This window comes from Rutidosis leptorrhynchoides, chromosome 2 (assembly GCF_046630445.1).
Source record: "Rutidosis leptorrhynchoides isolate AG116_Rl617_1_P2 chromosome 2, CSIRO_AGI_Rlap_v1, whole genome shotgun sequence".
In the NCBI taxonomy this organism is placed as follows: Eukaryota; Viridiplantae; Streptophyta; class Magnoliopsida; order Asterales; family Asteraceae; genus Rutidosis; species Rutidosis leptorrhynchoides.
The window spans coordinates 661,576,503-661,648,591 of record NC_092334.1 but is presented as its reverse complement, the minus strand read 5'-3'; the positions used below and the strand labels follow the sequence as shown (position 1 = coordinate 661,648,591).

General features: G+C 34.0%; 3 protein-coding genes across 3 annotated transcripts; 1 reads left to right on the top strand and 2 right to left on the bottom strand.

The window, feature by feature from the left end:
• Window positions 1–36,776: 36,776 nt before the first annotated feature.
• On the top strand, window positions 36,777–39,138 carry LOC139890210 (cytochrome P450 86B1-like). Its single transcript, XM_071873106.1, has 2 exons — window positions 36,777–38,024; window positions 38,599–39,138. Exons 1-2 carry the CDS (start codon window positions 36,777–36,779, stop codon window positions 39,001–39,003), a joined length of 1,653 nt encoding a protein of 550 aa, XP_071729207.1. The 3' UTR covers window positions 39,004–39,138.
• Window positions 39,139–39,149: 11 nt separating this feature from the next.
• Window positions 39,150–41,551, bottom strand: LOC139893861 (uncharacterized). Its single transcript, XM_071877048.1, has 7 exons — window positions 41,356–41,551; window positions 40,790–40,820; window positions 40,680–40,698; window positions 40,246–40,346; window positions 40,070–40,168; window positions 39,508–39,680; window positions 39,150–39,393 (listed from the first exon to the last, which is right to left on the bottom strand). Exons 1-7 carry the CDS (start codon window positions 41,524–41,526, stop codon window positions 39,307–39,309), a joined length of 681 nt encoding a protein of 226 aa, XP_071733149.1. The 5' UTR covers window positions 41,527–41,551; the 3' UTR covers window positions 39,150–39,306.
• Window positions 41,552–54,883: 13,332 nt separating this feature from the next.
• On the bottom strand, window positions 54,884–56,056 carry LOC139890209 (uncharacterized mitochondrial protein AtMg00810-like). The gene has a single exon (XM_071873105.1). It carries the CDS (start codon window positions 56,054–56,056, stop codon window positions 54,884–54,886), a length of 1,173 nt encoding a protein of 390 aa, XP_071729206.1.
• Window positions 56,057–72,089: the final 16,033 nt, after the last annotated feature.

Here is a 72,089-nt window from a genome sequence, read left to right as displayed (position 1 = left end):
ATTATATCCACTATCCAACTATAAATTGATTTAATAATAATTTTTGATGAACTCAATGACTCGAATGCAACGTTCTTCGAAATATGCTATGAAAGACTCCAAGTAATATCTTTAAAATGAGCAAATGCACAGCGGAATATTTCTTTAACACCTGAGAATAAACATGCTTTAAAGTGTCAACCAAAAGGTTGGTGAGTTCATTAGTTTATCATAATCATTTATTTCCATCATTTTAATAGACCACAAGAATTTCATTTTCAGTTCTCATAAATACACGTCCCATGCATAGAGACAAAAATAATCATTCAAATTGTGAACACCTGGTAACCGACATTAACTAGATACATATAAGAATATCCCCTATCATTCCGGGATCCTCCTTCGGACATGATATAAATTTCGAAGTACTAAAGCATCCGGTACTTTGGATGGGGTTTGTTAGGCCCAATAGATCTATCTTTAGGATTCGCGTCAATTAGGGTGTCTGTTCCCTAATTCTTAGATTACCAGACTTTAATAAAAAGGGGCATATTCGATTTCGATAATTCAACCATAGAATGTAGTTTCAATTACTTGTGTCTATTTCGTCAAACATTTATAAAAGCGCATGTATTCTCAGTCCCAAAAATATAAAGGGTAAAAAGGAAAATGAAACTCACCATACTGTATTTCGTAGTAAAAATACATATAACGTCATTGAACAAGTGCAAGGTTGGCCTCGGATTCACGAACCTAAATTAATTATATATAATTATGTGTTGGTCAATATTTGTCTAACAAATTAGGTCAAGTCATAGTGTACCACAATCCTAATGCTCGAGACTAATATGCAAAAGTCAACAAAAGTAAATTTGACTCAAAATAATTTCCAAAAATCTATACATGATTAATATATAGTTTAAATATCGTCGTTTTATATTTTTAAATATTTTTAAAAGATTTATTAGAGTAAATAATATAATTTATTTATTAATAAATAAAATTTTATATTAAATTTATATAATATAATATACTTTTATATATATTAAGTAATAAAATTTATAGGGTTCATTTAATATCATAAAGATAATATGATAGGTATTATTAAAGTAAGTTATTACGCGTAGTAAAATATGTTTGTATCACATATTTATTTGATAAAATAATATCTATAATGATAGTAAGTAAAAGTTGTATTATTTTGTAATAATAATTATTATTATAAAAATATCAATATTTATAATTACTAAGATGACATTATGATAAAACGATAATTCTAATTATGATAACTTTAATATTTACGATAATTTTTAATATTATCTTTAAAATAATAATTCTATTTAAAATAATAATAATAATGATATTTTATAGTAACAATGACATTTCTATTAAAATGATAATTTTTGTTAAAATGATAGTTTTAATACTAACGATACTTTTAATAATAATAGTAATGATAAAAATAATAAGAACGATAATTTTATCTAAATCAATATCTTATAATATTTTAATTTCATCATGATACTCTTACTCATTATTTCCTAATCGTTTCGTTTAATAGCTTTTTAATCATCTTTTATATCGTGTTCATAATAATGATAATAATAGTAATCAATATAATTAGGTGTTACAAATATTTGTTTTAATTACACTAATATTAATAATGATAGTTACTATAACATTAGTAACGATAATACTAATAATTATCTTAATGATTATATAGTAATAATAATAATAATAACAATAACAATAACCATTTTTAAATAATGATATATATATATATATATATATATATATATATATATATATATATATATATTAATAATATATATATATATATATATATATATATATATATATTAATAATATATATATATATATATATATATTAATAATGATAATAATAATAATAATAATACTAATAATAATAATAATAATAATAATAATAATAATAATAATAATAATAATTGGATAATAATAATACTAATTATAACTTTAACGATAATAACGATAGTAATAATAAAAAAAATAACAATTTTTAATGATAAATCCCTTTTATTGATAAAGATAATAATAATGATAATAATAAGATAAAACTAGAACGACGATAAAAACGACGATAATAATAATCATTTTTAATAAAAATATCGAAAATTCAATTGATTATAACTTCTAATCCGTTCATCGAAACCATTCGATATCTAAAGGAAAAGTCCTTAATTTTTTTGCTAGCTTTCCAAGGACATGCATATCTTATACCTTATCTCAACTGCAAGTGTAACTAATTCAATATTCAACCTAACCTGTCTAAGGGCAATATCAAGAGTACAAGCATGCATAATCCTAAATACTCGAGCACTAGTCAGGGATACACTATTAGTATGTAAAAGTTAAATTATGAGTACTCACATATCAATATTGAGATTCAATATTGCAGGAAAGGTACGTAGACGCAACGGAAATAATAAACACTATATTGACCTCACGAGCATACCCATGAACCATACGCAATCACTTCCATAGCTATAACCCATAATTTCCTTAATCCTATCCTACTCGAAAAACAATTTCGAAATCATTCGGACAGCACTCCGTCGTAATATTTTATGTATACTAATAATATCTTGAAATAATACGGAATAAATATATATATATGTAAATCGATTGAGAGAGTTTAGAGAAAAATATTTTCAAGTTTCTATGAAATAATGAAACCTATTGAATTCTATTTATATTAGATTTTTGAATTATTAAAGTGAATTATTAAAGTATGAATTATTAAAGTGAATTATTAAAGTATGAATTATTAAAGTGAATTATTAAAGTATGAATTATTAAAGTGAATTATTAAAGTATGAATTATTAAAGTGAATTATTAAAGTATGAATTATTAAAGTGAATTATTAAAGTTAAAGTAAAGTAAAAATAAAGTAAAGGTAAAGTTTAAGTATAGTAAAAGTATAAAACTATGTACGTATAATACGCGTATAAATATATATAATATTAATTTAAATCGTAATATATATTTAATAAAATAAAATATAAATATCATTATCTTTATCATACTAGTTAAGTAATGAGTTGTCAAAAGTGTTTCTAGATATTTATAAAAGTTATATACGTTTTAATAATAAAGTTCTTTTTAAACTGAAAACGTTTTTGTACGTTTGAAACTAAATAGATCAATCGAGTCTTTATGAGATTCAATCTTCCACTATTCTTTGTCTAGTTCTCAATGATTGACAATTTGTTCTTATTTATAAATCACTTTACCATTTTCCGAATATTGTTAAAATGGAAAGATTTCTCAAATCAACGTGGCCTTTCAACAGAGACTTGTATTCATAATTCAATATATCTGATAATTCAATCATTTGATCTTATCTTCTAATTCCATTGATAAACATTTTGAAACAGATACAATCATATAAAGTATTTAATCTAATATTTTGTTTACATTTCAAGTTATAATATATATATACACATATACATATATAATCATATTCGTTTAATGGTTCTTGAATCGTTGGAACTTGGTCGAGGTTGAATGAATGTATGAACATAGTTTAAAATTCTTACAATTTAACTTAACAAATATTGCTTATCGTGTCGGAAACATATAAAGATTAAAGTTTAAATTTGGTTGGAAATTTTCGGGTTGTCACAGTACCTACCCGTTAAAGAAATTTCGTCTCGAAATTTGAGTGGAAAGGTCGTGAATGATAATAAGTATGTTTTCATGATGCATACGGGCTGAAAATTAGAGTTTTATCATCAGCGAATAATTTGGATAAACAATCCATTTATATGAAGAGTACGAATGAAGCTAACATAGAAGAGTGAAATGAGTAAGTGTAGATTCATCTTATCATTTGACGTAGATATGATTGATTCCCAGATTTCAAGGGATTTGAAGAAAATCTTCTTAATAAGATTTGACTCTCCGGTAATCAAGGGAATTAGGATCCGCTTTAAATGCGATCGTCCATTTTAATTGTTCTGTCGAAGATTTTCTTATAAATTCACCTCCTTCGTTTCCTTACAACTCACACCTTCTGTTGATGCATTTTATGCAAGTCCCTAGACATCTACCCACGTCCATTGCAGGTACAACAGTTTACAGGCCACCATGATTGCTCGTTATTATCCTATCCGTGTTCGTATGTGGTTACAGGAACTGCAGGAACGAGATTTAGATGTTTGACTATGTTACACTTAGTCAGACGTACGAGTGAAGCCTCACTAGTACAGCTGACAGGCTCATACGCACGGTTGATGCTGAGCTAAGTCACAATTACAACCTAAATGAGAAGACACGAGTGAGTGATCACCCGTACGGCTGATGAAGCCAACTCGTACGTGTGATGAATGAATCGTATAGGTGAGTCAACAGCAGGGGTATATAAAGTCTTATGTTCTTCATTTTAGGTTAAGCCGCTCATTTGTTACACACACTCAGATCTAGTGAGCTCCTCCGATTCTCTCTCAGTCCAAATCACTCAGGTGGTGAATAATAGCTCTAGATGTTGATCTAATCACACTTGATTTAGTTGTGGTTTGACTAAATTAATCAAAAAAAACTTAACCTATTCACTAGAGGGTTTGATTCACTTATTCCGCCATTGTGTGAGTTAAATCTGTTGATTTCTAAGTTCCTAGTCATGTTTCATCACCTTCTATTCTTTCCCCCTCAACTCATATTTTAAAGTATTCATCAATATGCTCCATCCAGTTCTGATTCTCGATATACTTCTAACTTTCATATCGGTCATTCTTCTTTTTCATCTACTAGCCGGAAGAATCTATTTACTTCTACTATACTCTTGGGTTTATAGTGTTTCTAGTTCTCCCGTGTCTTTATATTGCTATATGCATCGATATATATGGTTTATAATTTCTAGTTTGTCGTTGGGATTTATATGTTCCCTTATATTTCAAAGTCTCTGCTTCTGTCTTCTATAATCATTATCATTCACAGTTAATGCTCTCTTTTATTTGCTGCAATTTATACCCCAATTTCTATTTCGGAGTTTTGTCCTTTCGTTTCTTCTTCTTGCGATTAAGCACCGCTTGTAATGGTCCAGAATTCACAGATATGAATTTCGGAATGAACATTGTTAATGTTCTAGGAAGGAAATTGTGATGGCACGATCTTGACTTGTCAAATTACTAGAATACCTTGGAAAAGGCCGAATCATCAAGAAATATTTTCTTGATATTTTAGAGGTTAAATAGAATACAAGAGTCGTATAACATGGCACATGATGATGTTATGATCTGTGAATCTTCACGTTCCATTTAGAAACTCAGCATGACTTACTGTAATATAATCATATTGATCAAGTGTCATTATATTATACTAATTCATGCTTCAGTTCCCAACATTACTTCAAAATATTCCTATTTTAAACTTGAATGTTTCAGAATTTAGAAACTAAAATAGTTTCTTTTATGATGTAATACAGATAGTGCGAAGAGGTAAATGATTTCAAATAAGAAAAATTAAGAAAATATCTTCAGAAATATGGAGGATAATTATAATGAAAGATATGATGATATTTTAGAATTTCTAATATCAGAGGATGATGAAGAATATTGTCCGCAGGGGTTTAGAGTCAGGAGCAAGGTATTCGTTAATGACTTCAGCAAGTACTGAATCATTTAGATCCTTTGAAGTCAGGTTCAGTCTTTGTAATTTGTTCACAGCCTCCTTCCTACTTTGCTCAATCCATTTTCTAGTTCCAAAACTTCTCTTTTTCTGCGCTTTGCCAGCACACTTCATCATTATCATCCAGCTTTTACTGTTTAAAGTCGTTTATAGTTTTTGCTGCTTCATCAGCATTTTTTTTTCCATTTTCGGAGAACCAATTCGTAGTTCGGAGTGTTTTTCAGAAACTTCACATTCAAATTAAGTCCAGAAGATAGACGTTATATATACACATATAACTGTTGGCGTAGACATCCTGCGAGATTTCAAAATACTGATTGCTAATTCCCAATGATTTGTATGGCAATTCTCATTACAAGATGTGAATGAGTAAATGATGGGGTTTCAATGAATAATTATAATGACTTTTTGGAGAGGCTAAAGTCAAAGGGTAATGAAGTTGTTGGTACATCTGCTAATAATGTGGTGGAATGTAAAAGGTTCCCTGGTAACGATGGTATATATCTCAAGGTTATAATAAGGTTAGTCTGACTGAAAAGTTGAAGTTGACTTGCTGGAGCTGTGACAAAACTGGCTACTTTGAATAGGACTCGCAAAGTTATTTTTGCTAATAAATGCTAAAGAATCTGACGCGGATACATTGTTTAAACTTTTACTTTGGTTTCAAGAGTTTTTCGGGTACATAACTGTGGGTAACATGTGGTTGGATCATCATCTCGATTGCTCATCATTCGAAGTGTCTTCAGAAATTTTCGAAGGGTTTGAACACAGATTGTAATCGTTAACATACATTTGATGTTCTAACACAGTTTTGAAGTCAAAATATAGCTTGTGAAAGATGTAAGGATCTAAGAGTGATGATTTTGGTCATATCTCAAGTTGAATTTTGAGATTTCAAAATTAGAATATGTAATTAAATTTTGAATGAGTATGGTTGTTTTGATTTCTATAAAAGAATGTATATTGTTGTGAAAGTAGGGAGTATAATAGATGATTTGCTGAATCAGATTCGAAGAATGTAACATATTAATTGTGAATTTATATATCTCTCGGGTATTACCTACCCGTTAAAAAAAATTTCACAATTAATATTTTGTACAAAAGAATTTTATTACAGTCTTTATGAAAATATATATATGTATATTTTCTTCAGATGTAACATAGATTTAATGAGTTAATGTTAAATTAAACTCATTTGATTTACGGTTGAAACTAGAATTGAATAATCCCTAAAGGCTTTAAAAAGTACATAACTTTTACGCAGTATTTCTTTAATGACATTGAAATTATGAATCAATACTTCGTTATTTGTTGATGTATGATGTTCGGTTCGTGGAATTCTTGTGAATTTCGCAAAGTACGAATGATGTTATCTGAAAAGTTTCGGGTACATCGATGATGAAGTGTAAAATCAAATATATACTTGATTTATTATGAATTGGAATTTGTTGAATTGCGACAAAGATTGTAGTTAACGCTGGTTAAGTTGCGGCCGAAGGACGTACATTATTGCATATTTGTAATATGAATTAACCGAGTAGTTAAGATTCACACACAATAGCTTAGCACGGAAAGATTTATTTCAATATATATATATATATATATATATATATATATATATATATATATATATATATATATATATATATATATATATATATATATATATAATATACATATAATTTCTTCAGAGGGAATGAGTTAATTCTTCATAACTCGTTGATACAATATACACGTTATTGATTCGTAATGATGTCCACAGTGATTCTTGAACTGACGGAGTTTGTGATGTTATCGGTGTTGTTGATTCGGATGTTGACTGTACTGACGATGCTGGTAACGCTGATGGTACTGTTGATGCTGTTGGTAAAGCAAGTTTAGCTTGTCAATCACACACCATTTTTGTCAGGGTTTCTACTCTTCCTTCTATCATTTTGGTTCGCTTAACTGATTTATGGTTAGGGCTAGATTAGATAATCTGTAAGACTTTAGAGATTACATAATCGCCACGGAATGTTTCTCCAATGAAGTTATGAATTAATACTTCGTCAGTTATTGTTGTTGGTACTCCTTGGTATCTATGGTGCGTATGACGTTGATGCTCATGGGACAGATTGTGAAGTTGAGGTTTACGACGCGGTTGTGGTTGGAGGTGGTAATGGTACTGTTGGCGTTGATGATGGTGGTACTGGTTATGCTGCTGATGCTGCTGCTGGTGTTTGTAATCTCTGCACCATATTCTCCGAAGCCACTACCCGAGCGCGAAGCCCGTTGACTTCTTCTATTACACCGGGGTGATTGTCGGTTCGGACGAGCGGATAAATAAAATCTAAAATTTGATGTAATATATAATCGTGACGAGATACTCTGGAAATGAGCGAGAAAATGGTGTTTCGGACAGGTTCGCCAGTAAGTGCTTCAGGTTCTTCGTCAAGAGGGCAATGTGGTGGATGGAAGGAATCACCTTCTTCTTGTCTCCAATGATTGAGGAGGCTACGAACCCATTCCCAATTCATCCAGAATAGGTGATGACTGATTGGTTGATCTATTCCGGTCACACTGCTTTCGGAGCTTGAATGGGATTCCATTTCGGAATCTGAGTGACTTGAACTGATGACGAATTCCATTTCGTACGATTGGATAAAGGATTTTTTTTTTTCCGATATGAAATGATTTTGGCTAACGGATGGTATTCTAATTACATAGAATATATATATATATATATATATATATATATATATATATATATATATATATATATATATATATATATATATATATATATATATATATATAGATCAAAAGATTTCGTAGATTACGGAGGACTTTGCGGGATATGTCAGGCAAAGTTTAAAGTAACAGATACGATAAGATATGATTTAGCAGATATGCTAAGGTATGAATTTTTGTCTATACACTATTCATGCAATCAATGCAGCAAGACGTGTCTTAGACTAATAATGATAAGCAGGTAATTTCCTGAGGATGATAAGTAGTTAATTTTTGACACAAAATGATAAGCAAAACTTTTGACATGCAGACACGGTCGAAGTCCAGACACACTAATGCATCCTATCGACTTATCAGTTAGACACACTAATGCAGACCTGGTTCGCTAAGACCACCGCTCTGATACCAACTGAAAGGACCCGTTCATATACATTATAAACGATTCACAATAGTTGATTACATTGTGAGGTATTTGACCTCTATATGATACATTTTACAAACATTGCATTCGTTTTTAAAAGACAAACTTTCTTTACATCGAAAATTGACAGGCATGCATACGATTTCATTATATCCACTATCCAACTATAAATTGATTTAATAATAATTTTTGATGAACTCAATGACTCGAATGCAACGTTCTTCGAAATATGCTATGAAAGACTCCAAGTAATATCTTTAAAATGAGCAAATGCACAGCGGAATATTTCTTTAACACCTGAGAATAAACATGCTTTAAAGTGTCAACCAAAAGGTTGGTGAGTTCATTAGTTTATCATAATCATTTATTTCCATCATTTTAATAGACCACAAGAATTTCATTTTCAGTTCTCATAAATACACGTCCCATGCATAGAGACAAAAATAATCATTCAAATGGTGAACACCTGGTAACCGACATTAACTAGATACATATAAGAATATCCCCTATCATTCCGGGATCCTCCTTCGGACATGATATAAATTTCGAAGTACTAAAGCATCCGGTACTTTGGATGGGGTTTGTTAGGCCCAATAGATCTATCTTTAGGATTCGCGTCAATTAGGGTGTCTGTTCCCTAATTCTTAGATTACCAGACTTTAATAAAAAGGGGCATATTCGATTTCGATAATTCAACCATAGAATGTAGTTTCAATTACTTGTGTCTATTTCGTCAAACATTTATAAAAGCGCATGTATTCTCAGTCCCAAAAATATAAAGGGTAAAAAGGAAAATGAAACTCACCATACTGTATTTCGTAGTAAAAATACATATAACGTCATTGAACAAGTGCAAGGTTGGCCTCGGATTCACGAACCTAAATTAATTATATATAATTATGTGTTGGTCAATATTTGTCTAACAAATTAGGTCAAGTCATAGTGTACCACAATCCTAATGCTCGAGACTAATATGCAAAAGTCAACAAAAGTAAATTTGACTCAAAATAATTTCCAAAAATCTATACATGATTAATATATAGTTTAAATATCGTCGTTTTATATTTTTAAATATTTTTAAAAGATTTATTAGAGTAAATAATATAATTTATTTATTAATAAATAAAATTTTATATTAAATTTATATAATATAATATACTTTTATATATATTAAGTAATAAAATTTATAGGGTTCATTTAATATCATAAAGATAATATGATAGGTATTATTAAAGTAAGTTATTACGCGTAGTAAAATATGTTTGTATCACATATTTATTTGATAAAATAATATCTATAATGATAGTAAGTAAAAGTTGTATTATTTTGTAATAATAATTATTATTATAAAAATATCAATATTTATAATTACTAAGATGACATTATGATAAAACGATAATTCTAATTATGATAACTTTAATATTTACGATAATTTTTAATATTATCTTTAAAATAATAATTCTATTTAAAATAATAATAATAATGATATTTTATAGTAACAATGACATTTCTATTAAAATGATAATTTTTGTTAAAATGATAGTTTTAATACTAACGATACTTTTAATAATAATAGTAATGATAAAAATAATAAGAACGATAATTTTATCTAAATCAATATCTTATAATATTTTAATTTCATCATGATACTCTTACTCATTATTTCCTAATCGTTTCGTTTAATAGCTTTTTAATCATCTTTTATATCGTGTTCATAATAATGATAATAATAGTAATCAATATAATTAGGTGTTACAAATATTTGTTTTAATTACACTAATATTAATAATGATAGTTACTATAACATTAGTAACGATAATACTAATAATTATCTTAATGATTATATAGTAATAATAATAATAATAACAATAACAATAACCATTTTTAAATAATGATATATATATATATATATATATATATATATATATATATATATATATATATTAATAATATATATATATATATATATATATATATTAATAATGATAATAATAATAATAATAATAATACTAATAATAATAATAATAATAATAATAATAATAATAATAATAATAATTGGATAATAATAATACTAATTATAACTTTAACGATAATAACGATAGTAATAATAAAAAAAATAACAATTTTTAATGATAAATCCCTTTTATTGATAAAGATAATAATAATGATAATAATAAGATAAAACTAGAACGACGATAAAAACGACGATAATAATAATCATTTTTAATAAAAATATCGAAAATTCAATTGATTATAACTTCTAATCCGTTCATCGAAACCATTCGATATCTAAAGGAAAAGTCCTTAATTTTTTTGCTAGCTTTCCAAGGACATGCATATCTTATACCTTATCTCAACTGCAAGTGTAACTAATTCAATATTCAACCTAACCTGTCTAAGGGCAATATCAAGAGTACAAGCATGCATAATCCTAAATACTCGAGCACTAGTCAGGGATACACTATTAGTATGTAAAAGTTAAATTATGAGTACTCACATATCAATATTGAGATTCAATATTGCAGGAAAGGTACGTAGACGCAACGGAAATGATAAACACTATATTGACCTCACGAGCATACCCATGAACCATACTCAATCACTTCCATAGCTATAACCCATAATTTCCTTAATCCTATCCTACTCGAAAAACAATTTCGAAATCATTCGGACAGCACTCCGTCGTAATATTTTATGTATACTAATAATATCTTGAAATAATACGGAATAAATATATATATATGTAAATCGATTGAGAGAGTTTAAAGAAAAATATTTTCAAGTTTCTATGAAATAATGAAACCTATTGAATTCTATTTATAATAGATTTTTGAATTATTAAAGTGAATTATTAAAGTATGAATTATTAAAGTGAATTATTAAAGTATGAATTATTAAAGTGAATTATTAAAGTATGAATTATTAAAGTGAATTATTAAAGTATGAATTATTAAAGTGAATTATTAAAGTATGAATTATTAAAGTGAATTATTAAAGTTAAAGTAAAGTAAAAATAAAGTAAAGGTAAAGTTTAAGTATAGTAAAAGTATAAAACTATGTACGTATAATACGCGTATAAATATATATAATATTAATTTAAATCGTAATATATATTTAATAAAATAAAATATAAATATCATTATCTTTATTATACTAGTTAAGTAATGAGTTGTCAAAAGTGTTTCTAGATATTTATAAAAGTTATATACGTTTTAATAATAAAGTTCTTTTTAAACTGAAAACGTTTGTGTACGTTTGAAACTAAATAGATCAATCGAGTCTTTATGAGATTCAATCTTCCACTATCCTTTGTCTAGTTCTCAATGATTGACAATTTGTTCTTATTTATAAATCACTTTAACATTTTCCGAATATTGTTAAAATGGAAAGATTTCTCAAATCAACGTGGCCTTTCAACAGAGACTTGTATTCATAATTCAATATATCTGATAATTCAATCATTTGATCTTATCTTCTAATTCCATTGATAAACATTTTGAAACAGATACAATCATATAAAGTATTTAATCTAATATTTTGTTTACATTTCAAGTTATAATATATATATACACATATACATATATAATCATATTCGTTTAATGGTTCTTGAATCGTTGGAACTTGGTCGAGGTTGAATGAATGTATGAACATAGTTTAAAATTCTTACAATTTAACTTAACAAATATTGCTTATCGTGTCGGAAACATATAAAGATTAAAGTTTAAATTTGGTTGGAAATTTCCGGGTTGTCACAACGGTGGTGGAGGAACTTCTGGTAAGCCCCAGTCCGATCAGCTGGTGGTTAATGGTTTGGCCAAGCCGTCAGAGTCTCTTTAGACGGCACTTGGGTGATGTTTGTGTGTTAGATTTTGTGACATGATTAGTATGACAGTTCCTGTATACTATTGTCTGTAGTTAGTTGTACTCACTTAGCTTCGTGCTAATTCCCCTCCATCTCCTCCCTGTAGGTTGTAGCTTTGTAGATATTGCTTTTGGGAGAAGACGGGCATGTCAATGTTATGTTTGGCAGTGTTTAACTCTGATGAAGTCTTTTATCATATGAATAGTGTTCTTTTGTAAACCGAATGTAATTACGTCTTTTCCGTTTAAAACATGTATTTTGTTATGTGATCACGTGACACTGTTAAGGTGTATTTGGTAATTAATAAATAAATGCTTCCGCCACGTATAAAAAAAAAATATATAGCGGTGTCACAAGTTAGTATCAGAGCTTAGTTTGGCAGCATGCGCATTGTGATATAAATGTCATGTTCCCAAACTTAGAAGAGTCATGTCAAACATAACATGCTGGGGATGGGTTAAGTGAGTATTAGGACAGGATATGTGTTAGTTGTTAGTACTAACAGAATTTATACTAAGCTTTGGTGTGAGTGTTGTGGTAGTGCAGCAATGGCAGATAATCAAGCAACCGCTACTGGCCCTACTGTCCCTGAAACTGGTACTTTTAGAGCCCCTGACGAAGTTGGACATGTGTCTTCAGAAGAAGAAACCTCTCAAGAAGTAATAGAACTTCAAAGTCGGTTATTAGAAGCTCAAGAGAAAATCAAAGAATTAGAACAAGAACGGGCGCAATGGAACCCTAATACCACTGCGTTGAACACAACCTTTCCTCCTAACTTTTATATGCAAGCTGGTGGCAGTTCTCAGTCACAGTTTCCTCAAACCACCTATCAAAACCTCGCAACGCCATTTCCGTTTAATCAGACTTTTTCTAATCAAATGATGTACCCATTTCAAGTCCCTGAGACAAGAAGGAAGTGTACCTACAAACAGTTTATGGACTGTAAACCTCTTGAGTACAGTGGTCACACAAACCCTACGATGACCCTCAATTGGCTAAGAGAAGTGGAGAGGGCGTTAGAAGCATGTTTTTGTGAGCCAGAATCCATGGTGTTATTTGCTAGTAGGCTTCTCAAAGGTGAAGCAATGGAATGGTGGGACTCTATCACTGCATATTTACCTAAAGAACAGATCAGTCAAATTATCTGGGAACAATTTGCTGCTAAAGTTCATGAGCAGTATTGTTCTGAGTATGAGATGGAAAGATTGAAAACTGAGTTTCTGAGTATGAAGATGACAGAAAGTATGACGATTGATGAGGTTTTCAGAGATTTCACATCTAAGCTAAGGTTCGTTCAACAGTGGGTACCAACTGAGAAAGATAAGATTCAACATTTTATGCGGGTGATTAAGCCAGAATATAGAACCGTTGCGAGATTTGCAACAACCTTGGCGCAGGCTCATGAGATGGCTAAAGTTACAGAAGGTGATATAATGGCAGCAAAAAGAGAAAGTTCGAGAAGTGGATCTTTTGGAGGAAAATCAGAAAGTCAATCGGGTGGTCAGTCTGTTCAGCAATCAAGTAAGCAATCAGGATTCCGTGGTAAGAAGTCAGGCGGGTTTAAACAGAAAAGTAAGTCTGGTATAAGTGGATCGGGTTCAAGTCAGTCCGGATGGTGTAATGTTTGTAAGTCAACCCATACCGTCCCGTGTTCTCCAATGACCAGAAGGTGTTTGAAATGTGGAGTGTTAGGTCATGAATCAACAGCGTGTTCTTTTAAGTCTAATGTTTGTTGGAGTTGCCATCAAGAGGGGCATAGATCAGCGAATTGTCCATCTGCGTCGAGAGCCGGTTCTGGGGCAGGGTCAGGGGCGAGGTCGGTTACTTCTGGGGGATCTTCTGCTTCTACTGCCAGACAGAAGAGAAAGAATCCTCCAACAGCAGAGGCAAGGGCATTTCAGATGATGGTAGATGCTGCAACCGCTACCGATGACGTCATTACCGGTATGTTCTTGGTTAATTCCTTGCCAGCTCGTGTGTTATTTGATTCTGGAGCGAATCGATCTTTTATGTCCTTAGACTTCTGTGATAAGTTGAAGTTGCCTGTTAGGATGTTAGATGAGCCTTTGGGAATAGAAGTAGCTGATGGTAAAATGGTTCCATGCACATCATATGTGTCTAGAATTGCCATCGAAATTGACGGTCATTCCTTCCCTTTAACCTGTTTGTTGATGCCTATACCTAGCTTTGATGTAGTCTTAGGCATGAATTAGTTAAGAGCTAATAGGGCTAATATTAAGTGTGATAAGAAGATGATTTCTTTCCGTTTGGCCGACGGATCCCGAGTGATAGCTAGGGGAGAGCGTAGTGGATTTAACTTCCCTATGGTTTCCCTAATGAAAGCTCAGAAGGTAATAACGAAAGGGTGTGATTCATTCTTAGCCTACGTGATTGATGTTAAGAAAGAGAAGAAGCAGGTGACCGATATTCCCGTTGTGTCAGAATTTCCAGAAGTATTTCCAGATGATTTACCAGGGTTACCTCCAGTACGTGAAGTAGAGTATAAAATTGATTTGGTTCCAGGTGCTACGCCAGTTGCAAAAGCTCCTTACAGATTAGCTCCGTCAGAAATCTGAGAAATGATGTCTCAGATTCAGGAACTGTTAGAAAAGGGGTTTATCCGACCAAGTTCTTCACCGTGGGGTGCTCCTGTTTTGTTTGTGAAAAAGAAAGATGGGTCGCTTCGTATGTGTATAGATTACCGCGACTTAAATAAGAGAGCAATCAAGAATAAGTATCCGTTACCAAGAATAGATGACTTATTTGATCAGTTACAGGGTGCTTCCTACTTTTCAAAGATTGATTTACGTTCAGGGTATTATCAGGTACGTGTTGCAGAGAATGATATACCGAAAACAGCGTTCAGAACTAGATATGGTCATTATGAATTTTTAGTTATGCCATTTGGGTTAACAAACGCGCCAGCAGTGTTTATGGATCTCATGAATAGGGTGTGTCATCAGTATCTTGACAAGTTTGTGATTGTCTTCATAGATGATATCCTGATATATTCGAAAACCGAGAAAGATCATGCTACACATTTGAGATTGGTATTAGAACTTCTGAAACAGGAACAGTTGTACGCTAAGTTTTCTAAGTGTGAATTTTGGTTGCGGGAGGTACAGTTTCTGGGTCATGTGATTTGTGAACAGGGTATTAAAGTAGATCAGTCTAAGATAGAGGCCGTAATGAATTGGAACTCACCTAAAACGCCGACAGAAATTAAGAGTTTTCTGGGTTTAGCAGGTTATTACCACCGATTTATCAAAGACTTCCCTAAAATAGCAGGTCCGTTGAATAAGTTAACTAGAAAAGATGTAGCCTTTCGATGTACTGATGAACAAGAAAAAGCTTTCCAGACTCTCAAACAGTTGTTATGTCAAGCGCCGGTTTTAGCTTTACCAGAGGGAACAGAAGATTTTGTGGTCTACTGCGATGCGTCACATGCAGGTCTGGGTTGTGTTTTGATGCAGAGAAATAAAGTTATAGCGTATGCTTCACGACAGTTGAAAAATCATGAACGAAACTACCCTACTCATGATTTAGAGTTAACTGCAGTTGTGTTTGCTTTGAAGCTTTAGAGACATTATTTGTTTGGTACTCATTGTGAAATCTATACAGATCATAAGAGTCTTCAATATATCTTTTCGCAGAAAGAATTAAATATGCGTCAACGTCGATGTTTAGAATTGATTAAAGACTACGATTGTGAGATTAAGTACCATCCGGGTAAAGCAAATGTGGTCGCAGATGCTCTGAGTCGTAAGAAAACAGTTGAAAATGCCAAATTTATGAGAATTGAGATAGTTTCAGACTTGATTGATCGATTGAAAACCGTTCAGTTAGTAGCTTTGAATGACGAAAACCTAAAGACTGAACAAATGACTAAAAGAAAATTTAACCTATGCAATGATTCTAGAGGATTAAAGACCTATAAAGATCGAATTTGGGTGCATATGCTTAAAATTTGAGGGATTTAATCCTTACTGAAGTGCATAAATCGAGATTATCAGTGCATCCAGGTAGTACAAAGATGTAAAGAGACTTGAAAACATTGTATTGGTGGCCGACAATGAAGACAGATGTTACAAATTTTGTCGAAAAATGTCATATTTGTGCGCAAGTTAAGGCAGAACATCAGAAACCATATGGATCTCTACGACAGTTAGAAATTCCTCAGTGGAAATAGGATCATATAACGATGGATTTTGTAACCAAGTTACCCCGAACCCAGAAAGGTCACAACATGATCTGGGTAATAGTGGATCGTCTGACAAAGAGTGCTCACTTTTTAGCTACTCGTGAAACAGCTTCGTTGAGTGATTTGGCAGAGTTGTACTTGAAAGAAATCGTTAGTCAACATGGTGTACCGTCGTCTATAGTTTCCGACAGAGATACTAGGTTTGTATCGAACTTCTGGAATAGTTTACAACAGAATCTGGGTACACGTGTGAATCTAAGTACAGCATATCATCCACAGACAGACGGTCAGAGTGAACGAATGATTCAGACGTTAGAAGATATGTTGAGAGCGTGTGTCTTAGAATATGGTGGTTCTTGGGATTCGCATCTTCCACTGATAGAGTTTGCTTACAATAATTCGTATCATTCGAGTATTGGAATGCCTCCATATGAAATGTTGTATGGTCGTAAGTGTAGAACTCCGACATGTTGGTTAGAAGTAGGTGAGAAACAATTTGCAGGTGCTGAAATTGTTCAGATAACTGCAGAAAAGGTTGAAATTGCAAATTGCACGTGAGAAGTTAAAAGCAGCTAGAGATCGACAAAAGATTTTTGCTGATCTGCGCAGACGTCCGGTAACATTTAATGTAGGTGATTGTGTATATCTGAAAGTTTCGCCATGGAAGGGAGTGATCAGATTTTGTAAACGTGGTAAACTAGCTCCGAGGTTTATTGGGCCATTTCCGATCATAGAAATTTTAAACGATCAGACTGTTGTTTTAGATCTTCCATCAGAGTTAGCAGGAATTCACAACACGTACAACATGTGCTATCTGAGAAAGTGCAAAGTAGATGATGAAAGTCAGATTCTTCCATTGAAAGATTTGAAAGTCGACTTGACTAAGAAACTAGTAGAAGAGCCGGTAAGAATAATGGACAAGAAAGTCACAAAGTTAAGAAAGAAACAGATTCCAATGGTGTTAGTGGAATGGCGGCACAGTTTAGGTTCTAACTTGACGTGGGAAACCGAGGAGTTAATGAGGGCGCGCTATCCCCATTTGTTTGACCTTGACCAGATTCCGAGGACGGAATCTTCTTAAGGGGGTAGATTTGTAACATCCTCAATCGGGCCTAGTTGTAAGATTACCATTTTGCCCTTAAGTTAGTTTTGTGTTATTATATGCTTTTATTTTTATTCAATATTTATTATTATTTGATGATGTGGTTAGGACCAGTTTGTGACAAGGGTCACAGAACAGGTTTGTTTATTTAATTTGAACTCTGTTTGGGTTGCCAAATGATGTACGAAAGATATCAGATAACTGATAAATACCCGTGTGTCACACAGTGTGGGAATTATCCACAATTAAGTGACTAGTGTTGTCCACTTTCTTGCATTTTCCAGACTCTTCCCAAACCACACCCGTTCTTCATCTTCCTCACCTACAATCAAACCCTAATCCTTAATCTTTAGCTAGAGCTCAAATTGTTCATATCTTTGTGTTCCTTGTGATTCACTGATTCGTTTAAGGTAAGGATCACAAGCTTCCATGCTCTAATCTTTGAGAAATTTAAGGTTTTGTGTTAGTTTTCATAAAAGTGTAAATTTGTGTCAAAACAAGTGATTTAAGTATTGTTATGGTCAAATTGTTGTGGGTTTTGAGTCTATAACAAGTAGTGAATAAGTTGTGGTCGATTTTGGTGTTTAAAATGAGCTCTAGATCGAGATTTGAGGATTTCATAGTGAATTCCGTAGCCTTTGTTCAGTTTCTGATGAAGATGAACATAGTCGGCCGACAGTCAGTCGACAGTCGACCGACTGAGGGTTGAACCGGCCGATTGACGAAGACAACCGACCGACTGTTGAGTGAACCGACCGACTGAAATTTACCTTCGGCCGATTGATGTAATACCAAATGAATCGACCAATTGGGAAGGTCAGTCGACCGGTTGTGTCGACAGTCGACCGACTGTAAGAGTCAGGCAAAAAAATTTAGCGGACAGTTTTTGATACAAAAATTTATATATTGTGTTATTTGATGTTAACGAACAGAAACTAACTTGTGTATATGTTTTCTCAGGAGAAAAGGAGAAAAAGAAGGTTCAGTGATTAGTTAGCTGAATACCTTCTCATTTGCTGGTAATTGGTGAGTGGGACTAACTGGAGAACATAGTATAGAGTAGCATGTTATATTATGATTGCCATGCTTGTTAGCTATACTTAATGATACAGTTAGTTAGTACATTGTGATGACTGCATGTTGGATTGATGCTTGTCTGCTGAAGCCCAGTGCGTCCCTATTGTGTGATGGCCTCGGTAGGAGAGATCAACCTGCGGGTTGGGTTCCTCATGTGGTGGCCTAGACAATCGTGGTGTATATATATGTGAATGACGCGTCCGTCGCGTGTGAATTATATATATACAACACGGTGGTGGAGGAACTTCTGGTAAACCCCAGTCCGATCAGCTGGTGGTTAATGGTTTGGCCAAGCCTCCAGAGTCTCTTTAGACGGCACTTGGGTGATGTTTGTGTGTTAGATTTTGTGACATGATTAGTATGACAGTTCCTGTATACTATTGCCTGTAGTTAGTTGTACTCACTTAGCTTCGTGCTAATTCCCCTCCATCTCCTCCCTGCAGGTTGTAGCTTTGTAGATATTGCTTTTGGGAGAAGACGGGCATGTCAATGTTATGTTTGACAGTGTTTAACTCTGATGAAGTCTTTTATCATATGAATAGTGTTCTTTTGTAAACCGAATGTAATTACGTCTTTTCCGTTTAAAACATGTATTTTGTTATGTGATCACGTGACACTGTTAAGGTGTATTTGGTAATTAATAAATAAATGCTTCCGCCACGTATAAAAAAATATATATATATATAGCGGTGTCACAACTGATTACCGACTAGACAACATAGCCGATAATACCCAAGTACACATAATCATCACATAAGCATAAACAACATATGCTAACTCATCAGGTATAACATGGCAGGAAAACAGTAGCGTAACCTGCTATTACATAAATACAATAGTTAAGGTAGTCCCACTCACCTGATAAAAAGCAAGAACTCAGAAGTCTTATATTACTGAGCCTTCTTCGTTCCCTTATTACCTGAGAATACCATATCTTAAGTTAGTACATATCTAACTAATAATATCATCAATTCATACTCTAAACAACATCATATAGCCTAATATATCCATATATGACAAGTTTACATGGTTTTCCATCCAATTGCAACTATCCCACGCATGTAGAACGAGGCATACGCGATATCCCATCATTTTGACCCAAATTGAAGTTTGATTCAGTATTTCAAAACTTCACCATTAGAAAGTAAATCTCATTACATTTTCAACAGTAGTTTATTCATCAAAAACGGAGTTACGATTTGAAAATTACGGCTAAAACAGGTTTTCTAAAAAGCTGTCAGACTGCAACCGCGCGGGAGCACCTGCAACCGCCCGGTTGAACCTGCAACCGCCCGTTTGCACCTGCAACCGCCTGGTTGCATCAGAAATGGTCCAGATACACCCCGTAACCGTACGGATGCATCCTGCAACCGTACGGGAGCTGTTCATCAGCATCAGGTCGTTGTTTTCGTGATTTTGAGCCCCAAATCTCGTTTTGCACTATTTTTACACTACAAATCACTTAGGAAACATATATAACTCATATACAAACGTTCTCTAACATCAAATTGACATAAATAACACATTCAAATCACTTTTTGATTCGAAACCCACTTTGACATAAAAACTAAGAAAATCACTGATTTTAATTCGAATTAGAACATGAAATCACTTGTTGAATACCTTATGATGTTACTGAAATCACAAGGAATGATTTCTAGTTTAAAAACGAGATCAAGAACAAGATTAGGGATTAGAGTTTGTGAGATTTGGGAGCGTTTGTGTATGTATGTGTTATTATTTCCAGAAATGGAAATAAAAGGAGAAGCAGAGGTTTTAACTAAAAGGGGCTTCCTTCATTGGAAGGAAATCTCTTCCGTGATACATACGGGTATTTACCAGTTATCTGAAATACGAAATACCACATTAAGTGGTCCAAATGAGGTCCAAATTAAATAAACAAACTTGTTTTGTGACCCTTGTCACAAACTGGTCTCAATTATATAATTAAATAATTATAAACATATAATTATTAAAATAACATATAATAACACCCAAGGGCATTTAGGACAATTATCACTAGGTCCAATGTGATATTGTTACACATCAGCAGGGCGTGTACAAGTGCCTGTAACAAAGCCCAGTTTATTCTTTGCACTAAAGAAAATCTCAGCAGATCGTTTCCATTCATTGTAGTTATCACCATTTAACTTTTGCGTTGCCAAAGTGATATTGTTTGAAGTGTCGTTTTGATGAAGATAAAGTTCATCATTGACAGAAACACCATTTTCACCATCGTTAGAAGAAGATTGTGGCATGTTTAAAAAAGAAACTGGAATTGAAGAAGCAGTTATGAACGTTAACTGTTAAAAATAACTGGTTATGAAGAATAGGAATAGAAAATTATAGAACGTGTGAAGAATAGATTGTTGAATGGAAAGAAATTTATAAGAAATTGTAGAACGATGAATCAGAAACGAAATCAGAAGATGATCAATTGAAGATTGGATCGAAATAATGCATCTGATACCATAATAAATCAGAGAGAATATAGAAAGAGATAATTTTTTCATTAATTAAAACTAAATCCAATCTTCGGTTATAAATACATCAGGTAAAATAAACTAATTACAATAAGACCCTCTAACAAATGACTTTTACAGAACGAAAGAACAAAGAACTTACAGTCGGGATATAATTCTTTCTTTGCATCTTTCAATACTTTATAAAACTTTTCAGCATTTAAGTTTGGTACAGTCTGATTTTTAGTTTGTCCGATATCATCATCTTCATCTACATCTTCAAACATATGGAAGACGGATTGGGCCAATCCTTGCATATCATCTTCAGCATCCGACATTGGTGTATCATCTGGTTCGAAAAACACAGTTGGAATTTTATAACCTTCGAAAAACCTGTCACATAGCAAATGTGTTTTAGCCTGGGCCCGATTAACCTGTTTGTGATTACCGCAATGTATGCACGGACAATATATATGACCATCTTTTCCCTTTTTAGAAAAAATACGTTCTATAAATTTGTCAAGTCCTTTTTCGTATACAGAGGAAGATCTACATAAGGACATCTAAGTCGAGTCCATCATAGACCTGTATTCTACAAACACATTTAATTGGACATAAATTAACGTGGTTCAAAATCAAAGATTGTAAGAATTAAGGGGTATGGAAAAAGCGTATGAAACAAAAGAAATTAACCTGGTTCAAAATCAAAGATTCAGAATTAAGGGGTATGGACAAAGCATATGAAACAAGCAGACCCAATTTTTCGATGATTGCAACTTATATCTTCAATTACGTATTAACTGATTAATAATCAATGATTGCAATTAACTTATATCTGCAAACATATCTTCAATAACTGATGATGATTGCAATTAGATACGTACGATGTTATTATAAATTGTTAATAGTAATAATAATAATAATAATAATAATAATAATAATAATAATAATAATAATAATAATAATAATAATAATAATAATAATAATAATAATAATAATAATAATAATAATGAAATATGATGATTTTGATACATCTAATAAGATCTAATACGAGTATAAGTTTAAGATAAGAATTCAAATAATTAATAAAATATAAAATATAAAATAATATACGATCGAGCGACTTGGACAAGCTTTCATTTAAGTTAAGGTTGTCCAAATAGATCGATATTATGAATTAAAAGTGTAATACTATACGATCGAGCGACTTGGACAAGCTTTCATTGACCACCCTAAATATATAATGGAGGATCTTAAGAGTGTCGTCGTATAATCGATCATCATAAGATCGAATTGGCCGGACAAGCTTAAGCTAGACGACTAATGATTCAGGGTTTAGGGTAATTATATATGGTTTATGCGTGGTTAGGATTTAAGGTACAGGGTTTATGCATGTATGGTTTAGGCTTTAGGATTTAGGGTTTAGGGTTTAATGTTTAGGGTTCATGCATATGGTATAATGTTCAAGGTATATGGTTTATGGTTTAGGGTTTTGGGTATAGGAGAGGGTTACGTTTATGGTATAGGGTAGGGTTTAAGATTGGTATATGGTTTATGGTTTAATGTGTAGGGTTTGGTTTTGGTGGTGTGCCTATAAGTTGGTGGTGTACGGATCATCACCCTTATGGTTGCGTATCGGGTAAGGTTATAGGGTTTAGGGTACATGGTTTAGTGTTTATGGTATAGGATATAGGGTATAGGGTTTAGAGTTTTTGGTTTAGGGTTAGGGTTTAGGGTTTATGATTTAATGTTTGGGGTTCAGGGTTCAGAGTTTAGGGTTTTGGGTTTAGGGTTTAGGGTTTAGGGTTTACCGTTTAAGGTTTAGGGTTCAGGGTTAAGTGTTTATGATTTAATGTTTATGGTTAAGGGTGTAGGGTTTAGGGTTTAGGGTATAGGGTTTAGTGTTTAGGGTATAGGGTTTAGTGTTTAAGGTATAGGGTTTAGTGTTAAGGGTTTAGGGTTTATCGTTTAGGGTTTAGGGTTTAGTATTAAGTGTTTATGAATTAATGTTTAGGTTAGGGTTTAGGGTTTATGGCTTAGGGTTAAGTGTTTATGATTTAGTGTTTAGGGTTTAAGGTTTATCGTTTAGGGTTTAGGGTTGCAAATGAGGCTTTCTCAATCTGTCTTTGCTTTAGCCTCATTCGTAGCTCTTATAGGCATCGCTCGCTCCACCGAAGGAAGATCAATGAGATAAGGGTTGACCTTTCCATTCCTTCCTAACAAGTCTCATAAACAACCCCTCATTGATGACCGAAGGGGTTTAGGGTTTAGGGTTTATCGTTTAGGGTTTAGGGTCAAGTGTTTAGGGTTTAGGGTTTAATGTTTATGGTATAATGTTCAGGGTATATGGTTATGGTTTAGGGTTTTGAGTATAGGAGAGGGTTACGTTTATGGTATAGGGTAGGGTATAGGGTTTAAGGTTAGAGTTTAGGGTACATGGTTTAGTGTTTATGGTATAGGATTTAGGGCATAGGGTTTAGAGTTTTTGGTTTAGGGTTAGAGTTTAGGGTTTATGATTTAATGTTTGGGGTTCAGGGTTTAGGGTTTAGGGCTTAGGGTTTTAGGGTATAGGGTTTAGGGTTTACCGTTTAGGGTTTAGGGTTCGGGGTTAAGTGTTTATGATTTAATGTTTAGGGTTTAGGGTGTAGGGTTTAGGGTTTAGGGTATCGGGTTTAGTGTTTAGGGTTTAGGGTTTATCGTTTAGGGTTTATCGTTTAGGGTTTAGGGTTTAGGATTATGTGTTTATGATTTAATGTTTAGGGTTTAGGGTTTGAGGTTTAGGGTTAAGTGTTTATAATTTAATGTTTAAAGTTTATCGTTTAGGGTTTAAAGTTTATCGTTTAGGGTTTAGGGTCAAGTGTTTAGGGTTTAGGGTTTAATGCACAGTACGTACGTTAAATAGATTAACACATATGATAAACGATGTTAAATTACGTTCAATTATGATATTTTTTAAAAAAAAAATACATTTTATGACTAATTAAATTAATTTCGTGCACATTTTTTCTATAAAGTTTATAAATTAATTACCAGTAATAGCTAGATAGAGAAGTTATCCTCAATTAATTTTCACCAAAACTTATCCTCTCAAAATATACCGCCAAATATCACGGATTTCGGACCCAAATGTTGAACCCGATCCAATTTTTTTCATTCAAAAAATTTGGGTAAATTCAAATATCACCTCCCAAATTTTGAGTAAATTTGGGTGATCTTTCCACACTAGCATTTGATCCATCCACTCTAAGATAATACAAACTTTCTATTTTACCCTTAAACTACTGTGAAGTCAATATACTATTTACCAGGGTAAAATAGGTAATTTAGATTGTTTTGGTGTGGATAGATCAAAACTAGTGTGTGCGCTAAATTATATTGGGGTTAGTTAAAAGGTTTTTGAACAACTCACGTATCTCCTTTTTCACCAATTCAAAGAACTCCGCTGGTATATCTTTTTTCACAAGAACACAGATATCTCTCTTTTTCACGAAAATGGATTATTCGTATTTGATTTTCTTGTATGTTATTAATGATTCTGTAATTTTAATTGTTCCTAACTACTCCGTATATAAAATTGTTTATAACTCTGTTGCGTTAATTGATATTGCTCATTATTGTTCTTTACATTCTTGTAGATTATGGCAATTGAAGAAATCAAAAAGACTTCCCTTAGATCCTCTCAACAGGTTGAGGCTACTGCTACGAGTCAAACAACCAATAATAAAAGTAATAACAAACGACGGTTCGTTGCACCCAATACCATGAGAAAACGAGTTAGTGTTAATTCTCATGTCTCCAAAGAATTATCCTCAAAATCCAAGCTGCAAAAGGGCCATGTAAGTGATACGAGGCCAAGGGTAAATAAAAGTAAAGTTCAACGAGTTAGTGTCAGCCATGAAGAAGGTATAGGTGCGGGTCTTAGAGATGAAGATACGGAGCCGGAGGATGAAGCACAACGACCAACTGAAGAACACGATGATTACACAAGCTATCTTGAAGATCTTGAAGAGCATCATCAACAAACTAAACTACAACAAACTGAAGAAGGTTTATGTGTGAATGATACAACGACTTTGAGAGATGAATCAGGTTATTTTTTCTTTTTCTAATTTGGTTTGTTTATTTGATTTATATTGTTTCTTGTTTAGTATATCAGTTGTAAATCAAGTGCACATATTTTGTAGATAATCAAGTTGATAGACCGAGAGGACCGACTCTTATGCGGCAAATTTGGAAACAAAAGTCATCTATTCAAATTCCTATTGTTGTTAATGAACATGGACAGCCAATTGGTGCAAACAGTAGTAAATTTACCCATTTTCTTGGTCACTTATCGCGGAGTTACCAGTATTGTCCAATTTATAGACCGTGGAACAAAGTTAAACCTGAAAAAAAGAATAAGTTGTTGAAGTTCTTAAGGGTACATATTTTAAAATCTGTGTGATAATAAGTTTTTTTTACTCTCATGTGATATATATGTTTTTTCTTTTTATAATTTGTAGACAAAGTTTGATATTCCACCAACTGCTGATTCTTTGATACTCCAATCATATGAGCGCAAGATGAAAAATTGGAGGGCGAGAGTTAAGGACTGTTTCTTTGACCCGTCTAAACCAATGGAGGCTCAATTAAAGTCACCACCTCTAGAACTAACCAAAAGACACTGGAGAAGACTTCTTGAATATTGGACCAGAGATAATGTGATGGTATGATATATTCTTACACTTTCATGTAGATAGACTAACGATCGTGGCTAAACAATAAGAATAAGATAGATGTTCAATGGTTAGTTGACGTATACCAAATCTTTGACTTTTCTTAGCTATATTTTACACGTTTGCCTCTTGTAACTAGTAGCCATTGTACTTGGGCCTGGACCACCAAACGTAACATAGCATATGTAGCATTCAATGGGAGATCCTTGATGAAGAAAGAATAAAGCCAATAGGGCTAACATCAGTTACTTCATCATGATTTGATCTCCTGGAATACTGACCACTCTTTTCTTGTTCAGGAGATGACCGAAAGAAACAAAGCCAATAGGGCTAAAAAGAAGTTGTCACAATTGACGGAAAAAAAAGTTTTGCAAGAATTCGTGAAGAACTGAAGATAATATATCATGGGGTAATTATTTATATAGTATAGCTTTTGAATATACATCGTTAATAGTTACCTCGGTTTTACTCATTGTAGGTGAGTTTGGGAAGAGAACCAACTAGCGTGGATATGTTTAAGGAATGTTATTCAAATGAGAGTGGTGAAGGTGAAGCTGCTCGTGCCTTTATAAGTAATTTTACAAAAGTAGATCAAATATATCATACACATGATATCAGTAGATGTATATTTATATGTTAATCACCATAAACCACTTGTGAGGTTTTTATTTCATTTGGAGTATACTTTTAGGTCGGAGATAAAAGAAAATATCTATTAACCATATCTTTAATTTAATTAGTTGTAGTTGACACTTATGGTAAGCATTGCATATACTGTGATTGGGCTATAGTATTTCATATATCGAATATCAGAGTAGAATTATAACCAAATCATCTATTTATAGGATATATTTGATTGTATAGCTGTGTATTATTATGTGATAGTTATCCTTTGTATAGCTCACAAATTAGTTGGCAATTTTCCATGTATATCGATGCCATCTCCTGTATATATACTGGTCATATTATTGAATAAAATATCAACGATTTACAATCTCTTTTATGCAGGAAAAAAATGAAAAAACTTACTGAGAAACTCGGTGATGGTGCAACTGATGCACCTGGACCAGATGATGTTTTTGCCACGATAATGGGTACAGCTAAAAATGGTACTGCAGAAATGTATGAATTTGGTGTTCGCGCCAATCATTTGTGGGGTGCAGGACCTAGTCGATTAGCTGTTAACAAAGAAAATGCTCAGCTGATGTCTAAAAATGCAAAACTTGAAGATGAAAATGCAAGGTTAAAAGCCCTAGTGGAGAAGAATAATGGTCTGGGTGTTCAGAATGATGGTTCGTGTGTTCATGATAATGGTTCGGGTGTTCAACGTTTAAGGGTATGTTTCAATTTAATAGCTTAGTGTTTTTTCTACCCTTTTAGCGTTCATAAATGTTTTTTTGACAACTTAATTTTAGCTCGGAAAGGAAGTTTATATAAAAAGCATTAACTTCGAGAACGTAGCAAGAGGATGGTTGAAGAGCATGGATCCAAGTACGGTTGTTTTGGGGACAGAAATTGGATATGATTGGTGTGAGGTCGAGGTTCAAGCGGCCATAAAAAAAGATGAAGCTTTGTTTAGGCCATTTAATCATTTTATATGCATTCGGGACGTCACTGGTACGTCTATTGCTTGGCCTGTTAAGTTAATCGAGGTATGTTCTTGTTATAATTGTAATAATTAAGATTAATTTTTATAATGTGCACCTTTATGCTTATACATGGATGGTTTAATTTGTAGTTGGTACGTGGTGATTGATCAAGATGGATGGTGGCGGCTTGAAGACTTTTTGTGTTTGAGACAATTTGTTAATGTATGTGTTGGTGTGTTTGAGACAATGATCCGTTGATGTTAAACATTTTCCTATGGTGATTATATTTTGATTGAAACAATATAATTGTAACTTTAATGTGATGATCAAAATTATATTTTATATTTAATATTTGTTTTGTAATTTAAAAAATTTTAAATTATTGTAATTGTAATGAATAATAAATTGATGAATCAAAAGAAAACTGGATCCGAACAGGCCCAAATAGGGATGACGCCCGCGGGTAATGGGTGCGGATCTTATATACCCGCGACCCGCCCATCGGGTTGTTTTTTTCTCGTAGAGACCCGTTACCCGCCCGCGGGTAAAAATATTTCGCCCATACCCGTGACCCGCGGATACCCATGACCCGCGGGTAATAAAAATATACAACTTGGTAAAATAATTAAAAAGCTATAGATTTAATTATAAACCATATATGTACAAGCTACATGTAAAATGACTTAAAAATTATTTTTTTTACTTATATGTAATATTATATATGTAATAATTATTATATTACCAATATAACTAATAGACAAAATTTGTCTTATTTATTATGAATAGTACTATTCAATTTTTTACTTTTTACAAATCTAACCCCCTAACTTCTATTAAAATACAAATCGAACCCCGCTTATTTATTATGAATAGTACTATTTAATTTTTTACTTTTTACAAATCTAACCCCCTAACTTCTATTAAAATACAAATCGAACCCCGGGGGTTCGATTTGTATTTTAATGGAAGTACTTTTTACAAATCTAACCCCCTAATATATCTAATAGACAAAATTTGTCATATTTGTTATGAATAGTACTATTCAATCTTTTACTTTTTACAAATCTAACCCCCTAATTTCCATTAAAATACAAATCGAACCCCCTGATTCCCAATTATTTTTGGGTACTTACATAATTTATAATTATTTTAGGACGCTTTTATTGGTACTAACATAGTTTCTCAGTATATTAGTACAATTTTTTGGGTCCTAATATGATCTAACATACAAATTTAGGCGTCATATGACCCTTTTGTGCGTCTCAAAGTATTATAAAGTGTCCTAATATGTTACATGATATGACCCTTTCGATGTTATTTATAGGACTCAAACAAAGGTCCTATAAGCGTTAGGACCCTTTTCGGTTAATAGGACGGCCGTTGATAGGTCGTGCGATTTGGGTGTCCTATCAGGCAAAGGGTCCTAATAATGGGCCTTTTAGGACACTTATGGGTGTGCTAAAGTCAGTTTTCTTCTAGTGTTAGCAGTTAGGTCTTAAAACATATCACTTTGAAATTACCAAATACAAATAAAATATTTCAGTGCTAACCATTAGTTAAGCTTGACAAACGCAGTTACTAGTTGAAACAGAAACTTGTCCCTTGAGGTGTGTCGGGTTTTAATTTTTATATTTTTATTAATGTTAGTTAATAATTATAATTACAAAATTATATTTCAATTAAAATCAATATATAATTAAAAATTACAATTCATAAAAAAAAAAAAAAAAAAAAAAGACATTACATATCAACAACAACATACCCAATCCCACATGCGTGGGGTATGGGGGAGGTGAGACGTAGACAATCCTACCTCTATCTTTGGATAAAGAGATGTCATTTCTCCACCCCGAGTGAAACACTCCAAGAATCGAGAAAGTCCTCCCTCTCTCTATCCGACGGATAAAGAGATTGCTTCCAAGGGGACCTCCGGCCAAAAGAAGAAAAAATAATTCAAGGAAAAATAAAAAAATAAAAAAAAACTATAAAAGTGAGTAAAAGAAAAAAAAGCAATTAAATCAAAAGAGACTCCATGAAAATGGTAGTATCAAATTTTCATGTGTTTGAAAGCATATCTGGAGTTCAATTTAGGCTATAAACGACAGTCAAGTCGCCAATAAATCGACGCTTACTGTTGACTCGCTTAATAGAGCCGTAATACATACATACATACATACATACATACATACATACATACATACATACATACATACATACATACATATATATATATATATATATATATATATATATATATATATATATATATATATATATATATATATATATATATATAACAACAGTACATATCCTAAAATAAAAAACAACACAATTCTTAAACTATCTCACGATTATGCCATAGAAGCGAAACTAGAGTATGTCGAAGATACTCATGCTCGTCTTTGTCACGCAGCTCTTTTGTCTTCTCAAGATATATATCACACCTTTCGTACCAAGTTGATCCTTGTAGGCTGTTGACCGACATGTAGTAAGATTTATTTTCAACGATGTTAAAATCATTGTCTTCAATTAGCATGTTGTACAATTTTATGCAAGCATATGTGACTCTTTTGATTGCGTTTATGCCCTAGCATGTTGTCTTAAAATACCCCAACGACCTTGCAAAAGTCCAAATGTCCTCTCAACGTCTTTACGAGCTCCAGATTGTTTCTTTTTAAGTATGTCCTTTTTGGATCAGTAACACCTGAGAATCCCTTAACAAAAGATGCCCATGAGGGGTATATCCCATCGGCAAGATTGTATCCTCGATCAAAATCAACATCTCCAAAATCAACATCTCCATTATTTTCAAGAAGACTTTGCGACATTCGATAACGCCGTTTGAAATAAGAAGGGGGACTTCGGATCTTCAACAAAGTAATCGTTCATCAAACGATTGTGCGACTCAACACAATCACGATATATGTAGCGACGTCTTCGTCTTGATCCAGCTAGTGAACTTTCAACCTCATTGCGTTCATCACACTCTCTAGTAATTAGCATGTTATTTCGATACACAAAATAGCTTGCATTCCGTTCATCACACTTTCTTCGTCGGAACTAGCCATTTTCTAAAAAAAAATATAGTGAATTTGCTTTGAAAGAATGTGGATTTGGTTGTGTGAATATGAAGTTAATTTTGATTGTATATATAGGAAAGTAGGTTGGGTAATATATTTAAAAAAAAAAAAAAAAAAGTACACATGCTCTTAGAAAGCAATAACACATCGAACATTTCTACTTTATACTCCATCATTTAAGTCTTAAAATGGAATGAGTTGGTGTATAGTATGATTATACTTTAGGTGGAATGAGTTGGTGTATAGTATGATTATACTTTAAGGAAGCTTGACACAAAGAAAGGTTGTAAAAGTCGCTAGTTGGGTCCCGACTTGAAGTGGATATTAGTCAACAGTTAATATTGATCAATAAATTTGACTTTAAACGACTAATCCGACTATTAACTGATTTTAACTCGTTGACCGGTGTGGCTGGTGACTTTGACCGACTTGGGCCTAGTCGGCTCGACTTTTATAACACTGCCCAAAAACAGGAAAATGACTGCAACTGGAATACTGGTTGTCAATTCATAAATTATGGAACTGATTATTGGTATTGTCAATTCATAAATGATCACAAGGTGGCAAGGTGCTTTAGTAACTAGTTCTTCGTAATTGTGTTATGGTAGCTTTTTTTTTTTTTGGATAAAAGTTGTGTTATTGTAGTTACCATTACTATTAACCATACACGTAAAAAAGGATTTTGATATTATTTTCGGGTTTAATCTAACACTATGAAAGATGTCATATTTTTTCACAAATAATATAGTAAAGTCTCACAATATGAATACTTAGAAAGTTATTGGACCTTTTATTTGTAAAATTTCTGATGTTAAAATTTACTCCGTAATATACAAGGACTGAAAAAATGTTTATTGTATTTTAGAAAAAGAAAATTAAAAACTTATATTAACATTTTTCTTACATTATCCCTTATATAAAGGATTTTTATGGGTATACTCAGATTTTCAATTCGTTTTGCGAGCTAACTAATCTCAGAGAGATTACTCGCTTTTGCGGGTAGTCCGGAGTTATCCAGAGTGAACCTCCATGACCCCGAGATTAGTTTTGCAGCTTTGTGGATTCAAACCCATATGTATAACACATTCGAGTTCTATCTAGCTAGTTTAGTAATGTCGAGCCAATTTTCAGTGTTGATCTGACTTATATATACATTTCAATGTGGTGACGTTTTTCTGTCGGCGACTTTTGTCACCGCAATTATAATTATTAATTATGATTTTTTTTTTAATCGAGGAATCCCTCCTATGAACGAGCACAATGGCTCCCCCATAGAAGGTAAAACCTCGGGTAATCAAGCCCTCCGAGTGCGAGACCTGGTATCAGGTGAATTGCGCATTATGCGCACCCACTGGTCACACTCCCTTTTTAAACAATTTGACATAGCCAGGAATTGAACCCGGGTAATGTATTTTATTGGACAACTCGGTGGCCACTCAGCCAAGCCTGCGTAGTTTAATTATAAAGCTTAGACCACTCCCTATGGGTTAGTTATCCGTCATTACCCGCTCATTACCCGTAGTTACCCGTAATGAACCATAGGCACGGCTTAGTTACCCGCACTCACCATGGATTTAACGGATGTGTTTAGTTAGTTATAGGAATTGTGGATCCCGGTGGCTTTTTATTGTTGGACTTGATGCTTTATTGCTTGTACGTTGTATATTAAGAGGAGTATTGTTTTAGCCATGATAGGGAGTGTTTAGTTATGAGTTAGTTATAGGATATTGGTGTTGATGTGGCGCTGATGTGGAAGGTTAAGAGGATGAATAGTTTAGTTACGATAGGGAGTGGCCTTATAGTAGAAAGTATAAGGAATTAAGGATAATTAGAATAAAAAAAGGATCGGATTTACCTAAATATAAATTTTAGGGCAAGATTTGAAAAACTAACTAGCTGATACACTTCTAACATCCATTAAAAACTTCACTGTACTGTAAATTGTCAACCAAATACAATTAAAAGAAATTTTTTAGACTTACAAAAATTTTAACAAATACAATTTTTACAAAATAATTTGAAGAAATACAAAGATGAAGGAAAAAAACTATTGTGATCTGAGGAATTACAAGCCACATCATTTTGTATAAACTAGTGAAGAAGCCCTCGCTACGAGGCGGTAGAGGTGTTTACTAAATCTGATTGCCAAAAGAAATCAAAAAATATACAAAAAGGAAATAAATTGAAGTGAATAAAAACTCAAATTCACTGTTTGAAGTTAATTTCTCAGTTCAGTCTTTAAATTTAACTTTAAAACAGTTATTAGTCATTTAAAGAGTGAGGTGATCATAAATAATGTAGGGACCTAAAATGTAAATGTAATTCACTTTGATATTTATTACTCTAAAACAAAGCTTCGTAGTAGTGCGTGTAAGTTCCGTTTTCAATATAGTTTGTTGCGTTTTGTTCGTAACATTATTTCGAGTTTAACGGTTATAGCGGTGAAAACTAACTCGCACCGGAAAAATAGATAAAGCCCGTCAAAGATGTTGGTGATTTTAGGTGAATATTTTATTAAATATGAAAGTTACACTTTGCCCCCTTAGAGGGTTACAGTTTTGACCTCTTGGTGTACGCAAGTTGGCAATTTTTAGTGTTGGTGTCATGTTGGTACATGTAATTAAGCTTAAAGTACAAACACTGTAACGCTAATGGGATACTATTCATAAACTGTGTTTTAGAGAAGGTTAAATTAAATAAGTTGGCAATTTTTAGTGTTAGTGTCATGTTGATACATGTAATTAAGCTTAAAGTACAGACACTTTAAGCACTAAGGGGTTGCTATTCATAAACTTTGGGTTTTATTAGAGAAAAAAATAATAATAAAAATAAATAAATAAATAAATAAATAAATAAATAAATAAATAATAAAAAATAAAAAATAAATAAATGAATTATCATGTGTAACAAAACCAAAAGCACGTCTTTTCACACACACTGCCTTTTATAAAGAAACAAACTCGAAATTTATGATGCCATATAAATTGTTTATTACTCGTAGTTACTTTTTTTTATAAGTTGTTTTGTTCATTCAACATCATTTTGTATAAAATTTGTTTGTAAAATCTTTGTAAGTGTAGAATTCTTCTTCTACGATTAAAACATTAATCAACTAAGTAGACCTTTTAACTGTTACTTATTTAGTAACTACCAATGAACTTTCGTAGTTTCATTGTAATTTATCACAGTTCAATCATCATGCGAACATGTTTTACATGGCGAATGGGGGTATGCGTCCACCCATCTAGTCTAGATCTAGATTACAGTTTACAGTATATATCATATCTCTAGATTAAAAACCAAACAAAAAATTAACTAGGTTGAAGACGTAAATTTTAGCTAATTGACGTATTTCTTTTATTTTATAAATGCTTAATAATCATAACTAGAAAGTTGTTCGACCGTGCGTTGCGGCGGTAATGTTTGATTTTATCCGAGTGGTTATATATGCGTAAATGGCTAATAATATATAAGGCTTTGTGTATCTGCATAGATTTGCATTTACAGAATGACCATGCATATTTCCTACGGTTTAAATACATACATTCAACTTACCGTTCATACATAAATACTCTTAATTGATTCAAACTTATACTCATCCAAACTACTTTGGCATCCCATACTAATGTGCAAGCCTAACAATTTTTAACAAATATCTCACATTAAAAATCCATCCTTTACCTATATATATATATATATATATATATATATATATATATATATATATATATTAAAAAAATCCATCCTTTAATAAGGAATAGAAAACATAGCTAGATTTGATCTAAATCAGTTGTTTGAGTTCAAAAACATTTAGCAATGGAAAAAGTTTATACTTGGATCATAATCTTAAAATAATACTATCAAGTTGTAGTCATTGTATTAGACCTCCAAAGTTTTGTAACAATGTTCTCACTTTCAGATAACTTTTAATTTTTAATTCTAGCGTAACACCTCAAAAGTAGTGTTCTTAAATACAAACTATTAGCCTATTGTAGTTAGTTTTGTTTTGTTAATAAAATTATTTCGATTCTAACAATGCTGGGGAAAAAATTTAACTCGCGGCGAGCACGAAGATACGGGTTATCGTTGTGTTTAGCATTTTTTAAAAAATGTCTGTTTTGGACTTACTTTTTATCGTTTTGTTCATAAAATTATTTCGAGTAAGACGCTGCTATCGAAAAATTTTAACTCGCGGCGAGCGGGAAGATACGGGTTGTCGTTGTGTTTAGCGTTTTTTAAAAAATGTCCATTTCGAAAGTAGTTAGTTTCGTTTTGTTGACAAAAATAGTTCGAGTTTAACGGTACTGGCGAAAAAATTTAACTCGCGGTGAGCAGGAAGATACGGGATGTCGTTGTGTTTAGCGTTTTCTAAAAAGTATCCGTTTCGAACGTACTTTTTATCGTTTTGTTCATAAAATTATTTCGAGTAAGACGCTGCCGTCGAAAAAATTTAACTCACGGCGAGCGGGAAGATATGGGCTGTCGTTGTGTTTAGCGTTTTTTAAGAAGTGTCCGTTTTGAATGCAGTTAGTTTCGTTTTGTTCACAAAAATATTTCGAGTTTAACGGTGTGGTCGGCGAAATTTAATTCGGAGCGAGGAGGAAGATGCGGGCTGTCAAAGTGTTTGGGTGGAGTTTTTATTTTAATTTAGGAAATTGACGGTTTACCCCCTGAGGTGTAGGGTATTTTTTGTTAGTTGGTTATAGTGTTTGGGTGTTGTTGGGGGGGGGGGGGGGGGGGGGGGGGGGGGGGGGGGGGGTTTTGCACTTTTTGTGTGGAGTTTGGAGTCAATGTCGTTTTGACCACTTTTTGGGTAGGAGTAAAGCGTGAGGCTGATCCGTAACATCAACTGCAGAAGAATGCGGTTAGAGTTGATGAACAGGAGAAGGCCGCAATACATCTCCATCATCATTTTCCCCCGGGGCTTATTAATTAGGTTAAGGAAAATATGAAGCGCCCCCATTAAAGAGAACATTCAAGGATACATCGAGTCTCTTGGATTTCACGTCTTAACGTCTATACCCGGACTGAGCATATCCAAGAAAGACACAAGTTGTTTCCTTGGGGACAATTTCTCTCTTAACTGCGCAGGAATATGGGTTGTCGTTGTGTTTAGCGTTTTTTAAGAAGTGTCCGTTTTGAATGCAGTTAGTTTCGTTTTGTTCACAAAAATATTTCGAGTTTAACGGTGTAGTCAGCGAAATTTAACTCGGAGCGAGGAGGAAGATACGGGTTGTCGAAGTGTTTGGGTGAAGTTTTTATTTTAATTTAGGAAATTGACGGTTTACCCCCTGAGAGGCAGGATATTTTATGTGAGTTGGTTATAGTTAAGGGGAGGGGGTTTTTTGCACTTTTTCTGTGGAGTTTGAGGTAAATGTCGTTTTGAACACTTTTTGGGCCGGGGTGGGAGCAAAAGGACCAAATTCCGCGTTTTTTAAGTATATAGGGACAATGACAATACTATCGTTATTTACTGTATATACTTTTTATTAGATAAAGTTGATATATATCTAGAAACTCCATGACTACACGATTATACAAATATTTTATATTTAATTACATAACGTGTTTAGACCATAAAACTATAAAACATTCCAACAAGTGTATAAATTTGATAGCAGGTTGTTAACCTTTGTTGAGACCTGTAGCACTTATAGGTTAACCCCCATACCAACTATTCCCCAAAAAATACAATATACAACATAACAACATAACTTTTAAAAAGCAACCATTAATTTCTTGATTACCCTAAATTCACCTAATTTGGTCAATAATCATCTCATAATCTTTCATTTCTGCTCACCAAATCACATTCTCATGCACAACAAGTAACACTTGCCCCGTACCCTCATATAATTCATGACATGCCTCCCCTTACCATAACTTCAACATGAACTATCATCCTTCACCTTCCACATTAAACACTACCATCATGTCTAATTCTTCATTCTTTATTTCTCCGGTCACTGGCCGGAAGTTCTTTTTTGATGTTCAAATCATCGAGCTTTTTGTTGCCATTTTGGTTTTCGTTACCATACATGCTTTAAGGCAAAGGAAACGAAAAGGGCTACCCGTGTGGCCGTTCGTTGGGATGTTGCCTTCGTTAGTACTTGGCCTTCGTGTTGACATGTACGAATGGATTTCTCAAATTCTTTGTAAACAAAACGGGACGTTCACTTTTCAAGGCCCATGGTTTACTAATCTTAACTGTATAGTAACTGCTGACCCGCGTAACCTCGAGCACCTTCTCAAAACTAGGTTTCAAGCATACCCAAAAGGCCCGTATTTTCGTCAGGCCTTAAAAGATCTTCTTGGAGATGGTATCTTTAATGCTGATGATGATATTTGGCAGAAACAGAGGAAGACAGCTAGTATCGAGTTTCACTCGTCTAAATTTAGAAACTTGACTACTGAGTCGTTATTAGAGCTCGTTCACAGACGATTGTTGCCTGTTTTGAAAGAGTCTGTAAAACAATCTACTGCGATTGATCTACAAGACATCCTTTTAAGATTGACTTTTGATAATGTTTGTATGATAGCTTTCGGGGTTGACCCGGGTTGTTTAAGTCCCGGGCTTCCTGAAATACCATTTGCACAAGCGTTTGAAGCAGCTACTGAAGCAACTATATTACGGTTTGTTAGTCCAACTCTAGTTTGGAAGATCATGAGGCATTTTAACCTCGGGTCTGAAAAGAAACTGAAGGAATCGATAATAGGAGTAGACAGTTTTGCAGACGAGGTGATACGTACCAGGAAGAAAGAAATTTATATGCAGGGTGAAGACAAGAAACAAAGGTCTGATTTGTTGACTATTTTTATGGGACATAAAGATGAACAGGGACGACCTTTTTCAGATAAGTTTTTACGCGATATTTGCGTGAATTTTATACTTGCTGGAAGGGATACTTCTTCGGTTGCATTGAGTTGGTTTTTTTGGCTTCTTGATCGCAATCCAACGGTGGAAGAAAAGATTCTGCGTGAGATATGTCGGATTGTGAAGGAAAGAGAGGATGAAGGTGAACGTGAAAATGAGGACCTAATATTTAAACCAGAAGAGGTAAAAAAGATGGACTATTTACATGCAGCCATATCTGAGTCGTTAAGATTATACCCTTCAGTACCAGTTGATCATAAAGAGGTAATACTTGCTACTATCCAATCTGACCCATTCTATTATGTTACCCAACCCAGCCCTTTTCTATACGTTACCCAACCCGGCTAATATAAAAGTCGGTCGATGCGTTGGTTTGGGGACTAACCTGTCCCAAATCACCCAAAAAACACCTTAAAAATCCGTTAACGCTAAAAAAATCGGGTCAAAGGATCAAGAATTTTATATTTTTTAAAATTAGATTTTGGACCACATATCTATGTTTGAAATATTTATGTTTTTATGTTTGATATATATGTGTGTAATATATATGTTTAATTTATTTATTACTAAGTCAACGTTGGTCAGCGCCCGACTCATCCCCGACTCAACTGACTCGTCCCTCCAAGGTTCCGACCGAATCGTCCCCAACTCGCAACTTTTACAACCTTGCCCAACCCGGCCCATTTCTATATGTTACCAACCCGGCCCATCAATATGTTACCCATCCCGCCACTCATCCATTTTACCACATCTAGCCTAAGGCTTCATTAGGTCAACCTGTTGTTAGCTTTAATTTTACTAACTCATTATATTGTTTCCCCTAAAATACTAAATGCAGGTCGTAGAAGATGATGTATTTCCGGATGGGACAGTGTTGAAGAAAGGAACAAAAGTGGTTTACGCCATATACGCAATGGGAAGAATGGAAGCAATATGGGGAAAGGACTGCAGGGAGTTCAGACCAGAAAGATGGACGAGGGACGGGCGGTTCATGAGTGAATCAGCCTACAAGTTCACCGCCTTCAACGGTGGGCCCAGGTTATGTTTGGGAAAAGACTTTGCCTACTACCAGATGAAATTCGTTGCAGCCTCCATTTTATACCGGTATAAAGTAGCGGTGGTTGAAAACCATCATGTAGTTCCAAAGCTTGCACTCACGATGTACATGCAGCATGGGCTAAAAGTGAAGCTTCGCAAACGTAACAAGTATGATCTTCAAATGTATCAGAATAACGAATATTGAGCTCCTAGTGACGATGTGTGGTGTTTATGTGTTTTTTATAACTTATTCTTTCTTTACGATTTTTAATTTAAAACAATTTATATAAATCAAAGTTGTATTGCACAGATTGAAGAAAGATGTGGGTAGAGAGTAGCAAAAAAATTTGGAAATGCATCTTATTGTAACTTACTTAAATATAAATAAAAGATTTGTTGGTGATTCATGTTCAAATAGCTACTTTGCTAATAAAATTATACCAATATTCATGATGACATATTAATGTTTATATTGAAATGAAAAACATGGTTCCAGTTCTACCTTATTTCAAGCTTTCCCTGCCCATTCTTCATAGAATTCTTGAAGGAACTCCTCCATGAACTTATGCCTTTTCTCTGCCCTTTTCTTCCCTGCCTGATATCAAACAAATAATTTTAATCTTTAGATAAGCGACTTTGTTTCTCAAACGAATGTTATTTAGATTTAATATTGATTTCCTATTAGAACATGTGGATTTAATATAACCACCTTTGTTTTCATTAGATCCTTAAGCTTAAGAAGCTTTTCATGAAAGTGATTCACAGTAGTTTGCTCTTCTTTCTTCATGTATTGGTCCTTTGACAAATCCAATCGAGGCTGAATGTTAGGATCATGAAGCACCCTATTTCTACTTCCACCAAAAGTAAAACAACGAGCAATCCCTGTACACAAATTCATTCATTATGGTAAATAATATAAAACATAATCTTCTCCGACTTCACTAAACCATGATGCTTTTTGTTTATATATAATATACATGCACGCCATATAAGCTGGGAAAAAACTGTAATCATAAGCTTAATATCTATTAGCATTTGCCAATGGGGCTTTGCCTCATTGGTCACCATGTTAACATGGTGTTCGAGGAGACCAGGGTTCGAGTCTCGGGGGGGGGGGGGGATTTTCGTGAATTAACTTCGTGTGCTAACCACTAACATTGCCTTTCAAAAAAAAAAAAAAAAAAAAAAAAAAAAAAAAAAAAAAATATCTATTAGCATTTAAGAAACCAAGATGAATAGTATTGGACATTAATTAGATTATGTTGATTTACCAATAGCACCGATTGCGTCAAGTCGGTCAGCATCTTGCACAACACCAAACTCTCGTGAATTAGAACCATTTGTGACTCCATTTATCTCCTCCTTGAAACCTTTACATTTATTTGATGAGTAAAGTACCAGATAAAGATAATTAATACAACTATTAGATCTCGGTAGATGAACCTACCCATCCCCTTTATAATAATAGCTAAAATCGTGCTGCTCATAAGGATATCCACACCCTCATTTGCAAGAAAATTTTCTACAATTTTCTCTTCAGATGGATCCCTGCATAACATAAAAGAAAAACATTCCGATTTGTATAGAATAAAGCGAACCAAAAAGGCAAAACAACTTTGAGGTACATGAAACATGAACAATGTATGAAACTGTAAAAAAAAAATTAGTAAACTTAAGAATTTGATTTTAAAAAGGTTGTAATGGTCTCTTTTCTGTTGACACATAAAATTCAGAAGCACATGTAAATATCATCACTGTCATATAAACGAAATACTACAACTCAAAAGCCATTTTCCGAAGATAAAATACACAACAGTAGCAGTAGCGACGATCAAGACGTATGAAAAACCTTAACATATTTGCAACAAATAAGAGGCTTACTTCAAGTACTTGTAGTCACCTGCATATAAAACTATAAACTATCATCAACAGCTACAATTTAGACAAAGTTTTAGAAATCATAAATCAACAGTAGCATAAAAAACAATCACCTATATCATGAAGAAGTGCAGCTAGCTCAACCTGCAAAAATATTAATAATGTGAAATAGATATCATAAACTTGTTATCCACAAATATGCTGAAATTAGACAGCAAATTAGACTAGCCGTTCTGCCTATAGTACTAAACCTAATAAAATCAAATACAGTACAATTAACTTTTCAAAAAAAAAAAAAAAATACAGTACAATTCATCAATCTGCTCAACAATATTCTGAACATCAACTTCATATGTAAAGCAATATTCTATCTTTGATCTTATTTCATTTCAGTTACTACTATTTTAGGCCTCCGCGCCGATTATCAAACTATATTTTGCGATAAACTTGTTAAAACTAATTTCAAGTTGAATAACTAATTAAACATCAAATTTAAGCAGCTTAATTTGTGAATGGAATACATGTGCAGATGAACGATTAAAATAAACAAAGAGATACATAATTAGGATTAAATTTAATATTTAATAATAATAATAATAATAATAATAATAATAATAATAATAATAATAATAATAATAATAATAATAATAATAATAATAATAATAAAAAAATTACATACGATTAGGAGTGAAAATGGATTTGAAATGTGTTCTTCGCGTGCAAGGGAGAGAGCAAGATCACGAACACGAAAAGCGTGAGCAGAATCATGAGATGCATCGTTTCCTTTCATCATCATCTCAACTAATTTCTCTGCGTTTTTTACTACTGCTTCTTTACTAGTATTCGCCATTAGTATTATTTTTCCACTTCTTTGCTTTACGAAACTGCTGCTTCGCCAAAGGTAAACAAACGAACGATTGTGTCGACTTTTTTTTTTTTTTTAGTCTTTGTTAAGTTACGTCACTAGTCCTTCACTTTTAAAAATTATATGTTTTGTCCTTGTAGTTTTTAATTCAAACGAGGGTGGTCATTTTTAATAACTTTTGTTAATCAGTCTCCGTTATCTGGAACATGTGCCGGTCACATGATGACTAAAAAGGTAATTTACACATTGACTCTTTGACTCTTAAACATTATATAACGATTATAATCCCTAACGTCATATTCTAGGTTTTCATTGTCACGGATCTAATTCCACACGATTAAAGTTTTAGGGTTCAATTTGGTTAGGGAATATTCACTGCATCAATCGTTAAGGCAATTATCTCGTTACGATGAGGTGTTATTGCGGATGTCATGCCATTATTCGAACCTCTTCCACTGCCAAGAACCATAGACGATTTTTTTACACATGTCAGGTATGAATAGATGCTAATATTGATAATTTTAGCATTTGCAGTAGTCTAAATGCTCCGTTTTCAAATATTGATAAAATTTTACAATTTGTACAAATGCTCTTTCTTTCGATGGGTTGATCAAGTGAGGTGCAATTGCCCGATTGAGGTATTATTTGGATTGTTGAGAGTTAAAGATGATGAAATTCGAAGGCTTAGGATTAGGTTTTGGGTTGTTGGGTTTGTCATAGTGTTAATGATCGTTGTGTTTTGAATTAGAGTAGAATTTGAATAGTAGGCTGCACTTTGAATTTTGATTGTCATTTCGCAATTTAATTTTGTACTTGTATTGTGATTGTCGATCTGCACTACATTTTGAAATGGGTTGCAGTGTTGTAATGTTATTGTCTAAGTGTTAATGTTATTGTCAATTTACACTACATTTGAATGTGATTGTCAATTTTCAAGGACTGCAAATTACCTTTTTAGCCATCATGTGACCGGCACATGTTCCAGGTAACGGAGACTGATTAACAGAAGTTATTAAAAGGACCACCGCCGTTTGGATTAAAAACCACAGGGACGAAGCATATAATTTTTAAAAGTTAGGGACTAGCGACGAAATTTAACAAAGACCACATGGACCATCGGTGTAATTAACTCTTTTATTATTATTATTTTAGCAAAAATAACGAATACTATAAATAACGGGATCTTCTTCGAGAAATGAAGATCCTAACCGATACACCAAATAGATGACGCAATCGGACGGCTCGAAATAAATAAATGTCACAAGCCAACTGTGACGACTCCGTCAAAGCACTTAACGGCTCCGTCACTTGGTCCCACAGCTTGATCGAAACTCTATATGAATTTAATAAAACAACCTTGCATTCTTTATTTAAAAATGATTTCCTATAAAGGAAATCTACTAAAATGTATAAGTTTAGAAAAACTATACAATAAAACTTTAACCAAAAGTTGACCAAAACAAAGTCAACAAACAACCACTATTTAATGTAACAAAATAGAATGCAAGTTAATGTTTAACAAAAGCTGCCATCATAAAAATGCAGACTCTCTAAGCACAGCGGAAGCAATCAATCATGAACCTGAGAATAAAACATGCGAGTAACTGTCAACAAAAATGTTGAGTGAATTATAGGTTTAATATTGCAAACAATATTTAATTTAAACAATAAAAAATTTATGTTTGAAAACATAAAACTCCTTTTAAACCACCAAATTATATGCTAGAAAACATATAATAAAACATTATTCCATTTTCCGTGAGCCACCTGGTAACCACTTAACCATTTATTTACCCTTGCCAAACACAATAAATAATATACACCGAACAAGTGTATCTACAACAAAATACGAAGTACTAAACATTCCGATTATAAATTGCTAGCGCGACTAGCTCGAAATGGGGTTGTCAAACCCGATAGATCTATCCATAGGATTCGCGTTCACTAGTAGAAACCAGTGATTACAGTTACCAGACTAGGGAATATTTTTGTTCAACTCACAATGAATAATTTAAACCAACTTCCACTTGTCCAAAATATAAAATAAATTGCATGTATTCTCATCCCAAAAGATTTAAATAGAAAAATGGGACTATAACTCACCTTAAATAGCAACTGAAGAAACCACAAAGACAAGCGAACAGCACGTAAAGTAAAGTGATCACGAAAGATCACAACGCCGACCTATAAATAAAGCAGGTCGAAATAAATAACTAACTTAGGCCAAGTCTTAGTATGATAGCTATTGTACATGTTGCAAGTAGACATAGAACATTACTCAGCAAGCATCGGTTTGATTGGAACAGCATAAGGACACACACTTTCTATTTTTAGAAAGTTTCTATTTTTAGCAGGTTTCCATTTTTGGAAAGTTTTTCTATTTTAGGAAAGTTTCTATTTTTGGAAAGTTTCTATTTTTGGAAAGTTTCTATTTTTGGAAAGTTTCTATTTTTGGAAAGTTTCCAAATTTAGAAAGTTCAACAGAAGTCAACTGAAAGTCAAAGTCAACCGAAAGTCAACTCAAAAGTCAACCTTGGTCAAACCTAGTCAACATTAATTTTAAAAGTGTAAGTTATAATAATAACATAGGTTATAATGTTATTTAAAGTCAAATGTGTATAATAATGTTTTAACATAAGTTTAATTAAATAAAATGAATTATTAAAATTAACTTAAGTTGAAATGCTATAATTAGTATAACATAAGTATTTAATTAATTAATTAAATATCAATCATAATATAAATATTATTAATTTATAATGAATTTTAAATCATATCATAAGTATTATTAATTAATAATGAATTATTAATCATATCATAAGTTTCTAATTAAAATTATTAAATCATAAGTATTTAATAATTAAGTCATAATTAAATAATAATTAAGTCTTATAATAATTAAATAATTATTTAATCTTTATTATAAGTCTTATAATAATTTCTCATAATTAAATTTAATACTTATCATAAGTATTTTCCTTTAACAAATAAAAGTGTTATTAATAATAAGTTTAATTAACATGCTAATTAAATCATAATTAATAATTAATTAATATAATAAATAATTATATTAAAAGTCTTAAAATAAAATAATTACTTCTTTAACATAAGTAATTTATTTAATAATGAAATCCATTAATTTTTATCATAAGTTAAATCATTAACCATAAGTATAAAGTTTAAAAGTTCGCCGGGTCGTATCTTGAGCCCCGGGTGTCGGTTTCGGGCAAGCCACATGTGTAACTTCACCTACTCAAACCACCCGACACATTTATGAACTCAAGAACACTCCAAGAACAGTCCCTAAGTCGTGCATATCAGCCATGACTTCATTTGGGAAATCAATTTACTCAAAACACTAATTCGGGCGAAACGGGTGAACCGTGGCTCGGATTTAGGTGACCCGAACATGAATATTCGTCTCACCATCAGTCCTAACCAAAAGAGGCACCCTAAAGACACCAAGGATGGTCACAAAGTCGGACCCAACCTTGTTCATGCCAAGAACACCTTTCAATTTTTAACAAAAACCAAATTAAGCGTATCTAGGGCTCCGGGAATCGAAACGACATGAATCCGGAGTCTAAAATTAATGTCTTGATGAGAGGAACTCATTTATGTACTTTATTTTAACATTCATATCAGTTACAAAGTCAGAATATACGATTCAAACTGCTGTCCAAAATTTACAAACCGAAATCATACGCAAACGAGTAATTCTACGCATTCAAACAACATTACAACAATTTATACATATCATACTAATCATATAACATCAAAATACAGAAAAATAAATAAAAATGGAAAGTTCTAGGGTTAGGGTTTATACCCTAATCGAGAAACAAAGTATATGATCGCGTAGAGAACGAAACAAGGAACGCGATGGTGTTAATTGATTTATGATCCAAGCTTTATTTTTGATTGATGAAGATGATGAATGGTGGTGGTGGTGGCGTCAACTAGAGAGAAAGAAGAAGGGGAGAGCAAAAATATTAAATTAGGTTTAGGTATTTTGAGACCAAAATTTGTGTAAATGAGGAAAATACAAAAAGAGAAAGGGTATTACCCCCTCCCCCTTGGCTTCGGCCGATTTTGTGAAGGGGTGGGCCCCATGGTGGGCCAACTTGCTTAATTGATAAATCCTTGTGGCCCGAAAGCCCGAACGAAACCCGAAACGCGAAAACACGCTTACGCGATTAAAAATCCGGAAAGATAACAAACGCGCGACGAAAAATAAATATAAATACACCTATTAATAATATGACCTTAAAATATCATATTTAAAATAATTAGGATTTAAATATCCCAAAAACGCGACCGTTGGTTTGAAAACCGAAAAGATTCGCCGAACGGAAATCCGCGACACGTAGAAACGTACGATTTAAAATATGAATACAAATATTCATTTAACACATAATAATTAATATATTATTACAAAAATAATAATATAGGTCATAGAAATGACGTGGCACGAATAACAGTTAACGGTCGTTAAATAATTAACGATAAAAGATAACGGAAAAAGTAGGGTCGTTACAGTACCTTCCCGTTACGGAAATTTCGTCCCGAAATTTAAGCAGGTGCAGGGGTTTTCTCATCATTTGGGAACAAATGCGGGTACTTCTGCCTCATCTGACCTTCACGCTCCCAAGTGAACTCGGGATCGCGCCTGGCGTTCCATCTAACTCGAACAATAGGAATTCTACTCTGCTTAAGAGTCTTAACCTCTCGATCCATAATCTCGACAGGTTCCTCAATAAAATGGAGTTGTTTATCAACATGAAGTTCATCAAGAAGAATGGTTTCATTGACCTCGACCAAACACTTCTTCAAATTCGATACATGAAAACGTTATGAAAAGCGCTAAGCTCTTGTGGCAATTTCGAACGATAAGCCACGGGTCCAATTCTTTCGATAATCTCAAATGGTCCAACAAGACGAGGACTCAACTTTCCCCTTTTTCCAAAACGTATCACACCCTTTCAAGGTGAAACCTTTAACATAACACGGTTACTGACCTGAAATTCAATATCGTTCCTTCACTTATTGGCATAACTCTTTTGCCGATTTCTGGCGGTTCTCAATCTTTCTTTAATCTGTACGATTTTCTCGGTAGTCTCACGAATAACTTCTGGGCCTGTGAGTTGAGCATCCCCAACCTCATTCCAACAGATAGGAGACCTACACTTTCTACCATACAGAGCTTCAAACGGTGCAGCTTCAATACTTCCATGATAACTATTATTATAAGAAAATTCAACCAATGGAAAGTATCTATCCCACCCATTACCAAAATCAATCACGCATGCTCGTAACATGTCTTCCAAAGTTTGAATGGTCCTTTCACTCTGACCATCCGTCTGCGGATGATAAGCGGTGCTCATATCCAATTTAATTCCCAAAGCTTCCTGTAAAGGGTTGCCAAAACCTCGATATAAATCGACTGTCTCGGTCTGAAATAATAGGTACAGGAACACCATGTCTAGAAACAATCTCCTTCAAGTACAAACGAGTGATCTTCTCCATCGAATCCATTTCCTTAATCGACAAAAAGTGAGTTGACTTAGTGAGTCGGTCAAGAATCACCCAAATGGTATCATAACCACCCACAACTCTCGGTAACTTCATAATAAAGTCCATCGTAATACCTTCCCACTTCCACTCGGGAATTTCAGGTTGCACCAAAAGTCCTGACGGTTCTGATGTTCAGCTTTAACCTTAGCACAGGTCAAACACTTAGGCACATACGTAGCAACATCAGCCTTCAAATGAGGCCACCAATACAGCTCCTTAAGATCATGATACATCTTTCCTGAATTAGGATGAATAGAGTACCTAGACTTATGAGCCTCCTCTAGAACAAGTTGTCGCAGATCACCAAACTTCAAAACCCAAAGGCGTCCCGTAAAATACCGAGTACCATCGGTTCGTACCTCTAACTGTTTACTCAAGCCTCGGACCTTCCCGTTACAAAATTCTCCTCCTTCAAGGCTTCTTGTTGTGGCTCAAGAATCTGCCTTGCGAGGTTTGTTCGAATTGTCATATTCAAGGCCCTAAACCTGCGAGGTTCAGCCCCTTTCTTTACGACTTAACGCATCAGCCACAACATTGGCCTTTCCCGAATGATATAAAAGCTCACAATCATAATCATTCAACGTCTCAATCCATCTTCATTGCCTCATATTCAACTGTTTCTGATCAAGGATTTGTTGAAGACTTTTGTGATCGGTGTACACCGTACTTTTAACCCAGAAAGATGCTGTCTCCAAATCTTAAGCGCAAACACAACAGCTCCCAATTCTAAATCATGAGTTGTATAGTTCTGTTCATGAATCTTTAACCGTCGTGCCGCGTAGGCAATGACTTTCTTTCACTGCATCAAAACACAACCCAAGTCTCAGCACGAAGCATCATTATAGATAACAAGATCATCATTACTCTCAGGTAGTGATAATATCAGTGCAGAAGTTAACTTCTTCTTCAGAGTCTGGAAAGCAGACTCTTGTTCACTCTTCCACTCGTACTTCTTCCCCTTATGCGTTAAAGCAGTCAGAGGTTTCGCTACTCGTGAAAACTCTTGAGTGAACCTTCTAATATAGCCTGCCAAACCTAGGAACTGAAGAATCTGAGTAGGAGTTTTCGGAATTTCTCACTTCTCAATTTCCTCAATCTTGGCAGGATCAACTTGAATTCCCTGGTTACTAACAATATGTCCAAGGAATTGAACTTCTCTTAATCAGAAAGCACACTTAGAGAACTTGGCGTACAACTCTTCTTCTCTCAATAAATCAAGCACCAACTTCAAATGTTCTTCGTGCTCTTCATCACTCTTAGAATAAATAAGGATGTCGTTGATGAAAACAATAACGAATTTGTCCAGATAGGGTCTGCACACACGGTTCATGAGGTCCATGAACACAGCAGGTGCATTTGTTAATCCGAACGGCATAACAAGGAATTCAAAGTGGCCATATCGGGTGCGAAAAGCGGTGTTCAGAACATCAGATTCTTTAACATGCAATTGGTGATAAGCAGAACGAAGATCAATCTTAGAATAAATGGACGAACCTTGAAGTTGATCGAACAGATCATCAATTCTCGGAAAAGGGTAACGATTCTTAATAGTACACTTGTTTAACTCGCGATAGTCAATACACAATCGGAACGAATCATCTTTCTTCTTGACAAATAAAATAGGAGCTCCCCAAGGGGACGAACTGGGACGAATGAAATATAGTTGCAACAATGAAGGAAAAAAAATATATGGAGTAGTCACATCGGTGGCATAGATATTTAAGTCAATTCTCTCAAAGGAGATAACGAGGATCATGGACTTCAAAGTAAATTTTCATTACATTTCCAAAAGGAAGACGTACGGAAGGTGTGATCTTTAAACGAGGGTGAACTTCCTAGCACAAGGAGCGAGTAAATCTAGGATTCATCCATATTCTTAAATTTATGTGCGGATGAAAAGAACGCGAATCATGGGTTATAAATAATGGCCGCCTCCAGGTGAGATGAATCTCCAAAAATAATTTCGTGCACTTCAAAGTATTGAATCCTAGGATTGATGTTTACGAGGGTGTTGTGGTTGACAGCGAATATTGAGAGTAGAAACTCCTCAAACGGTCTAGTGAAATATATATCCATGATACCCACTATAACAACAGTTGGGGTAGAAACCCACATAGCGCCTTTTCTACAATAGGGTGACCACCGAGTGTACCCCAAAAAAAATTGATTTATCGGTCCGTGTTTCGGCCATGTCCAACCATAAGAGGGAAAATTTTATGAGCGCAAGGACTTTCCAACAATTTTTATAAAACTGGAATCCGAAGTGGTGTAAGAGTTTCTATCAACGAACTTAATGGTAAGTTTCATCCTTAAACGGAGAATAAGAAGAACCGTGATCCAAACACCTTGTAGAGTAATGTGAAAATTTGATAAGATCAATCAAAAGGGGTTTTGAAAAAGCTTTAAACGTTTGATGTGACAACATAAACGGAATGAAGTTCTTAGTAATTTAGAAGTATGTACAATGTGTACCATTTTATATAAAATAATCTGACTTAATTAAACAACTCAATAAAGGTGTGGTTTTAAAATAATTTTGAAGACATAATTTAGTATGTACTAATCAAAATAAGTTAAGGTAAACTTATTCATTTGAATCTATACGTACATATACGATTTTATAAATTGTATACATGATAAAATATTTTATTACTTCTATTCACCCATAAATCCGTGAGAACTGCCCAATTAAACAAACGTGTACAACTCCCGATGATAAACAGAGTATCTGTATTTCAGAGGTTACAAGTTGAAGTAAGATCGTGAAAGATCGAGTAAATGAATTGAATCGTCGTGCGACATTTGACCAACAAATGTTACGAGGTTATGAAAACCAATGAGTTAAATGTTATTTTGACTATTATCAGGACATAAGTCCTTGGGCCAAAACTCTTCACGTGCGAAGCTGTCACTAACAAGCGAGTTATGAATGATAAAACATAGGGTAAGTAGTTCGGTTAAGACAAATCTCTCGTATATCAACAAATAAGATAATGAGTATCTTCCTTACTTATGTAACAACGTTAGAATTTCCGAATGAGTGGTGTATAAATTTTCTCTGACTCGCTCTCTATTCCTCATGTCGCAATATTGGGACTTTTTATGAATTAACGTAATATAATCACGTTGGCCTGACGCCATTATATTTCACTAACTCATAGTTCCATTCCAATATCACTACATAAGGTCAGGACACGTGGTCAACCTCGAATTTCAACACAATTTCCCTAAAACAATTTCTTAACAATGTGCTAAGGATAGCACAAGAGACAAAGACATCAAAAGTAATGAATAGGAGTAATGGTGACATGAAAATGTCTTCGAAGTACCAAGAATCTCTAAAAGTCAAGGATGACGTTTTTCGGTTCAAAAACCAAAGCACATAGGCACAACGGCACAATGGCATGTAATGTAACAAAAATGTTATATACCCAAACACAATAGCTGACATTGAAATGCCGAGCCTTTAGAAGTCAAGAATGACATCTCGCGTAATATAACTCAAACGTTATATACATAACCATAATAGATGACATAGAAATGCCGAGAATTTCAGAAGTCAAGAATGTCACCCCCGCTCGGTTTCACTAACCGAGGTGTTCCCATAAAATATGAACTCGCATGAGTCGGAGAATACGTTTAAATCGGAATGGGAGTTCCTCCCGGATTCAGAACATAATAGAAATGTATGTATGATAACAATATACATACCAATACGATACAAATAATCACATATAGTAATATATAATAGGCCGGGCTGTAGACTAGACTCACTAATGCACCCTATTGACTCGGGTAACGACATCAATGCAGCCTAATTCCCTACAACCAACGCTCTGATACCAACTGTGACGACTCCGTCAAAGCACTTAACGGCTCCGTCACTTGGTCCCACAGCTTGATCGAAACTCTATATGAATTTAATAAAACAACCTTGCATTCTTTATTTAAAAATGATTTCCTATAAAGGAAATCTACTAAAATGTATAAGTTTAGAAAAACTATACAATAAAACTTTAACCAAAAGTTGACCAAAACAAAGTCAACAAACAACCACTATTTAATGTAACAAAATAGAATGCAAGTTAATGTTTAACAAAAGCTGCCATCATAAAAATGCAGACTCTCTAAGCACAGCGGAAGCAATCAATCATGAACCTGAGAATAAAACATGCGAGTAACTGTCAACAAAAATGTTGAGTGAATTATAGGTTTAATATTGCAAACAATATTTAATTTAAACAATAAAAAATTTATGTTTGAAAACATAAAACTCCTTTTAAACCACCAAATTATATGCTAGAAAACATATAATAAAACATTATTCCATTTTCCGTGAGCCACCTGGTAACCACTTAACCATTTATTTACCCTTGCCAAACACAATAAATAATATACACCGAACAAGTGTATCTACAACAAAATACGAAGTACTAAACATTCCGATTATAAATTGCTAGCGCGACTAGCTCGAAATGGGGTTGTCAAACCCGATAGATCTATCCATAGGATTCGCGTTCACTAGTAGAAACCAGTGATTACAGTTACCAGACTAGGGAATATTTTTGTTCAACTCACAATGAATAATTTAAACCAACTTCCACTTGTCCAAAATATAAAATAAATTGCATGTATTCTCATCCCAAAAGATTTAAATAGAAAAATGGGACTATAACTCACCTTAAATAGCAACTGAAGAAACCACAAAGACAAGCGAACAGCACGTAAAGTAAAGTGATCACGAAAGATCACAACGCCGACCTATAAATAAAGCAGGTCGAAATAAATAACTAACTTAGGCCAAGTCTTAGTATGATAGCTATTGTACATGTTGCAAGTAGACATAGAACATTACTCAGCAAGCATCGGTTTGATTGGAACAGCATAAGGACACACACTTTCTATTTTTAGAAAGTTTCTATTTTTAGCAGGTTTCCATTTTTGGAAAGTTTTTCTATTTTAGGAAAGTTTCTATTTTTGGAAAGTTTCTATTTTTGGAAAGTTTCTATTTTTGGAAAGTTTCTATTTTTGGAAAGTTTCCAAATTTAGAAAGTTCAACAGAAGTCAACTGAAAGTCAAAGTCAACCGAAAGTCAACTCAAAAGTCAACCTTGGTCAAACCTAGTCAACATTAATTTTAAAAGTGTAAGTTATAATAATAACATAGGTTATAATGTTATTTAAAGTCAAATGTGTATAATAATGTTTTAACATAAGTTTAATTAAATAAAATGAATTATTAAAATTAACTTAAGTTGAAATGCTATAATTAGTATAACATAAGTATTTAATTAATTAATTAAATATCAATCATAATATAAATATTATTAATTTATAATGAATTTTAAATCATATCATAAGTATTATTAATTAATAATGAATTATTAATCATATCATAAGTTTCTAATTAAAATTATTAAATCATAAGTATTTAATAATTAAGTCATAATTAAATAATAATTAAGTCTTATAATAATTAAATAATTATTTAATCTTTATTATAAGTCTTATAATAATTTCTCATAATTAAATTTAATACTTATCATAAGTATTTTCCTTTAACAAATAAAAGTGTTATTAATAATAAGTTTAATTAACATGCTAATTAAATCATAATTAATAATTAATTAATATAATAAATAATTATATTAAAAGTCTTAAAATAAAATAATTACTTCTTTAACATAAGTAATTTATTTAATAATGAAATCCATTAATTTTTATCATAAGTTAAATCATTAACCATAAGTATAAAGTTTAAAAGTTCGCCGGGTCGTATCTTGAGCCCCGGGTGTCGGTTTCGGGCAAGCCACATGTGTAACTTCACCTACTCAAACCACCCGACACATTTATGAACTCAAGAACACTCCAAGAACAGTCCCTAAGTCGTGCATATCAGCCATGACTTCATTTGGGAAATCAATTTACTCAAAACACTAATTCGGGCGAAACGGGTGAACCGTGGCTCGGATTTAGGTGACCCGAACATGAATATTCGTCTCACCATCAGTCCTAACCAAAAGAGGCACCCTAAAGACACCAAGGATGGTCACAAAGTCGGACCCAACCTTGTTCATGCCAAGAACACCTTTCAATTTTTAACAAAAACCAAATTAAGCGTATCTAGGGCTCCGGGAATCGAAACGACATGAATCCGGAGTCTAAAATTAATGTCTTGATGAGAGGAACTCATTTATGTACTTTATTTTAACATTCATATCAGTTACAAAGTCAGAATATACGATTCAAACTGCTGTCCAAAATTTACAAACCGAAATCATACGCAAACGAGTAATTCTACGCATTCAAACAACATTACAACAATTTATACATATCATACTAATCATATAACATCAAAATACAGAAAAATAAATAAAAATGGAAAGTTCTAGGGTTAGGGTTTATACCCTAATCGAGAAACAAAGTATATGATCGCGTAGAGAACGAAACAAGGAACGCGATGGTGTTAATTGATTTATGATCCAAGCTTTATTTTTGATTGATGAAGATGATGAATGGTGGTGGTGGTGGCGTCAACTAGAGAGAAAGAAGAAGGGGAGAGCAAAAATATTAAATTAGGTTTAGGTATTTTGAGACCAAAATTTGTGTAAATGAGGAAAATACAAAAAGAGAAAGGGTATTACCCCCTCCCCCTTGGCTTCGGCCGATTTTGTGAAGGGGTGGGCCCCATGGTGGGCCAACTTGCTTAATTGATAAATCCTTGTGGCCCGAAAGCCCGAACGAAACCCGAAACGCGAAAACACGCTTACGCGATTAAAAATCCGGAAAGATAACAAACGCGCGACGAAAAATAAATATAAATACACCTATTAATAATATGACCTTAAAATATCATATTTAAAATAATTAGGATTTAAATATCCCAAAAACGCGACCGTTGGTTTGAAAACCGAAAAGATTCGCCGAACGGAAATCCGCGACACGTAGAAACGTACGATTTAAAATATGAATACAAATATTCATTTAACACATAATAATTAATATATTATTACAAAAATAATAATATAGGTCATAGAAATGACGTGGCACGAATAACAGTTAACGGTCGTTAAATAATTAACGATAAAAGATAACGGAAAAAGTAGGGTCGTTACACCAACGCTAACTTCAACCGAACACAATCACAACCACATCATACACAAAGGAAAAATATAACCCTTACAAAATATAGAAACTTCGATGCATAAATATTAGCTATCAAATAATTAAGTGAAAATCTCCCTTTTTATTTTCTGGACTTTGATATATACTCAGTGGCGAGGCTACTTCATAAGCTATGGGGTCCTATGACCCCACATGTTTAATTTTTTTTTTTTTAATAATTTAATCTTCAAATTGTTTAGGATACCACTAAATTTAAGTATAAGAGCCTATATACATTCAGGATTTATAGATTTTCAAAGGTAAACAACCACTAAAATACTCTTCAAACATACTTTATAATAGAAAAAAATTTCGAAACCTCATTGAGTTTTAATCCTAGATTCGCCACTGTATATACTTAGGCATACACAATTTTATAAAAGAAATATATTAACTCTTTCCCTAAAAGAGAAAAAGGTTGTAAATAGTTTAATTTTTACTTTTTAAAAAGTGAACACAAACTTTTTGTAATGTTTGATATATTGATTGATTGAATACATTACATCATATGAAGGCATATATAGCCAAATAACCTAAGAGTTACAAATGGGCTAGGCCCAAGCAACATAATACATGGGCTAATATAATGTGGCTAAATACTTTGTCTAACATCCCCCCGCAGTTAGAGCGGGAGTACGCTGAACGCTCAAACTGGAGCAAAACTCGTCGAATAACGCGAACGGGAGCCCTTTGGTGAAGATATCTGCAAACTGACATCTGGATGGGACATGTAGAACCCGTACTTGTCCCTGGGCTACTAGGTCACGAACAAAGTGAATGTCGATCTCGATGTGCTTGGTACGCTGATGCTGAACCGGATTAGTGGAGAGGTAGACTGAGCTGACATTATCACAATATACCAAAGTAGCTGAAGTGAGAGGACAGTGCATCTCACGTAGAAGGTTACGAATCCAACAAGTCTCGGCAACGGCATTGGCAACCCTACGATACTCTGCTTCGGCACTGGAGCGAGAGGGCGTGTGTTGCCGCTTAGATGACCACGAGAGAAGGTTGTTGCCGAGAAAAACACAGTAGTCTGAGGTAGATCGTCTAGTGGTGGGGCAACCTACCCAATCAGCATCAGAGTAAGCAACCAATGTGGTGGGGGATGATGCATATAACTGAAGGCCAAGATCAGTGGTTCCCTGAATGTACCTAATGATCTGTTTGAGCGCATGCAAGTGCTGCTCTCGAGGATCATGCATGAAGAGACAAATCTGTTGGACTGCATAGGATATTTCCGGTCGAGTGAATGTTAGATACTGTAATGCGCCTGCAAGGCTCCGATAGAGAGGGGGATCCTTAACAGGTGGATCATGGCTAGTGAGTTTGGCACCCGGTTCAACGGGGGTCCTGCAGGGATGACATGTGGGCATACTAGCCCATTCAATAATCTCAGTGGCGTACTGTTTCTGGGAGAGAAACATACCAGATGTAGTGCGTGTGGTGTGGATCCCTAGAAAGTAGTTCAGGAGTCCCAAATCAGTCATGGAAAATTTCTTATGTAAGGCCGAGATAATCTGCTGTAGTAAACCTGTGGATGAAGCAGTCAAGATGATATCATAAACATACAAAAGTTGATATGCAGTTTCGGATCCCTGACGATAAATTAAAAGTGAGGTGTCACAACGGCTTTGGTGAAAGCCAATCCTCTGAGCATAACCTGCAAATCGCTGAAACCAAGCGCGAGGGGCCTGCTTAAGGCCATATAATGACTTCTGCAATAAGCAGACATGATCTGGGAATCTGGGGTCCCGAAACCCTGGTGGCTGATGCATGTAGACAGTCTCTGAGAGTTGTCCATGAAGAAAGGCGTTCTTGACATCTAGCTGATGAACAGGCCAGTTTCAAGAGACCGCCAGACTGAGGACAGTGCGTATCGATGCTGGTTTGACAACCGGGCTAAAAGTCTCATCACAATCAATGCCGACCTGCTGGCTGCGCCCGTTAGCAACAAGACGAGCCTTGTACCTGCTCAAATTACCAGCTGCATTAAACTTGTGCTTAAAGATCCACATAGAGCGAACGATGTTCGTGTCCGATGGGCGAGGCACGAGTGTCCAAGTACTGTTGTTAATTAAAGCATTATATTCATCAGTCATAGCTTGTTTCCAGTTAGGGTCGTGAAGAGCTTCAAGGTAAGTGCGGGGAATGGGAGATATGACGATTGTGTGAAGGTTGAGACGTTGAACTGGTTTGGTGGTACCAAGGCGGCTGCGGGTGATCATGTGGTGAGTGGAGAAAGACGTAGAGGAAGGTGTAGCCTCATTAGGAGGAGGTTGTGGCCCCGAAATAGGATGAGGTAGATGCGTGGGGTCGGTAGCCTTGGTAGGAGGAGGTTGTGGCTCCGGAATAGGATGAGGTTGAGGTGTAGTGCCGGTAGCCTCAGTAGGAGGAGGCTGTGTCTCCGATGGTAGATGAAATGTTCTGGAAAAGAGATTTGGAGGAGGGTCCAAAAAGTCATAGGATGGTGGTTGAGTGGGTGTCATGGAATCGAATGGGAAGCATGTCTCATCGAAGGTAACATGTCGAGAGAGGATGATTTTGTTAGTGGTAAGATCCAGACAACGGTAACCCCGATGATTGGAGGGGTACCCAAGAAAAATACATGGAGTGGAGCGAGGAGCAAGTTTGTGTGTGGTGGGAATGTGAGGGTAGCAGAGGCAACCGAAGACTCGAAGAGTGGCATAGTTAGGTTTTTGTTTGTAGAGACGGGAGTGCGGGATGTCATGATTGATGGCGGAAGAGGGAAGAATATTAAGTAAGGAGGCTGCCATGTGGAGAGCTTCCGCCCAGTAAGTGGGCGGGAGATGAGCTTGAAAGAGTAGGGTACGAATTAGGTTGTTAATGGTGCGGAGCATGCGTTCGGACTTTTCGTTTTGCTGAGAGGTGTGAGGGCAGGAGAATCGGAATTGAATACCATTGGTTCGAAGAAGTTGATGGAAAGCAGTGTTATCGAATTCACCCCCATTATCACATTGAAAAGCTTTGATTTCTTGGTTAAATTGAGTGCGAACAAATGTACGAAATTGTATGAATGTGGCAAGTGCGTCAGATTTATTGCGTAATGGAAAAACCCATAAATAATGCGAAAAATGATCAAGAAATATTATGTAATATTTTAAACCACTAAGACTAGAAACAGGAGATGTCCATAAATCCGAATGTATAATATCAAAAGTAGCATTAACATTACAACTAGAAACAGAAAAAGGGAGTCGCACGTGTTTTCCAAGCTGACAAGCATGTCAAAGAACGGGGGACGACAATTTATTACAAATAATATCTTTATTAGAAATGAGTCTCCGAAAAACATCATGTCCGGGATGTCCGAGACGCTGATTCCATGTAACCAGATTGGTGAGAAGAGCCAGTTGAGAAGGGGGAGAGGTGGGTGATGTAAGTGGGTAGAGATCCCCGGTGCTATAACATCGGGGAAGTAAACGATGCGTCAGATAATCTTTCACGGAAAAACCAAAAGGATCGAATTCAACGGAAACTAGATTATCACGGGTAAATTGACAAACAGATATGAGGTTTTCTATGATGTTAGGGGTTACAAGTATATTATTTAAATGTAACAGTCGGTGGTCATTGGATACGAAGCTATGGCCGGTGTTAGTGACGGGAATGGTGTTCCCATTACCAACGGCTACTGATGAATATTTGTAATTATTAAAAACAGTACTAAAATTATTAATACATGAGGTAAGATGTGAAGACGCACCCGAATCCAGGTGCCACTCGGAACCACCGTTATCATGGGTTGTGTAAAAACATTGGGCCTGCTGTTGGACTTGTTGTTGGACTTGCTATTGGGCTTGAACTTGCTGTTTTATTAAAGTATTTTGTGCTATAAGTTGTTGTTGGGCCATAATAATATTTAATAGCTCTGAGTTGCTAGGGCAACCGGTACTCGTCTGATTTCTATCATTGCCGGTGACTACAGCCATTCTTATTAGTAACAAAAGGTTGAAAATGAGATTTAAAGATGTATATAAAAGGAATAATTGATTATCCGCTTGATTTTGTCTTGATATGAAAGAAGAGATAAACAAAATAATAATAATAATAGGATGTTGACAATTTACGATTGGAAAAATGTGCAGCAACTTTTGTGTAGCTTTTGTGCTCCTTTTGTCCTTTGTGTGGATAGTGGATATAATAATTGAAAAGAAGATTTTGAGCAACCAATAGAAGGTCTACAGCAACGTATGGTTCACTAATGATTTGTAGGATTTAGATGATTTAGGAAAAGAAACGTGTAAGGTAGAAGTCGTACTTGTGCGGCTGATTGGAGCAGGGGAAAAAAAAAGAAACCCTATAATGTTTGGCTCGATACCATGTTAAGTGTAATGTTTGATATATTGATTGATTGAATACATTACATCATATGAAGGCATATATAGCCAAATATCCTAAGAGTTACAAATGGGCTAGGCTCAAGCAACATAATACATGGGCTAAGATAATGTGGCTAAATACTTTGTCTAACAAAAACATCTAATAAGATATACATCTAATAAGATACACATCTAATAAGATACACATAGTTTTACCACAACCACCACCATTGCTATCATCTGCCACCACAATGAAAAAAATCCGACAACTGATGGCTACCACCGTGAAAAACCCTCCGAAAACACTTGACCACCACTAGCGTTAAATTCCGGCAGTCATAATCTCTTTAATTCGTTAATCTAAAGAACTTACAACTCACGTAATCTGACAAACTATAATTGACAACTCATTTAATCAAATAAAAATCTGATAAAACAAAAACGAAACTAGACTACTCTTCAAGCAAAACTGACAAAGTAAAATTACAAATTAAGAAACATAAATATAAAACGACATCCACTTTCGGAAACCATTTTCGGGAGCCACCAACAGCCACTTTCAAAAACTAACAACCATTAGAAACAACCACTTCCATCCAATCCTGAAAAAAAAAACTAAAAGTTACATAAACAAACAAATAATATATAAACACAGATCAAGAAAAAAATGAATCGGTTAGTTGATAAAAAAAATCTCAGATCTGAAAAGATGGTGGTTTAGTAGTTGATGAAACATAAACACATAACTTTAAAGAACGTTTTTTCTCAACATGGTGGCCAATGTGCTGAAACAGCGTCTTGTGGTTTAAGGAGAAAAAAGGTGCGGCGACGTGTGGTTGCCGACAACAATCATCGGCTAAGGGTATGATTTTGAGTGTGTGTTTTATTATGGTTGTGGAGGTTGAAAATTAGAGAAGATAGATGAAAGAAGGAAGATGAAAGAAAAGATAAAAGAAGATAGAACAAAGAAGATGAAAAACTGTTGGTTGTGAAACAACCCAACCCGTAATCAACCGGATAATTTTTTTTTTTTTAAACTTAATCAACCATTTACGCCCAAAATAATTGGTTACATAACGTAAACCATTTCATACAAACCACTTGAACGTACAACATGTTTAAAGTTTACAAAAGGCACTAGGGCCATTAATCAAATGTAATACAAATTCGACCCATTTGAAATGATAGTTTTAATCCAAACTACACCCGAGCATGGTTTGTGGCTAAACTAACCAAAAGCATAGGGTCATCTTCCAAAAGCTTTAACTAGCGAGCATCATGGGAATCTAATCCCCAATAACCCCTTTTCCTTTCTCCGCGTTCGCACCTAAAAATGTAAACAACAAGAGGGTAAGCTAAAGCTTAGTGAGTGCAACACCACATTAGCGTATACTCAATACAATATATATATACATATATATAAATAGCATGCTTATCCAACGTTCAACAACATAATATGGTTAACCATAACGCTATAGTACTACCGGCACGTGGTTCACACCATACGCATTTGAGTCTCACTCTTTTATAGTGCTACCGGCTGGTGGTTCACACTTTGGCGCTACCGGCACGTGGTTTACACTTGATGCTACCGGAACGTGGTTCACATCATAATACTCGTCACATACATGTTATGGCACTACCGGCACGTGGTTCATACTATAACATTCACAAATAAACACGCCATATACATGTACGCATAATTATTCCACTCACCTTATAGACTAGGCGATGAATTAACAACTCCGCAAGCTTCAAAGTGAAGTACCTAATACAATAAGTACACATTCAATACACAACTAGTGAAATTAACCACAATACTCACTCTTGAGCATTTAATGACTCAATTTGCATTAAATGGCTCAACTACACCAAACCACCCATTAATGGCTAAGACTTGTCATAAATCACTAGGAACAAGTGATGTAAGTCTACTAACACCAACTAACCCGAACTATGGGCATTTCATACCCATTTCACCCAATTAGGTCAACTACTACACATTTGACTCATTTTGACACTTACACTTGCAATTTTAGTCAAACATGACCCATTAACAATTCTTTCATCATTTACAAGTGTATTAGTGACTAACAACACCATCTAACACTTACAAATCTCGATTTACATAACCAAACCCTAGATTATAGTTATTAGGGTTTCCTTACATCAATATAACCCAAATTCGCCCATTTAACCCCCAAATGGGTCTTACAATTCTTAAATGGGCCAAACCCTAGCCATAAATTAACTAAAACTTAAAACATGGAGTTAAGACTTACCAACACTATTGGGTCGTAGCTAAGAACAAGGAGAACAACTTTACTTCTTGCTCCAAAGATCGATTCACAATTCTTCACTCTCGAATCTTACTTTTAATTTAAATGGGTTTTATGTTTTGAGAGTAAATAGAAGAAGAAAAGAGAAAAGAAATTGAATAAATGAGATAAGTGGTTGAGGTTTAAAGCTCTAATCAGATCCATACGCGAAAAGACGAAAATACCCTTGGACCACCCCTTTTTAAATAGGAAAAACGGATCAGATCTGCAGCTTTGTCGCGTCGCGACCTCAATTGTCGCGGCGCGACAATACACTGGATTTTCGAGCTATCTTATTCCACTCCTGACTTTGATTTGCTTTATTTGTCGCGGCGCGCCCAAGATCTCCGCGGCGCGGCATTGGCCTGTAACTGGCCATTTCGACTATTTTAGATCAACAAAGATTTATTCGACTTGTACACCTCGTTCACGCTTCCTATATTCGTTTAAACTTCGTCTTTAAGTCTCAATTGACCTAACGCTATTAAAACCTATGCATATACTTATACATGCATCCAATCTCAAACGTAATATATGAATATATCTCGTATACATCGAATTAACACTTTATATTGTTTAATCACATAAACAAGCGAAATATAAACGTTCTGATATTGCTTTAAACATACATATATTTCGACGCAATATCATTTATATTTCATAGGTTTTTACCGATTACGAAGACATTCAATGCATAATTCACGAGAAAATCAACTAAAGTAAACAAGAGCTTAAAGTTTGAAGAAAAGATGATGAACGACGAATTTAAACAAATTATATATCGAGGAAACGTTTATCTGAAATCAAGAATAAAAGACGAAAATTATGCAAGTTGAAGATGACCGAAGAAGACCAAAGAAAAAGAGTTAAAACAAATCGTCCAAGATAGTACACGTCTACAATGGGTCAACAGAAAACAAAAATTAAAAAAACTGCCGTTTACTCTTACGCGGATCGCGTAATACCTTACGTGAAACGCGTAATGTTGTGACATAAATCCAAATTTCAGTTTACTCTTACGCGGAACGTGTGAAATACTACGCGAAACGCGTAATGTTGAGACCAGAGTCAGATCCAAAATTCACATGGGACGACCACTTTTTAATTATTAAATGAAACAGTTAGCACGCCTCAAATATAGTATTTATTATTTATCAAACTTTACAGAGGGATTCATCATAATTGGTCCATTTTTTTAGTTCTCAAGAGGATATAATACGGAGTACTATCAAGTTCAAGGGATATACAAGAGAGAGAGCAGAGAGATATCAAAAAATTATATTACTAGTGTCTTTGTTATTTTTGAAGTACTCCATATCATTTTATTTTTCAGTTCCAATTAATTTTAAAGTTCAAGATTTAGGATAGTTTCAATATTAAGGGTTGTATTGTTCGTGATTAAGGGTATTATTGTTCGAGTGCAAGGGTGTTGTTATTGTAATTTTCTACCATTTGAAGTTAATGAAAGTGAAGATTTTCGTAAGTTTATTCTATTAAAATTATCGTTATCAATTTTTATCGTTATTATTATGTTTATATATTTATATTTTTATGTTTACCCTAGTATAATGAGTAGCTAATTTTCTATAGTGTTTGCTTAAATGTAGAGCCCTAGAGAAATGAATTGTTATCATTTGTAAATATTAAAATGTAACTTAAGTATTTTTAACATTGAGCCTAGCTAAAAGAACCATTATTAGACGATTAGATATTTAATCCTTATCACTTAATTTGTTAGATATAAATAGTGAAGGTTATTTCTATTAATATAAATTAAGATTCAACACTACAAGTGATTTAGACGAACTTATGAATAAGTTATTAACACTAATTTAGAAATAAAGTTCGGTGGTTTGGATAATATCATTAGTTATATAATAGTGAAAATTGTAAAAAGGGAAACCGTTATGATTTGAGGTTTTGGCGAAAGTCAAAACTAGGTTAGGTCTCAATTTAAATACTTGAGGAATAGTAAACTATCTAAATAAAATCAAATGAGAATTAGATTTAATTTAGTTAGTTGAAACTTTTTATATTCGAAAGAAAAATAAAAAGTTGTATACTAAAACATTTTAATAGGACTTAAATTTAAAACAATCCATGGATCTAGAGGTGAAATATTTAAGTGAACACTCCTATTTATATATTGCAAATTATTATTATTGTTTTTTATGTATTATTATTCAGAAAATTAAAATTATAAATTAATCTCCTTCAGTTTAAACACTCACTGTTTTGTCACATCGTTTATAACTTACGGTGATCGTGTATAACTTCACACGAAACGCGTAGTCCCAAAACATACGTGGAATGCGTATATATACACGCGAAATGCGTACTTATAAATATAGTACTGTTACGAATTTTGTTGAATTCCAGGTTTTAATTAAAGTAATATTTATTATTACTTTAAAGTATTTAATTTTTAATTAGTTTAATTACTATAATCTCCTTTCATTCATCTTTAATTTAGTTAAAACTTATTATTTAGTTAATTTAAATAATTTGTACTTTATTTCATTGGTTAAAACAAATTCCTAATCATTTAAGTTTTATTGCAAGTTATTATTTTACCATTCAGTAATACAATTGTTTTATCATAAATAGTATAATTTCATTTAGTTCACTTTTAATTTAATGATTATAAATCCTGTAATCTTGTAATTTATTTATCAAGTAAGTTAGTTTAATTAAGTTATTTTTCATTATTATTATATTATATAATTCCTAATCCAAAACCCCCTTTAAATTAGTTTAACTTCAAAGACTATTAAAACCCATTAAACACTCCATCTCCCTGAGGAACGAATCGGATTTACCTATAAAACTAAACTACGCGGATAGGACTAGTTGCCTATATATGTGTGAAATCAACCCGAATCCATTAAAACATCATATATACGATAAATCATTTCGTGCAACAAAACAACTCAAATCCGTTCAAAAATAAAGGTTACGTTTCAGCACATCACGTTCTAACAATTAAATAAGTACCTTAAGGCACGTATGAAGAAAACGGGATGTTACAACTCTCCCCCACTTGAATCGGAGCGCGTCCTCGTGATCCAAGCCGCATGACAAGCCGAAAGATACACCAATACAAACTGTGACGCCCCGTACTAAATCATCATGTACGGACCATCAACAACAAGATCATTACAAGGTCAAACACTATATGCTATTTCAAAATATGTTTGCATTCATGATAAAAGGTGATGTCTTAACCAACATTAATGTTTTACAATCAAAAGCATGCTTCAATGAATAGAAGCAAGGATAATAGTATGTGACCCATAGGTCGTTACAAATCATAGTTTCAAAAGTAATTAAGTTTGAATGCAAGATAATATGTTTCATGCGGTGACAACTCTAGTAAGCACAGCGGAAGTCTACAAGGCATGTCTAGTACAACAGCGGAAGTCTACAAGGCATGTCTAGTACAACAGCGGAAGCAAGCAACCTTAAGCACCTGAGAAAAACATGCTTAAAAACGTCAACACAAAGGTTGGTGAGCTATAGTTTAAGTATAACAGTAATGTAAGGTAGGCCACGAGATTTCAGTGCTTCAACAAGCGTTTAAATCAGTAATCTAAATCAGTATGATAAAGTATATGTTGAACCGTGGGCACTCGGTAACTAACTTAAAGTTTATAACCCCCTGAAAGTACACTTGGCGAGTGCGTATGTCTACGAAGTATTAAACACCCGTTAAATGCTAGCGCTACTAGCCCGAGTGGGGATGTTAAACCCTATGGATCCATATCTAAGATTCGCGTTCACCGGTTCAAAAACTAATGACTAAACGTTACCGAGCTAAAGGGAAAGTTTATGCCGTTGTATAACCCACACATATATAAGTTTAAGTACTCGTGCCTAGTATGTAAAATGTAAAATGCGCATGTATTCTCAGTTCCCAAAATAGTTAAAGTAAAAAGGGAATGCTATAACTCACAGTGGTAAAGTAGTGGTAAAGTCGAGTCGGGAAATAAGCAAGTATGTAGGTCCGGAAAGTCCTCAACCTAAGTCAAATAGTACTAAGTCAGTAAATCGTCCCAATAGGTTTAAATGTATGTAAATTAGGTCTTAAGGTTCATCATCAATCATCATCAAACAAAAGGTGTAAAGTAAGTTTCGTTCACGAAAAGAGTTTAAAACAAAGGCTGACTTGGATCAGTCACCACGGCCTCTATACCTACTGAAATAAGGTGAGACCAGTGGTCATGGCTCTTTATATGAGTCCTTTAGTTGTGGTAAAAATTCCAGAAGTAAAATCGTCTTCGTTTGACCGTGGCGACGGTCTAAGTGCGAGTAGGTCAGAATTTTCAGCACAACGTTAAAAGAACATAGTGACGATCGGAGTGCCATAAATCCTAAACCGTAACTCGGATTAAGTTGATTCCTAAATGAAAAGTTATCTACTCGAACAGGGCTAACTTAAAATCATCTTTACAATAGCCCAGGTCATACTAATCAGACCCAGAAACAGTAAACAGTAGGTTCCGGTGGTTTCTTAGTACCCGATGCTTATCACGGTTCTCATCCTTGATGCATATAGCTTCAAATGTACAACTCGTTGATGTGTTTGCATCATCTTAACCAAGGTTTGACCATAATAACACTTGTGTAAGTCTAAGACATGTAGCACAACTCATTTAAGTGTTGCAAGTAGCTTGATGAACCAAAGTTACATCAAAATCTTAGATCCGACACATACATGAACTATAAAAGTAATATTGAACTATAAACTTGAAAGTAAATTAACTAAACAAGATCTTAGGTTGTAGAACATAGTTCTTAGTTTGATATTGAAGATTCAAGAGTCAAAAGTCTAGATCTAAAGTTATTAAGTTAAATCCTAAGTATTAACACTTGAATCTTTACTTTAATGAAACCATAAGCTATAGAACTTAGATTATCATCTTGTAAAGTGTATGTAAGCTCATAAGCTCTTGATTATGACAAAATTAGAAGACCATAAGCTATATAAACTTAGATCTTACATAAATATATGAAGTTATAACTAAAGAGTTACACTTCCATGTTCTTGAACTTTCAAGTTAACTTTTGTTCAAGAAAAATGAGATCAAAGTTAACTAGTAACACTTGACCATTATAACATCAAACACGAATTTAAAAGATGCAAGAAATGAAGAAATAAACTAAGTAAACAAGTAGCTAGTTCATGGTTGTTCATACTTTAAAGATTCAAGCCAAAGTCTTGATCTTTAAGAATGTAAACTTTTAAGTTTACAAACATGAATTACAAGTATGGTTTTCAACACATGAACTTACAATCTTTACATCATTAAGTGTAGAACATAAACTAGAGAGTTTAGTTCTTATGTGTTCTTGTAAATACAAGATAATATGAAGAACAAACTAGAGAGTTTGATTCTTTAATTACTAGTAAGTATATAATACAATAACAAAGACAAGTAAGTAAGCTACAACAAAGAATAAGTAACAAAACAACATCAAAGAACAAAAGATGATGATGATTTAGTAGCTTAGGCTACGGTTTTTAGAGGAAAGAAAAGAAGGAAGAGAAGTTCAAGTTACTTACAAGAAAAGAGAGAAATGAGAGAAAAGTAAATTGTGTGTGTGAGATGAATGAAGTTTACAAGTGTACTAGTAGATATGAGTTACAAAAAAAAAGTGAATCCTCCCCATTACCCATGCTTGGCCGACGGTTTGCTCAAGGGGGAGGGGGAAGGAGTTTGCCCACAAGATCATGCATGCAATTGTCTTTAAAAGGTGGTTATTAGGTGTATTTGCATGGGAAATGTGTGTAACTAAGTAAGTAACTAGATTCCATGCGACTTAATCCATCTAGTTTAATCTTAATGTGATACTTACATGAAAGATGGGTTAACAAGTCCATTTAAGTGAGTAGGGTGGGCTTCTAAGCCCATGTACAATTATAAAGCCCAAGTATGCATGTAAGTAACAAATTAAATAAATAAGCCCAAGTAATTAACTAGTAATCTTAGTTAATTAAAATGATTAATAAAACTTAATCATGAATGTAAATAATATTCTAAAAATATTATTCGTGTAATGTACGTGTGTCACAAAGACGTTTCGGGCATTCAAAAGTTAATCGCGGTAACATGTAAATGTATATAAGCAATACATTCATTAAACACAAGTATTAATAATAATTATTAATAAATAAACGTTGGAAAATCCAGGGTCGTTACATTACCCACCTGTTAAAGAAAATTTCGTCCCGAAATTTTGAGGAGTGACCAACAATGGTACCGTATTAGGATAAGAAGGAGCGTATCAAAGTTCCGTGAGACTCGTGGGCTCAGAAGTGAGTTATTTACCTTGAAAGGTACTTTGGCGTATGAAAGTAGGAATAGGCATATGCCATTAATTAAGTCTCTTGTTCTAAGAGATCGACAAATTGGTTTCGTTTCTGTTTAACATGAGTATGTCATCCGAATATATATCCACAAAAGGAAAGATGGTGTGTTTAGCCTTACAGGCATCTTCAGTAAGCTGGATGCGTGAAATGCATCATGAATATTTCTAAACTCATCTAAAACATCGAGCGTTTATGTCATAATACAAAGCTGACAGGTAGAATGGAAAACATGGTGATCACAACCATGCAATTTGATGTCTGGATAGTGTTAGCCACGATTTTACTAACCCCTTGATTTCGGAAGGAGACCATAGGCATAAGGAACCCGATATTTAAGAATTTTTCGTTTGAATAAGTGAATTGAAATTTTAGCGTAAAAGTGACCAATCGAACTTGCAAGTCATAATTATTCATAGTGTCTTCAGGACGGTCTGAACGAACAATGAGAGATATCAACCAGTTTACCATACTGCAGGTGAACCTATCCTTGGATGAAATGAAAGGACAGTTCCATAATGTAACTTCATCCTTTCAGTTACATGTTGAAGTTAGGGTTAAAGTTAACTAGAGCAACATACAGTTGCAACCAATGAAGGAAGAAATATATAGAGTATCCACATCAGTGTCGTAAATGTTTTCAGCAGTCCCCTCCCAAGGGATTACAAGATTCATAGGTTCTCAAAGTATCTTATATTACATTTCCGAAAGAAAGTCGCACGAAAGGTGTGGTCTTTGAACGAGAGTGAACTCTTCGAGTGGTTCGTTCTGAATTTATCCGTGTACTTAGGGGGGTGTGTGAATGAGAAGATACGTGAACTCTTGGTCCTATAGAATGGTTTACTCTAAGTGAAAAGAATCTCAAAAAAATGATTCCTGTATCTCGACATACTGATTCATAGAGATGATGTTTACGAGGGTGTTGCGTTTAGTCGTGAAATATTGAGAGTAGAAACTCATCTAGTACCTTTCCTACAAGGGGTGACCATTTAGTGTACTCTGGAAAACTGATTTATCGGCCCGCATTTTCGCCAAGTCTAACCTTAAAAGGAATATTCTATGAGCGCAAAGACTTCCCAACCAATTTCATAAAATTGCCATCCAAAGCGGTTAAGGAGTTTTTAACAAAGGTCTTAATAGTAAGTTTCATCTCTGACAGAGGGCGAGAAAAAGTGTGATTCATACATGGTGTAGTCTAATACGAAAACCTTTAATAAAATCAACTAAGGGGGTTTTAAAAAACAAAACCTTTAAACGTTTGTTGTGACAACATAAACGGAACGAAGTTCCTAGTAAATTTAGAAGTAGGTACAATGTGTACCATTTTGCACAAAACTATTTGACTTAAGTTGAATAACTCGGTAAAGGAGCGGTTTTTAAATAATTTGAAGATATAACTTAGTATCAAAATAAGTAAGTATAACTTTATACATATATGGTTTTATAAATCGTATAAGTGACAGAAAGTTTTTAGTACTTTCATTGTCTGTAATCTTGTGAGGACCGCACAAATAAACAACGTGTAAAAATTTTGATAAACATAGTTTTTCGTATTTCAAAGGTTACGAGTTGAAAAAAAGATTGAGTGGAAAAGCTTTGAATCATCGGGTGACCAGTTACTAGGTAATGAAAACTAATGACATAAATGTAGTTTTGGTAATTATCAGGACACAAGTCTTTGGGCCAAAATATTTATGTGCGAAGCCGTTGCTAAAAGTGAGGTACGAATGATAGAGCACGAGGATGAGAAGTTAATTGCTTCTTACATTTGCAAAGTGCCAAACAGGTTATGACTAGTATTAAAGTCGGAATAATGATGGTGTTAATACCACTAAATGAGAATCCCTTGGAATGAGCCAGGACTTACAGTTATGTAAGAAAGAGTATTGTTCCAACAGGTGTGGTGAAATAAATCTATGGGGTAACGCAATAGTTTTGAATGGTTTAAGTGTCAGTGGATGCCCGAAGGCCTTACATGACGTGGTAGTCAGTGCCTTTATCACATGCACATGAATCTCTCGATTTCGATGGTTATAAAGCCTTTATGATGACTCGGGTACGAATAACACGAAAAGTTTTATATATTAAGCAACGAAAGTTTTATAGAAATTGTTTATGGTGACAATGTAAGTGAAGGAACGAAGTTCTTAGTAAATTATGGTTATGTACAACACGTACCGTTCAAAGTATAATATCCTTTGAATGAAAGATTGGATTTGTAGAAGTGAAAGTAAAGTTTCATATGTATTTATCAAAAATAAGTAATTATTTACTTTATTTTTATATAACGGGTAAGATTTCAAAAATTTGCATGAATGGCAAACAAAATAAATTTTTTTTTTTTATAAAGCTTTGAGAGGATAGCACAGTAAAATAATGTGTGTAAAATTTTGGCAAACAAAATTTTCATATTTCGGAGGTTACAAGTTGGAAAAGGTTGATGAGAATCGAGTAAAAGACTTTTGAAAATTTCGAGTGATATTTGAGGTAATAAAAATCGTTGAATTTATATGTGATTGACGACTATTAGTAGAGCATAAGTCCTTTGACCCACAATGTTTAAGTGTGAAGTTGTTGCTTATAAGTGAGATACGAATGGGAGAGTATGAGGATGAGAGTTAACCACTCATTGATTTTAGAAAAATTTCGAACTGGATTGACTAATATTGAGGTAAGAAGGATGACGTTGTGGTTATCATCGAATAAGAAATTCCTCGTAATAAGTTAGGATTTAGAGTTGCGTAGGAATGAGTATCAAATGAGATTCTTGGGTAATCTTTAATATAGAGTTTGAATTGCTGAAGTGACGGAATACAATTTCCTTTGAGTATCGTTGTGCAAGTTTGTCCATTGTATCGGTTTCTTTCATGGCTAGAAAGGGAGCAGTCTTGGCGAGATGGTCAATAATAACCCGGATGATGTCCTAACCGCCTTACCGTCTTTGGTAGTTTAATGATGAATTTCTTCTCATTTCCATTGTAGGATTTAGGGTTGTTGTCATGTAACTAATAAGGTTCAGTTTTCGGGCTACATCTATTCCCATAATAGTTTCACCATTCTTGTGAGGTATACGAATAAATTTTCCCCATTATAAATAAATTCCGCTTTCATCCTTGAAAGTCAGTTCGTTCCAACTATTTCATCAAGTTTCCTAACTTGATGGGTATTAAGTTAATCTTAAACTTAACCCAACTATTGCATCCAATTTCCAAAATTGACGGGTGTTAGGTAAATCTTAAGGTTCATTCCAACCAATCTTATTATTCTGCAGTGAAAATTTTTCAATCTTCTCAAATAACATATGCCTGTGCGTAGGTAACTAATCCCTTTCAACAACTACATTAAAACTTCCAAGTTTGGTTAATATGAGGTCATCTCCAAATAACCCACCTGTTATTCTTAAAGTACTACCTTAAATTATTCCTCTATCTTTCTCAGCTTACCATGTGCCTGTCCTATAGAATACTTAACCCTCATGGTTGTTAATGGCTTATTAGTCATAACACTAAGGTGCTTAATATAAGGTTTCTATCGCTCCAGTATTAAACAACCTTGAGACAATAAAAACGTGGTGAAGAAACGTACCCTAACTAAAATTAGGATCCATGTGAGTTTCCATAACTAAGATAACGATTGCTTTATCGCAGGTAAGTTTAAAGTTTTTCCTATATGGGAACTTTTTCCTTAAATGTCCAGGGTGTCGATATCTATAACAAATTTTTGGGTTATCAGTTCTGTAATCAAATCCCTTCTTGTATAGTATCTGGGCTACGTGGTTATTCCTTCCCTACCTTTAACAGGCTATAATGCGTATGCTCAGGTGATCCCTGCCAAAATTTTCCCTGGATCACCCCATATTCCTCATATAGTAACATTAGAACTTCTGCATGATTTACTTCAATATAATCACGCTGGCCTGGCGTCATTATATTATACTAAATCGTGCGTTCATTCCGATATCACTTCATATGGTCAATGTAACGTGATCACTTCAAATTCTACTCAATTTCATCTAACGGTGCTTTATCTGTGTTGTCTCAAAATAAAATCTACATAATTAATCTCACGGTTTCTCGGTGTGGGTGTGTAAGTTCCATAGATCATGCATCAATGCCTAAATGCCCCAAAATTTCTTCAAAACGTTCGAGTTCAAGTAACGTCGTTAGATTCCTTTCTAGAAATTCAATCTGGATCTCGTGTCGAGCTGTACGTGTAGCAAGTAGTAATACGATATGTTTTGAGGCGACTACCAAGTCCTTGGGTGTGGCTGAGCATCAGTAGGAGACACTATGACTTTGTTAAAGGGAATGCCTTCCCAACTTCTCCAATGTCTAGGAGTGTTAGGGACCTAAGTCCAGAAGTGTCGTTAGATCGTCGAGCAGTGGTGAAGAATGAAAGGGTTAAGCGACGGTCATGAAAGTGTACAGGGTATGTGTCAACCGAACAATCTTCTAGATTGTGTGAGGTAATGTTTCAATCTCTAGAACGGTGGAGCAGTAGTAACAGGTGGATTACACTACTAGTTCTTAAGGTTAGACGAGTGGGAAAGTAGTTCAGGAAAACACCTGAACTGGGAAGGATAAGTTCTCCAAGTCGGTACAGCAATTAGTAGACGTATAGCAAGAGCGTAATTAGGCATATCAACTACAGCAGCCTAGATCGTTTACAGCAGCACGTGGCATGACAATAGTAACAGTACTAAACAGAAGTAACGTGCAATCAAAAGCAGATAGTAGCAAGCGGTAACGAGGATAAGCAGTAGCATACAGCGTGTTTACATAGC

Bases quoted from the DNA above. Each gene is read 5' to 3' on its own strand.
- LOC139893861 (XM_071877048.1), bottom strand. From the start codon at position 41,526: ATGGCGAATACTAGTAAAGAAGCAGTAGTAAAAAACGCAGAGAAATTA. The intron at 39,681-40,069 runs GTAAATCAACAT...ATTTGTGTACAG, and splicing joins TGACGCAATCGGTGCTATTG to GGATTGCTCGTTGTTTTACT. The intron at 39,394-39,507 runs GTGGTTATATTA...GTTTGATATCAG, and splicing joins AGGATCTAATGAAAACAAAG to GCAGGGAAGAAAAGGGCAGA.
- LOC139890210 (XM_071873106.1), top strand. From the start codon at position 36,777: ATGAACTATCATCCTTCACCTTCCACATTAAACACTACCATCATGTCT. The intron at 38,025-38,598 runs GTAATACTTGCT...TACTAAATGCAG, and splicing joins TACCAGTTGATCATAAAGAG to GTCGTAGAAGATGATGTATT.
- LOC139890209 (XM_071873105.1), bottom strand. From the start codon at position 56,056: ATGCATCAGCCACCAGGGTTTCGGGACCCCAGATTCCCAGATCATGTC.